Here is a 60,948-nt window from a genome sequence, read left to right as displayed (position 1 = left end):
TTATTAAAATAAGATCATATCAATTGCATGTTGTTTTTTTATTTAGCACTGACCTGAATAAGATATTTATATATAGTTTACATATAGTCCACAGTGTAAAACGATGGATCTCAAAATCATACAGTCATTGTTGGAAAGTGTTCAAATATACAAAAACGCCAAAAGAATTTGTGGCACCTGAAGGATTTTACTGAAGAACATCAGGCAGTTTAACTGTTCAGGACACACAAGGGACTCATGAACAACTATCAATAAACAAAAAACAGCTGTGGATCATTCAGGTAACAACACAGTATTAAATATCAAGCGTGTGTAAACTTTTAGCGGGGTCATTTTTATAAATTCAACTAATATTTTCTCTTGTGGACTATATCCCTGGTAAAAAACAGCATATGCTGGTATGTTTTGATGCTGGTTGAAGCTGGTCCTTTGCTGGTTCATGCTGGTCCTTGACCAGCAACATGACCAGCAAAAACCAGCAAAGTACCAGCTTAAACCAGCTAAGGCCCAACTTAAACCAGCATCAAAACCAACCTAACCAGCATTCCAGCATCAAAACATACCTACCAGCATATGCTGTTTTTTTTCACCAGGGATGTAAACATCTTCTATGTGAAATATCCTATTCAGGTCAGCACTAAATAAAAAATAACATGCATTTTGTATGATCCCTCTTATTTTGGTGAAATAATTAACATTTTGCAATTGTAGATGCCTATAAAAAGTGTATACATATTAAATGGCTTCGATGTAGCAGCTCAAATATAAAATTGTACTTTTTCAGGTATAGGAGTATAAGTGTGACTGCTTAAATATTTATTCGGATATTCAAATCAGCCATCAAGGCAGCCATTTTCCAAATCATTCCAAACAGCTTTGGTGGCAACACCTCTGATTTTAATAACAGAAATAAGTATTATTCTTAAGGCCTATCTATAATACTTATACATACTAATCACAGGGTTAGTCATATGAGTTTAGCGGAAACGTCATTCACACCAGCATAATGAGTGAATGACAAATGATTTTTACGAGAAGGTAATTCTCTTCACATATATCTCCATTCTTTGGACGACAAAAAGAAAAGAAAATCATTGTGTGTTCATGCTGGTCTGTCTTGGACACACCTGAAATCTTTTGTGCTCACACACTGGGCTGTTTGTTATGCCTGTATCACATTTGATGTCTTAAGTTCTTTGGGAGTCCTGTGAATACGTTTTTTAATTCTCTTAGCTTGTAGGAATGACTTTAGAAAGGCTGATATTTAAAAAAGTTGTAGTGTAATGTAATAACACTGAATGAAAATGAATAAATGTAAGCAACGTGGTTTCGGACAGTAAGATTATGGCACGATATTGAAAGTGGCACAAGAACACTAACCCCTTTTTGTAAAAAGAAATGTTTTGTTTGAAATCAAAAGATCACATTAGCTTTTAAATCGCCATAATGACCATATGAAATCGCATTTTTTTACGTCTTCTGGGAAATATGTATCTTTTGTAGCTTCTGAACTAACAGTTAGTGTAGCACTGGAGTAGGGCGGTGTGGTTCATGAATAAACTAATTGTATGTGTGCAAAATTACAGTTTTACCAAGGTTTTCAGTTGTGTGTATGTGTTCAAAAACAAAATGTGTGCAAGATACAGTATAAGAATTCTCATACTAAAGATCACAAATCTGGGCCAAGTACTGCTCACTGCAGAGCCGAATGGCCTCCAGCTCCCCCTCTCTGGAGGTGCAGCTCCACCTCCGTGTGAACTAATGGGTGGAGTTAGGGTTAGGATAGGGTAAGGGGTAGGGTTAGGGTGTGATTAGGTGTCTATCTCCACCCATTACCTCCAGCGAGGGGGAGCTAGAGCTCCAGCTCCTCCCATTTGGCTCTGCAGCGAGCACCCTCAATCTGGGAGCGCTGGTTGTACAAGTATTTTTTGTCGCCCCCTGCTGTATGCAAAAGAATAGAGCATGAGTTCGTTCATTAACGAACTGTTGCATTGTCCACAACATTTCCTATGCAAGTGACTACAAATTAAAATAACTGCTTTAAAATGGTTAACTGAATGATCCACAGCTGTGTTTTACTTGTTTAGTGAGTTAAACTGCCCGCTGTTCTTTAGAAAAGTTCTTTAGATCCCACAATTTCTTTGGTTTTTCAGCATTTTTATGTATTTGAACCCTTTCCAACAACGGCTGTGTGATTTTGAGATCCATCTTTTCACACTAAGGACAACAAACGCTGATGCTCCAGAAGGAAAAACTCATATGCAACTATATGTATATTTTTCTTATTTTGAAGCTTAACTGTTCAGGACAAAATTCAAAAGGGACCCATTGCGAACAACTATCACTAAACAAAACAAAATCAAAAAACAAACAAAAAAGGGTTCAAATACACAAAAATGTTAAAAAACTGCATTCAGGACAAACAAGGGACCCATGAACAACTATCACTAAACAAAACAAAACAAACAAACAAACAAAAACAGCTGCATTCCGGTAACAACACAGTATTTAGAATCAAGTATATGTAAACTTCTGAACAGGGTAATTTTTATAAACATAACTATTATTTTCTCTTGTGGACTATATGTAAATGTCTTTTATGTGAAATATCTTATTCAAGTCAGTACTAAATAAAAATAACATGCAATTTGTATGATCAGTCTTATTTTGGTAATATAACTAACATTTTGCAGATTCTGCGAGGTGTATGTGAACGTTTGACTAAACTGTAAAATAAAAAATGTAGTTCAGTATATTCTACATTTTCATAAAATTAAACTTCTATAACTTATGTGCCAAATGTTTTCCTCAAAAGGGAACAAACTCAAAGCATTCAACATTTAATTTTTTTTTTTTAATTTTCAGGTCAGTGCTCAAAAAGTGGGACTGACAGTTAACATGTTAAACATTTCTGATTATCACATTCATTCATAACAAACCTGTTGAACATGTTTTCTGCATTTTGCCACACAAAGTGTAATGACAAAAGGTAGACATGATCACATTCCTATGATGATATGCATTATGAAAAAAGTTTCACAGAAACGACCTGAATAAAAATTCCAGCTCAGTTCCTTTAAGTTAAAAAAGTTCACGTTTCAAATACTGTTCAAATTAATATAATTAATTTGGTGATTTAACTGACCTACATACCCTGTAGTGCATGCCACTATTAACATAAATTCCATTCCTCTAACAATTTTGGCCTCTAGTAAAAATAAAGGTTCCAAAAGGGAGTTTTGATGCCACAAAAGAACAGTTCCCAAAAAACCTTTCAGTGAAAAGTTCTTTAAATTATCATTTTTACTTGTGGTGTGTAATAGAAAAAAAACTCTTTTCAGCTGTGAAGAACCTATTGTGGACTGGAAATGTTTCATGGATGTTAAAGGTTATTTTTGAGTGTGGGCTTTTGAAAAAAAAAAGCAGAAGGGCAGATCCTGTAAAACAGGTTGTAAATAAGTGACCCGTGCACGTCTGGTAACTGTGTACATTGAATATTATCAGTGGCTTGTTGCCTCTGCTAAAAGTTCCGGCAGCGTTTTGCAGCAAGAATGTTCATTCGTGTACACAATTTAACAAAGAGTCTATTTGGGGATGCTGTAAGTTTGTTTTTTTTACATTGTAAGGAAAAATGTTGCACAATGGAATAATTTACACAATAACAAACATGTGACACTTGTAGGGTATGTATTTGTTTCTCTTTATTTGATACATAATTGTAATGTATAAGTTTAAATATGATGTAAGCAATAACAATAACATTTGACAATATGACAAAGGAATAACCATTTTAATAATGATATTTTGAAATGGAAAAAAGGTTAAAGATCAAGTGTGAAGTTTTGCTGTTTATTTTGTTACTGAGGTTAACACGTCCCTGGCCTGTTAAATTTTTCATGCAAGCAAATAACACTTTTTTTAAAGGTGAGAAAAAGTTAAGAGCGCAATTGAATATGATATAAATGTTGATGGAAGTTAACTTATATTTAAACAAGATTATTAAATACATAAATAGCACAGAAAATTTTACTTTCTAATCTTCTTTTCTTTCTGGTTTTAGAATTAATAATCAAGGATTGTGTATGGTTTTTTGACTCCTCCTCTTGACTTCTAACAAGGTGTGGCATTACTTACTGAAAAACCTTATATGTAAGAAAGACACCACTACACCACCACTGTTGTGTTGCTCTGAGCCTGTATTTTTTGCTGACGGAACAAATACACACTAGGAATACGTGTGTAAGATGTAGGTTAACTTGTTTTTTAAATTGAACTGTTTAATGAATATATATATATATATATATGACTAAATTGTGCTGTACTGTACGTTGAAATTAGTTGCTGAAATGTGTAACAAGAGCCTTTCTCTCTCCCTACAGAATGAAAAACTTGTGTCACCTCAAACTGAAAAAAATCTTCTTTATTTTTTTAGCACTTGCACTTCTTATCTTTTGTTTTGTCACACTTTTAAGTGTAAATGAAAGAGAAAGACAGACAATCAGAGTGTTTGTGAGGCCACGCCTGACAGGACAATATGAAATCAACTGCACAGCAGTATATGAAATGGAACCAGTGGAACTGAGTAAAACTTCAGCCATTCGCAAGGAAAAAATCTACGTAGGGCCCACCGATGAGGCTGTTGTGAATGCCACGTCTGATTGTGATCAATTTCTGTCACAGGGTTATGATGTGATTCAAGGCTCTGAGTTTGAGCGTGAATTTCCCCTTGCTTATTCTTTGGTCGTTCACCAAGATGCGGCTCTTGTGGAGAGGATGCTAAGAGCCGTTTATATGCCGCATAACATTTACTGCATACACTATGATCTGAAGTCTTCGGATGATTTCATTTCAGCAATGAAAGGTCTGGCCCGCTGCATCCCCAACGTCTTCATCGCCTCAAAGCTGGAGAGGGTGCAGTACGCAGGCATCTCACGACTCAAAGCGGATCTCAATTGCCTGTCTGACCTCCTAGATTCTGAGGTCAAGTGGAAGTACGTTATCAACCTGTGTGGTCAGGACTTTCCACTGCGGACAAACGCTGAGCTGGTGTCAGATCTAAAAGAGCTGAAAGGCAAGAACATGGTGGAGAGCAAGTGGCCTGGAGGAAAGCAGTGGCGATGGACTTATCATCATTTACTGAAAGATGAAAATTCAGAGTACTACGGAACACCTTTCACCACTTCTGAAATAAAATCTCCACCTCCTCACAACATAGACATGTTTGTGGGCAGCGCATACTTTACACTCTCAAGGGAATTTGTGGTTTTTGTTAACCAGAGTTCCCAAGCCAGGGATTTCCTGGCATGGTCTGAGGACACATACTCACCTGATGAACATTTCTGGGCGTCTTTGATTCGTGTGCCTGGAGCGCCAGGGGAAGTGCCAAGTTCTGATCCTGAGATCTCAGAACTAGTAAGTAAAACCCGACTGGTAAAGTGGTGGTCTTTAGAAGGGACACATTATCCACCATGCACTGGTGTCCATGTGCGATTAGTGTGTATTTATGGTGCTGCTGAGCTCAGATGGCTCCTAGACTACGGCCACTGGTTTGCTAATAAAGTGGATCCAAAAGTGGATCCCATTCTTATTGAATGTTTAGAAGAAAAGCTGGAAGAAAAACGGCTGAGTGCGCAGAGTGGAGTATAAGGATTCTCATTCTGGAGATCACTAATAATGGACGGTTGTTGTATGTTGTAAGTTATTCTCTGTCGCCCTCTGCTGTGGACTAAAAAAATGGCGCAGGAGTTGGTTTATTAATGCATTGTTTACAATATTTCATTGCTTTAAGTTAAAGTAATACTAATGAAATGAAGTGTAATCACGTTTTCATTCATTTTGTTGTCATTTAGCAGATCTCCAAATTTTAACTGAATTTCTCTTCTGCTCACCAAGCCTGCATTTATTCAATCCAGAATACGGCAAAAGCAGTAATATTGTGAAATATAATCAATATAATCAAAAATAATCATTACTCCAGTTTTCAGTGTCACATGATCCTTCAAAAATCATTCTAATATGCTGATTTGCTGTTCAAGAAACATTTATTATTATTATTATTATTATTATTATCAATATTTAAAACAGTTGAGTACATTTCTTTAAGGATTCTTTGATGAATGGAAAGATCCAAAGAAAGAAAATATTTTTATTTAGCAAGGATGCTTTAGATTGATCAGACGTGATGATAAAGACATTTATAATGTTACAAAAGATTTTTATTTCAGATAAATGCTGTTCTTCTGAACTTTATATTCATCAAAAAATTTCAATAAATAATAAATGTTTTTGTGAGCAGCAAGTTAGAATATTAGGATGATTTCTGTAGAATCATGTGACTAGAGTAATGATGCTAAAAATTCAGCTTTGAAATCACAAAAATAAATGACATTTTAAAATATATTCAAATAGGAAACATTTATTTTAAATAAAGATTTTTTCTTTTTTTCTGTACTTTGGATCAAATAAATGCAGGCTTGGTGAGCAGAACAGACTTCTTTAAAAAACATTAAAAATGTTACTGTTTAAAAACGTTTGACTGGTAGTATAGTTGTCATTTAGAACTTTATTGTCTGTATGAAAGTACTTTGTAAATTATTTAAAAAATATTTATAATAATTATTATTAGTTGTTATTATTTTGACCCACTGTGACAAAAATGACCAATATGGGATACTTTTAAAATGTCTGAATTGTCTAGCAAAATAATGGAATTATAAATTAATTATCATGCATTTAAGTTCAAGCAACGCTAAAGTTAACACAACTGAAAAAGGAATTGCAATAATGTGTGTAATATCTATTCCCCCACTCTATCATCTACATTTATGTGCATTGTTTTACCTTCATGCAGCATATCGTGAATGTACAAATATTTGTCATGCCAATAAAGTACCTTAAAACTTTAACTATGTAACTTTGTTAATATGAGGGACGAATAAACTTAAGAAATCCAGTTATGACTGTTATTATTTTAATGCACACAGAACAAAAATAATTAAAAGCATGCACCAGCATTTTCTATATCTTATATCTGTAATTTTAGTGTTATTTTAGGATTATATATATTATACAGTATTTGTAGTATTTAGCCTTCACATAGGATTTCAGTAATGTTTTAATTTGTTTTTTATGTTTTTAATTTGAGTTGTTTTATTTTTCCATAACTGCAGCTTATTGTGGGGTGGTATTCGTGTCATACAGCGTGTCCACCTCCCATGGAAAGAGAACACTGTGTTCTTTTTGAACGAGGAAGGGTTTCAGATGTTAGTTTTGAAATTCAGACCATGAGCTGAAAATTCATGGTCATGCTTTTGCTGAGATCAACTGCTGTAGACAAATTTTGATTCTATACCACCAGCATAGAGAGACCACAATTTAATGTAGTTTGATTTGTTAACCAATAACCGTGTTATCCACTAATTAGTCTATATAAAATCTGTTAAGTATGTTTTCTTCCGCATTGTACCCCTCAGAGTTAAACCAATGTCTTGACTTTCATCTCCAAGTTACTGTGTAGTTTGCTTTCCTGTCATATCCTTTTTGACCAAACCAGTTAAATTCAGCACCAGAATTCAAACAACTTGCCCTCCCCTCAGAAACTCACAATCTCACACACACATAATTAAAAGCATGCACCAGCATTTTCATCTTATATCTGTAATTTTAGTGTTATTTTAGGATTATATATATTATACAGTGTTTGTAGTATTTAGCCTTCATTAGGATTTCAATAATGTTTTAATTTGTTTTTTATGTTTTTAATTTGAGTTGTTTTATTTTTAATAAATGTTAGGCATATTCCACAATTTAGTTTTCCTTTGTCTCTTAATTCATTCAAGCTAAATCTATCCCAAATTATATTAGAATACTTTTCTACAGCTTATTTGAGCTAAATCTGATCAATCTTTTTGAAGCACTTTATTTATTTGTGCAGCTTGACTCCATGTGTTTCAGCTATTACTCTTTTTTATACTGTCTAGTGAGCCATTTGTATGCCCTGTGCAAACACATTTCTTGGAATAATCAATTTCTCAATCCAAGACTGCCATCTACTGTATAGGCCAACTATTTTTATACTATTTAATACTGAATTAGCCTGATAGCCAGTGCAATACTTAAATCTATTTTTACACCTCCACTGACAAACTTATCCTCTTGCTCCTATACGTCACATTCTACACATGACACCCTGTGAAAGCAGACTTTTCCTTAGGCACTAGTCTTCAAAGGTTTCCTTTTGTCACAATTTCATCTCTCTGTTTACCAGCAGATCTTTGAATTTTAATTAATCCTAGTATAGTTTGTTTCGCATGCCTCTTAAACATAAGAGAAATATAGTAATTTTCTCAAATCCTTTACTTTGGAGATATTTGAGACCTCTCACATCCCGTAGAAAGCAGCTCCACGGGTGCGCGCGCAGGGCTGACCGCGTCTCCGAGCTGACGCTATTAACAACAAGCGGAGGATCCGTGATTATATCGGCTACTGGTTAAATAACCCGCTTAACGGAAAATACAAAACACATAAAATCACATCATCACGCGGCTTAAGGTGAGTCAACAGTTTTCCTCCAGTCGCGTACGTGCATGGTTGATAGTTTCTCGCGTGTTGCGAAAGCGAACTGAACTGGCACGGCCCAGTACTGGGGGGATGCAGTTTATTCAGATGTCTGAGATTATATGCACTGCTGTTTAAGCTTTGATTTTTCATAATCTGTCTGGAGTGGTCGTATCTGAGACGTTGTACTGAAATGTTGCATTACAATTGTGGACATTTTCTAAAAATCAAACAATGATTGAGATGTGCATGCGACTTCAGGTGAGGCGCACAAATATTGGGTAAAATATGAGCGTGCGCGCTCACGCACTTTACGAAACTCGTTTACTTTCTGATTCCTGCATCTGCGTGCATTTTCAATAACTGATGTCAGTGATTGACAGGCCTGAACGGTATCGTTTATTCATTATTATTTAGACTTTTAGTTTTACTTTTGGTTTTGTTTAGATAGTTTGGATTCTTCAGCCTTTGCCTTCTTGTTTAATGTTATAGTTATAGGCTACAGCATCTTGAAGCGGTAGTTTTTTTAACGCTATATGACGATTTTGTTTTGTTATCCATAGAGCAGCATGATGTGGACACGTTTTTTGACACACCCCCTCAGTCTGACTCGTTCCGTTAGTGTAGATGTGACAGAACATTTATAGTTTTAATCATTTGCAAGACAAATTGTCGCTTATTTTGAATAAAGTTAGTTTAGCTAGTTAATAAAATTAATAAACAGGCAGGTAATTCGTGAACGAATCGTTACTTAAGACGGATCTTTTCGATGCTTCGGTTAAAGCGGTTCAATAACGATTTGTTCACGAAGCGGTCCGAGCGGATCTTCAAGTCAGTTTGAAATATTGAAACGATCCAAAACGAAAACAGATAAGTGAACCAACTTGACTAATCGAATGAAAAGTTATTTATTTTAATACAAAATGTTAACGTAAACATGTTGAATGTTGAATCCTGTACTGAACCGGTTCTTTGAAATGAACGGTTCGAAAGAACCGATTCGCGACTTTCCATAACTGCAGCTTGTTGTGGGGTGGTATTCGTGTCATACAGCGTATCCACCTCCCATGGAAAGAGAACACTGTGTTCTTTTTGAACGAGGTAGAAGGGTTTCAGATGTTAGTTTTGAAATTCAGACCATGAACTGAAAATTCATGGTCATGCTTTTGCTGAGATCAACTGCTGTAGACAAATTCTATACCACCAGCATAGAGAGACCACAATTTAATGTAGTTTGATTTGTTAACCAACAACTGTGTTATCCACTAATTAGTCTATATAAAATCTGTTAAGTATGTTTTCTTCCGCATTGTACCCCTCAGAGTTAAACCAATGTCTTGAGTTTCATCTCCAAGTTACTGTGTAGTTTGCTTTCCTGTCATGTCCTTTTTGACCAAACCAGTTCAATCCAGCACCAGAATTCAAACAACTTACCCTCCCCTCAGAAACTCACAATCTCACACACGCCTCCTTGTTTTTATGAGCACAGCGTCTCTTCTCCGCCATTGTGTTTCTCTTGTGAATTGTTATCTTGACTCTAGTTTGAGTTGTCATCTTTCACTGTCAGTTTTTAATGAAATCACCCAACAAGTAAAAAAGTTGCATTTTGGAACTTGTAAGACATGTTTTGCATTGCCTTGATAGCCTTCCGCCTTAATTGTGCTAAGTCAATATTAGTGTTGATTAACTATGAGGCATTGCCTCCAGACTTTTTTTGTGCTTGACTGCTAATTCTGTCTGACAATGTGTGAATATGAGAGAATGAGAATGAGGGAACTAGCTCATTTGTTATGTAATGATAGTTCACATGTTCACACAGGCATACTGTCTGCTTGTGTGTGCTATGGGCAGCCGTTCTCCGTTCAAGCCAGATAACTAGGCCTCTGTACTGCCATAGCTGCTTTTGTTTATTTAAAAGACACTGGGGCTAATTGTCACAAAGGCTGTATATCAGTAACTGTAAAGTTATATGAGTCTTCGATCAACCTGATTTCACTTTCACATGCAGCGGCTGTAATGCACTAATAACACCCCCTGCTGATTTTAGCCTCGGATTTATTAAGTTAATTGGCTTTATCTGCTCTGCTTGCGTGATACTACAACAGAGGCAAGAATAGATTCAAAAGCCCTCGGTGAACCATGGCTGTGCACCCAGGATAGGGGGTTTGGAATTTCTAGGAGTTGCCTTTGTTTTGGGCAGAACGTGACCACTGGTATTTTGAAATGCTGTACTCCATATGTGCTTGGTAGCACATGTAAAGCATGTATGTTTTACAACGCCATATTATTTTAGTAGCAATCCCTGTGATGGTGAATTTCACAGGAGGGCGAAAGATTTTCACACAGATGTCACAATTGGTTCAAGTTTGTTGCATGGATTTGTCACACTGACCAGCTGGTTACTTAGAAAGTGACTTTTGTGTGAGCTGAGCTTTAATATCCTGTATATTGCTACCTTTTACCTGCAATATTTTGCATAAAATTTGCTAATGTGACCACACCTTGAGAGACTTCATTCAGAAACATTAGGTTTCAGCTGACAAAGCTCTTTCTGTCTGAATATTAGAGCATTTCCCCAGTATCTTTGAGAGTAGAGAGTGCTGGGGACGCCAGACGTTTATTTCCAGCTTTTCCTGTAGACAGCTGTTATGCAACTTGTGCCGCTGCACAACATGCTATTGATGTTTTTGCCTTCAGCTATAGCACGCTCATGAAGCTTCATTTTGACTCATGCTAAAGTTGCATTTAACAGCAAGCAGATCAAAAGTAAAAGCATTTTTAAAAATAATGATGATTTTTTTTTATTAGTTGGATAATACAAATGCATATATTATATTAACAAAACATGCATCAAGCAAAGGGTTTATTTGCTCAAAACTAGTTTTATTTAAAGATGTGGAGTGTATTTTCTTCACCTTTAAAGGTGAAATATCATGAAAATCTGACTTTTTCCATGTAGTGCTATAATCAGTTCCCCAGTGCATCTACCAAGCTAGAAAATGTGAAGTAAGACAACTTAGTACCTTTGTTTTGGTAAGCCTTTTTCTGCATGCATGTGAAAAAAGTAGTTCGTCAGATTTCGCTCCCTCTGTGACATGGTAAAGGGATCTTGTTATAATATTACCACCCCTTAATCTGAATGTTTCCACCTACAGCGCTGTCATTTTGTTTTTGCAAGCTACAAAGGTGTAGCAGTGCTAACGCCATAGTGAAAGTTTGAGCAAAGCATGCTAATGGTTCTGTCTTTGGCTGCAAGCATAGAACTCTATTTAGAGTCTTAGTCTTATAGACAAGAGAGCAGTGGATTTATTGATTTATTTACTGTATATTACATTGCTGCCATGCAGACCTAATGTAAACATGTGATTTCTTTCCTAGCTGTTTACCCTCACAGACAAAGCTGACTCTTTTTGTAGTTCCTGTGTGTTTTTAACATAAATTTGTGTGTATTTGACAGTTTAAGCGCAATGAGACATGAAAGAGAAGTTTAACTAATATAGTTTAGGCATAATAGGTCTCCTTTAATGTAAATTAGCATTGCAAAAAATATTATTCTTGTGCATTCTTGCACCAAATGTAAGTTGGTTTCCCTGATAGTTTGCAGGCCACTCCAAACCTCAGGTCCTGTGGTGCAGCCCTCTGGCACATGTAAAAAGATCATGCATTCCACTGGATGAATATAGGATGTCAGGTGTTCTTTTGGTGGCTGGTTGGGATTTTGTGGCTCACGGCTGTTGTGTATGACTGTGTGGGTGTGCTTATATGGACAGACATAATATTGATTTCTTGTGTGTGCCGTGGCCTTGAAAGTCACAACTAGAATATTTTAACAAGGCAAGAACATTGCAGCGTTAGCAGTCATAATTTCACTGGCGACTATCAATAAATTCCATTTCAAACGTCACATCATTTACAAAGTATAACAGTTTTAAATTTATTTTGAATGATTACTTTTTATGTTCAATTTTTTCCAAAAATAAAAATCCTTCCTGACCCCTGGACGCTAAAAAAGTGGTGATCTGTTGGACAGTCATTCCAACCTTTTTAGATTTGCAGTGAAGCTTGGCTGTGTGTGTGTATATGTGAGCAGGCATGTTTGTGTGTGTGTGTGTGTGTACTACTGTTCGGTCTGATTGTCAGCGTGACACAGATAGTTGTTGACAGTAGGGGATTCATTGAGGCCAGCTGAGGATGGACAGAAGCCAACTATGATGTTCAGGATAGTGTCTGCACTGTTGGAACAGAGAATGTGTATTTATGAATTTGTGTTTTGTCTAAGCTTTGTTTGCATGCAATGTATTTTTTGGTTTTGCTTTGTTTTTCGGATTTTCTTATATGGTCGAAATTGCATTGCGTTACTGTGAGAATGGTTTTCTCAGAGTTGAAGTGTTGGGTTTTAATGATGCCAAACTTGACTCCAATGTATAGTTAGTTACTAGAGATCTTAGGTCATGCGCACACACACAAACGTGTAAACATCCCTTATGACTATTGAATTATTCTGCACCCAGATAGACTCTGTGAGATTTAAGATGCTGAAAAATCGAATACTTTTGTTTTGCTTATTAAGTGTTTAATGTTGACTGCAGAATTTCTGACAGACAGACAAAATATTCACTGCAACATGCAGTTCCCTATCAACCTGTCTGACGTCTATTGGATCAGTTCTTCATTGTCTTATAATAAACCTCCTTCTGTTCCCATCTAATAGCCAGAGTTTAGCTTTCTACTGTGGTTACATAGCCAAAAAACACTTTTCAGGTGACTGTATTCTGCATAAGGTGCTGCTGAATGACCCAAAGGAGGACTTGAAGAACCCAAATATAAAAAGATTTTGTAAATTAGGGTTTTATACAGTGATCACTAAAAAACAAATGACATTGTGAAAGGTCAATGGTGAAAAGACCTTTTTAATATGAAAATTAAGCATGTGAGGGATGTTTGTTGCAGATGCAGATTGTATCAAAAGATATTTGGTCAGGCGAAGATGAAATAAGAGGCAACAGCAAGATAGTCAAACATTGTTTTTTGTTTAAACAAAACAAGCAGTAGCAAGAAATTTGCTTTTTGCCATTCCTAACTTATCACTATGCTTGCAGGTAAAAAGTATTTAAAAGAAATTAGTCATTAATTAATTTTCTGATAAAATTTGACACAGTAATTGATTAAAACAACAAGCAAACAATTTAATTTATTTGACCAAGCACTGAAGTTGCCATTTTTGTGACCTCTGACCCCTGCAGGGATGGAGTTCCCTGTAGATATGTTGGTGTCTGGCAGACATGAGGACTTGGAAAGTTCAGCCCAGAGCTACATGAACAAACTGCTTTACAGCAACCCAGATAACACACAGTACCTTACCCTGCCCAGCACGAGAAAGGTAAAACAAACACACACACACACACACACACACACACACACACACAGAGCTTACATAATGTGGAGAATATCAGATGATACTGAAAAAGAAACTTTTCTGTTATAGGCTTATCCAATTTTACAATTTCGCATATATAATATAATATCTAAAATGAGCATAATAAGTTGAGAACAATGTTACAACTCAAATTAAGTGCTTTTTTAAAATCACTTTTCTTTTTTTTTTTTTTTGCTTTTGAATCCCTTTAAAATTGGCTCTACTCACTTCCATTGTGCCTCACCAATGATTAAATTGTAACCTGGAATATTGCTGTTCTGGCTCTTTTAGATCCGAATCAGTCCTGCCAATGTCGGGTTTGTTCCTCTTTATGGAGCCAATCTCAAACACAAAGTCCTGGCTCTGTTTGCTCCTGAGGACCAGTTCACAGGTAGCCCACTTTCCTGCCCTTTTTATCAATGACAATAACATCATGGTTAGATTTGAGTTTATTAGTGTTTTATTTACCTTTAATTCCTCTTCTCCTTGCTTCTCTTAATTTTTATTCAAAAATAGCTGTGGCATTGTTCTTGGCTGATCAGTGGTACGCAGTTGAAGATATCCTCAGAACGTCAAATCCTGCAAGAGAAGGCCTTGTGAAGGTAATCTTTTATTTTGTTTGGAAAGCTTGGGCATTGAACTTTTTAATGAAATTATTCAGGCACATTTTTGTACTTTGAAAAGTGTCTGTTCAGAATGTTGCTTCTTTGCCAAGTCAATAAAAAAAGCTGAAGTCTGGCATTTTCTTCGAGGCCTTGTTAAGGACTTTCAAATGTTCTCAAGCACTCTTACAATGATCTTGTGTATTTTTTATATGTATTTTGGTATGTGTGTTAATGTTTAATTATAGAGAGAAAGAGAGAGAGAGAGGAGAAAACAAAAGCAATGTTTGAGCAGTGAAATGTAGTGGTTTGGCCAAACAAATAATTGCAAACAGACTGTATATTGTGGCTGATCATTGAGAGGTGTTTTTGTCTCTTTGCATACATAGGCTTTTATTAGAACACAGTCCTAAATATTTTTAAATATACAGACACTCTTTCTTTCTCTCACTCACTCAAAAATACTCAATCCATCCATTTTCTTTATGCTTGCACTTGTTCATTCCACTGTAATGTGTAGTGTAACACACTCCATGTGTTGTAATATCCTGTGAGGCAGTCTGGATTTCCTTTGCAGGAATATCATCTTTATATCTTGTTTTACATCTGTTTAAAGTCAGCATAAAATGAAAATTCAACTTATTTATTTTCTAAAAGCATGTTACTGATCTTATTGTCAGTTCAACCATTAAATTATTATTATTATTATTATGATTATTATTATTATTTTGTAATTTTTGTAGCTTGATCTCCCAGTGAAATGTCAGATACAATTTAAAAGACATGGTTTGTTTTCTTTTGTGGTAAAAGGTAAGGTCTGTGGGCGAAAGGATTGTCTTGTATGTGCTGAACCGCATCATTTACCGGACGGTGGAAATGGGTTCTAACGAGGTGCCGTTTCTGTGCCACGGAGAAGACGTCTTTGCCAAAATCCTCTGGAAGAATGGAGAGGCGGTGGGCTTCTACTCAGTCAAATCTAAAGGTCGGTTTTTTTCCTTGGAGAAGTCTGGCAGTGCAGTAGATGCATTGCTCATTCTGCCCACTGTTTAAGTTTACAGCATAAAAAAAAGTTGTAGATTTAAAGACTGTAAAAAAACATTACTCATTATTATCCTGAAAAAGTTTTGATGGATCCTAGAAAGTTACATATGGAAGCCCACATAAGAAAAAAATATCATTTCAATTATAAACGTTAGAAAACACAAATGACACCTCTTTAAAATTAGAATTTTTTTATATCTCAAAATTATATATACAAAATTATGACTGCAATAATTTCGATTTTATCACATTATTATCACATATATCTTTTTTTTTTTTTTTTTTTTTTTTTTATGTCATTTTTTTTCATAATTCTGAATTTATATAAAAATTGGACTTTGTGTCATAATTTTTTTTTATTTCATAATTGACTTGGTATGTCGTAATTATGACTTAAAATTTAGACATTTTATATCGTAATTATGAGTCATAATTTAGATAATGCATAATGCTTTTTATCTCAGTTATGACATTTGTAATTTTGACTATTGCATTATTATGACTTTTGAATGTCGTAATTATGACTGGCATAATTTAGATTTTTGTGTGTCGTAATTCTGAATTTTTATCTCAAGAATATGACTTTTTATGTAATTTTGACTTAGTTAATTTTGATTTACTAAAGCATGTTTTTTTCTTATGTAGTGGAACAGCTATAACTTTCTGTAGGTTATTATTGTTATTATTATTATTATTATTATTATTATTATTATCCAATATAATGTTAACTGTTAATAAAAATAAGTATCACTATTCAAGATAAAGAGTTACCACTTTACAATAAGGTTGTACATTAGGTAACTACAATTAGTTAATACATTAAATAATGTTAACAGATACTTTTTACTAATATTGTAAACGGAAACCAGTGTAACATGCCCACTGCTGTAGACGTTTTTTCCATCTGCTGTGTTCGTTCTCCTCTACAGGTAGTTTGTGTAATAGCTTTGTGAGCCACTGCTACCTACTTCCTGTCATGGACTCTATATTTGTGCGGAAGGATCATCGTGGTAACGGTCATGGCTTGCAAATGTTGGAGGACTTTGTGGACTCCTTTAAAGATGACGAGCTGGGCTTAAAATACCCTTTAACACCAGCAATGCAAAAGGGTCAGAAATCTGCTTCACTTCTTTACTCCCCTTTACTAGTTTGTAACCTTATGCTCTACAAGGAAGGAAAAAAACATTTGAATGAGGTGACAGTATTGAAATTTAGTAAGCAAATGCCTGTCATGCACTGGGCCTGCACAGTGTTATTGTATAGAGGAGCTGTTTTGAGACTGTAGTGAAATATTAGAAAAGCTGTGTTATTAAAAACTGAGCAGCACAACTGTAGTCAGCATTTATAAAATAACAGTAAATTTTTCTTGAACACCAAATCAGCATATTAGAATGATTTCTGAAGGATCATGTGACACTGAAGACTGGAGTAATGATGCTGAAAATTCAGCTTTGCCATCACTGGAATAAATGACATTTTATTAAAATAGAAAGGTTTTTAAATTCCAATAATGTTTCACAATATTACTGCTATCAAATATATGCAGCCTTGGTGAGCAGAAGAGACTTCTTTCAAACACGTTTTTAAAAAATTGAACCGACCCCAAACGATATTGTAATTAAACCTTGTGTATATATCACATAGAGTATATATTTTATTATTTACTTGCTTACTTTTCTATATAGTATGTAATTAGATTGTAAATAAATATATTAAAAGCTACATTTCTTCAGTATGTTTTACTAAATTTATAAATATGTGTTTTAGTATGCAGACAGTACCTAAGCACATACCCGGCCGATGTGGACCTGCTGTGGGAGGTGGAAGGAGTTGGAGGTCCCTACCAGAAAGTGAAAGTAGCAAGCAAACTTGCCTCCATGACAGTACAATGTAAGCTTTTGCACTGGTTCCTCCAAGGTCACTCATAACTGTTACTAACCTTCCCAAAACTCCTGCTAAAAATGCTAAAATGTAACAGTTACAGGGTTATTTCTCAATATGGCAGGTTTTAACAGTATATCTCAATGTTCATTGCAAGTGACATTACACTGTCAGCTCAATTTGACATCTTTACTTGATTGATACAGGTTAGTTTTTAGATTTGTTGTTTCCCTCTTCATACAGGCAACCACAGTGCTTGGACGGCAGAGGAAAGCAAAAATGGAGAGGTTGCGGTTAATGAGGTGGAGATGACCGAAGAGAGCTGCCTGGACATCACGGTAAATTTAATTCTGTTTTTATGTAGTATATCTAGATGTTTTTCTTAGTGTTTTCAGCGTTAATGTCTTAGGAAAAAAGACTAAAGATATGGAAGCCTGTTTCTACCACTAAATAAAAAATAAAAAAAGATAATTGCAACTTTTTAGTTGTGAGATATAAACTTGCAATTCTGAGAACGTATCAGTAAATTTTTTTTTTTTTTTTTTTTAAGATTTGTTTTTTGGCATTTTTGCCTTTATTGTATAGGACAGTTCAGATATGACAGAAAGCAAAGTGGGAGAGAGAGGGGGGGCGGGATCAGGAAAGGTCCTCGAGTCGGGATTCGAACATGGGACGCCCGTACCACAAGGCTACCGGTGCTGACATCAGTAATTTTTTTTCCTCCAAATTGAACTTTATAACTGAGAAAAAAGCCAGAATTGTGAGATATAAACTTGCAATTGCCAGAAAAAAAAGTTGTTGCAATTGCAAGTTTTTATCTCACAATTCTGACTTTATTTCTTGCAACTGTGAGTTTATATCATGCAATTCTAAGAAAAAAGTCAGAATTGTGACTTTGTATCTCCGAGTTCTGATTTTATAACTCGCAATTGCGAGTTTGTCTTCGATTCTGAGAAAAAAAGTCAGAACTGTGATTTTATATCTCGCAATTCTGAATTTATAACTCGCAATTGCAAGTTTATATCTCACAACTCTGAAAAAAAGTCAGAATTATGACTATATCTTGCAATTCTGACTTTATTTCTCACAATTGCAAGTTTAGATTTAGTGACTATATGTCGTAATTCTGACTTTATAATTCGCAAGTATGAGTTTATATCTTACAATTCTGAGAAAAAAAGTCAGAATTCTGACTTTATATCTTGCAATTCTGACTATAACTCGCAATTTCGAGTTTGTATCTCACAGTTCTAAGAAAATATAGAGATATAAACTCAAACTTGCGAGATATAAACTCAAACTTGCGAGATATAAACTCAAACTTGCGAAAAATACATTACTTGCAATTGTAAGTTTATATCTCGCTATTCTGAGAAAAGTGAGTACTGTGACACTATATCTTACAATTCTGACTTTGTAACTCACAATTGTGAGTTTATATGTCACAGTTCTGAAAAAAAGGCAGAATTGCTAGATATAAACTCAAAATTGTGAGGAAAAAAACCTTTTTATCTTGCAATTCTGACTTTATTACTTGCAATTCAGAGTTTATATCTCGCAGTTCTGACTTTATAACTCGCAGTTGCGACTTTAGATCTCGCAAATCAGAATTGCAAGATATAAACTCGCAATTGTGACTTTATTTCTCAGAATTGTAAGAAATAAAGTTGCAATTCTGAGAGATTGTGAGAATGTAAGTTAGAATTGTGAGGAAAAAGTCACAATGACCATTTTTTTTAGTTTTTTTTTTTTATTTAGTGGCGGAAACGGGCTTGCATATAAAGGGGATGAATTTAGAAACATTTCTTAGAAAAGCATAAGGACAGTTACTGTACTATGTACTAGTACTATGATAGGGTTTTTTTTCACATTAACTTTCACATTAATTGTTGTGTATCTGTCAGGTACTCAATTGAAGGTTTGTTTTTCGCGTCAGTATATCTAAGAAACCCATTTAAATGGTTTCTTACTTTAGCCATTCAGACAACCTGCAGACTAGTTTATGATGTAAATATGTAGTTTTACACATGCTTGCTTTATTGTTGTGCTTTTTTTCTGAATTTGAGATATTTGTATGTAGATATTCATAGAATCTGTTAACCCTTGACTGAGTATAGTGAATTGTTTTCATTTTGGTTTTACAGGAAGACGTAGTGGTAGTCAACAAACATCTTAAAGTAGCAGAAGGTTTGAATTTTTCTTCAATTTAGCATTTTAAAAACACCCTTTCCTGCCAATTCAGGCAGTTTAAGTGGTTGTTAAAGCCTTTTCTTCTTTTTTTTTTTTTTTTTTTTATCCTCTCACTGTAGAAATGAGTGACTTGCCCATTTCCACACGCACGCGGAGCAGCGAACGCAGACAAAAGAAAAGGCCGCGAGAAGAACCAGAAGAAAGTGCCGGGGAGAACCGACCTGAAAAAATCAACAGGTCTCTAAAAACCCCTCACATATGACACCTCACTGACTGATTGCTTTCAGAGGTTATCCTTAAAAATACACTAATGGGGATTTACCCATGTGCCACTGAGATAAAATGCATAATATCAAAATGCAACAGATGGGCTCTTAAAATGACCCTCCACTATGGGTCTGATAGGAAACTGTTGATATTAAATCCAGACAGGAATATGATGTTACATGTAAGGCATATTAAATGTGATATAAATCCTATAGACTCAAACCATATCTAAAAACCAAAACACCCTAGAAATCACATAGAAACACTATAGGAACTTGATATATTATTTATTATAAATTCATGCTTTTTCATAATACGACAACTAATGCTAAATGATGCAGTTTGGAACATAAACATGTTAACATATTAGTACTCCTTGTAATTTGAATTTAGAGTGGTCGAACCAGAAGCAGAGACAGAACCTGATGCTGTTGTGCCAGAGACTAAAGAACACACGGATGGAGAAAGTGGAGGAGAGCAAGGAGGAGCAGCAACCTTGGTCCAGGTGGAGGAGGCTGCAACCACTGAGGCTTCTGCAGATACAGAAATTCTGGTGAGAGACGCAGCATCCTGTGGTTGTCTCATCACTGGTTTACTATGAGGCCAAACAAGTTAGCTTACAACAGTTGCCAATACAGTTTATGTTTGTGGTTCATATGTTCTGTGTGCCAGGGGTGCACATTTTATGTGTTCACACAGACAAATATGTACACACCCTAACCTCAGGTATTGAATTCTGTCTCTCTGTGAAGGTGGCAGAAATCAATGGAGAAATGACTGACAGTCAGGAAGAGGAGAATGAAGGGTCAGCAGTCACAACAGAGGATGTACAGTCCACACAAGAGCTCCCTCTAGAGGCAGAACCTGTCATCCAAAATGGCACTGTTGAGGCCATGGAACCAGAGGAAGAAGCACAGGTAAACTATTTAATTTGGTTTAGGTCAAAGTTATACTGATACATAATTTAAGCAATCTGTATCAATCAGTTGGATCATATATATATATATATATATATATATATATATATATATATATAAAATGAAATACTGTGAAAACAGTAATATTGTGAAATATGTTTACAGTTTCATATAACAGTTTTCTGTTGTTGTATATATTAAAATGCAATTCATCCCTGTGTTGGCAAAGATTAATATTCAGGAGACAATACTTCAGTTTTCAGTGTCACATGATCCTCTAGAGATTTTGTTGAAAGCCGTGATACACCACCAGTCAAAAGTTTCTGAACAGTAAAATTTTAATTTTGTTTAAAGAAATATCTTCTGCTCATTAAGCCTGCATTCATTTGATCCAAAGTACAACAAAGACAGTATAATTTTGAAATATTTTTACTACTTAAAATAACTGTTTTCTATTTGAATATATTTGAATATGTAATTTATTCCTGTGATTTCAAAGCTGAATTTTTAGCATCATTACTCCAGTCACATGATCCTTCAGAAATCATTCTAATTTTTTTCATTCTTTTAATCATTCTGATTTGTTGTTCAAAAAACATGCTGATTTTTGGGTCTTTTTATTCATCAAAGAATCCTGAAAAAAATGTACTCAACTGTTTTAAATATTAAAAATAATAATAAATGTTTCTCAAACAGCGAATCAGCATAAATAAAATGATTTCTGAAGGATCATGTGACACTGAATACCGGACTAATAATGCTGAAAATTTAGCTTTGATCACAGGAATAAATTACATTTTAAAAATATATTCAAATTAAAAAAAAAAAATATTTCAAATAGTAAAAATATTTCATAATATTACTGCTTTTGCTGTCTTTTGGATCAAATACATGCTGGCTTGGTGAGCAGAAGAGCAATCATTTTAATGCATTTTTGCTGAATAAAAGTATTAATTTCTTTAAAAGAAATCTTACTAACCTCAAACGTTTGATTGGTATTGTATTTATAATATAAATAATAAAAATGCATCAACCATGCATCCAAAATAAAATTTTAAATAACATTTTACGTTTTAACAAAGGTGCAGAAAATTATGGAAATTTTCCAAACGTTTCCAAAAATTCCTGGAATCATTTTTGCAACCCTAATCAGATCCGTGGCATAGCAGTCAGTGTGCTCTAATATGTTGAGCTGTGGTGCTAACTTGAGAAATACAAGTTCAAACCATACTCAAATCATTATCCAATCTCTTTTGGGAAATTTTAGGGTTTTTTTTTTGTTAAAAGCATCAATGTCAGTACTATTTAGACTGGAACTAAACAGATTCATTATTTGATTTGTCTTGTTAAGGATGACATTACTGACACCCCTGAAGAGTCTGGAGTAGTGGAGCAGATCGATCAAGAACTTGTTACTGAAGAGAAACTGGATGCAGAGGCAGAAGTTGCTTCTCCAGTTGAGGAGGAAGAGGAAGTTCAGCAGGAACAGGAAGAGGATGTAGCTTCTGCAGTTGAGGATGTAGCCTCAGCAGTTGAGGAAAAAACCATAATCACTGATCGTCCACCGGCTGTTCCTGAAGCGCCAGTCATTCCAGCCAACCTGGTGGAGTGTGTTTCCTCTGTGCAGGACAGTGATGCAGCAGAGGAACCATCTGCTCCTGAGCTAGAACCTCCACAGGAGGATACATCTGCTTCTCCTAGTGCAGCAGGTGAAGAAGAAGTCATTACAGAGACAGAGGAATCAGCTGTGAACCAACAAAATGAGACTACCTCCGATAAGCCACTTGAGACAGAGGACAGCCAACCTACAACGGAGGACTCCGAAAAAGAGCCAGAGGAAGAGAAATTACCTGAGATGGATGAAAAAGATGAACAGAAAGAGGAAGACACTGCCACCACTGAAGATGATGATGATGATGATGATGATGAGTGGAAAAGCTCAGACGAAACGCACGATTCTCCTCCTGGGGTGCGAGTTCTTCGAGGAGGCAGGGTTAAACCCGTTCCGCCAACACCCAAACGCACATCCAGCAGACTGAGCAAACCTGTCGTCATACCGGTGGTTGATGAGGAGTTTGAGGATGAAGAAGAAGAAGAGGAGGAGGAAAAGCTCACAAGCACTGAAGAGGAGAAGGGGAGCACGGAGGAAGATGAAGTTGCCGAAAACAATTCGGGGGAAGAGGAGGAGCCTCCGGTGGTTGACAGGAGAGTATTGCGGAGGAAAACCAAAGTGATCCAGTCCACGCCTACAAAAACAAAAAGACGCAGTAAAAACTGATTACATTAATTCTCAATGACACTCCAGTATACTCCATTGTCTACATTCTAAATAGTTAGTAAGCACTACTTAGTATACACTTATATACCACGATCTGTACTAGAAAGTATAGAACGTCTTTTATACTTGGGTAAGGGTTTACAACATTTAGTTTTTACCGTTGGTTTAGGTTTTGTTTTATGACTAAAAGAGAAAATTAAAACAGGCAGTATTTCATATTAATATGTTGTAAGCACAGTGCTGACATCTCAAAATTATAACTGTGATTTTACTCTCCCTTTTCTTCTGAGTTACTTTTATAATTGATACTTATTGAATGCAGCTTAAACTGCTTATAAAAAATCTAATTTCCCAGACTGAGTTACAATGTGAAGATCTTATATTAGACGTGCTGTGGATTGAGTTTCACTTATTTTTTCTGATTTTGTTCTCACAAATGTTTCGATTTCAATTTTCATTGTCACCTTTCACATAAGCTTATGTAACTTACTTTCAGATGTTTTTGAAAGGTTTTTAAATGTGTTTTCAAATTATGTGAATGCCTGTACACGTACATTATTAGATGTATTAACGCATATGCACGTTATGTTTATGCCTGAGGAAAGTGCAGGCTGATATAAAGCTTACGTGAAGGCTAATATGGCGTGGTTAGCATCCAAAACAGACATTTGCGTTTAAATGTCTTATTGTCTTGTTTTAAATACCAACTCTAGGTTATATATTAAGCTGAAAACTAATGCATAATATGTGAGTGGTGAATCTTTATAGTTGTGGATTTAAGTAAGGTAATATTAAGACTCGTGTTGACACCCGTTAGCATTTTACTCGTAGTTAAGTGTTTTGTTGACATGTTTTCGTTCTGCGTTTCGTTTTCTCTTCAAAAGTCGTCGTATTAACGCATATATATGGTCGAATTCATATTTTGTTTAAGCTGTGAAAGAACCACTCACACATTTCAGTCAGAGTTTTAATGTGGGTGACCACATGAGGGCGCACTTGGATGCTAAAAAAGCCATTGCGGGAATCTTTCACACTCTTCCAAGACTGTTGTTTGTCTTCGCCGTTATCTCACAGTTGACACCTGAGGTCAGTTGCTTGTAATTTTTATATCAGGTGAAAATATGGAAAAGAAAAGCAGTTTATAGGTGTTTTCTTCCAGATTTCCTCTCTACTTAAAGGGGTCAAAGTTCATGCTTTTTGTGGATGGGAAATCAAGACACTGAAGTAGACGTTTTTGATCACAATCTTGAGTGCTTTAAACTTTATTTACTTGTTTTAGGTGTTTGAGCAATATTTTTCTGAAGTAGTTTTCTCAAACTGTGATTTTCCTTTAGTAAATAAATACATTTCTTGTAAATTCCATGTCCTCATCAGTTTTTTCAACCCAGTTGAATGTGTAAATATTAATACTCTGTTCTCTGAGCTCTGTAAACATACGCATATGGGTGAGGCGGAGTGATTTTGTACAGCTGGGTTGAATGATATTTCGGTGCCAATCATTTGCTAAGCAAGGTGTGTCAGAGTGCATGTGCCGCCTCTTTTGTGTTTTCTAACAAAAGCCGCCCAGCTGGTTTCCTTTGCCTTACCCTACCTTGTTCTTCCAGCTTTTATCTATTTTAGCAAATTTCAGGCAATTTCCACATCTTTTGAATTTTCTTTTTCATTGACTATATGCGTGTAACTGCTAATGTTAAAAGAGAATTGGTTAAGGGGTATTTTGATAGGTTTTCAAGGAAATGGATGGAAACCAAACACATGTATATTTTGCACCTTTTGAATTGTGCGTGGTTTTTGCAAACCATTTGTGCAAGGTATTTCTCTGGAAGTGTGTGTGTGTACCTGAATGTACGTCTGTGTGTTTGTGGTGTGGGTGCACTAGCTGCTGTGTGTGTGTGTGTGTGTGTGTGTGTGTGTGTGTGTGTGTGTTTTTTATGGTCCTGGCTGATTAAGCTTGGCACTGTCAGGAGTGGGTTTGTGTGTAATTAATGATGTGTCTCCTGCTCTCTCCCATGGTAAAGGCTAATAGGATTTCCCAGCCCCAGGCTACAGCGAGGAGAGGCTGGGCGCATGAGGAAGTGTGCAGGAGAGGAGAGGGGAGGCAGATTGCGAGAGGTGATAGGAGAGGTGACAACGCAGGAGGTTTGAGCAGGTGGAGGTGAGAGGTTACGGAGGATTCTGGATGGTCTGGCTACGCTTGAGAGGAGAATTTGGGCTGCTGTGGGAAAACGAGAATGTGTTAAAACCGAAAAAACCTCCGGAGAAAGAAACTGCTAGAAAAAATAGGAACATGATTTGTAATTTTACGTTTGATAAAAATTGTAGTTTTGAGTTATTTTCTTGGAAAACGTATTTATTTAACTATGTTTATATTATTTTAATGTATTACAGTATTTGCAAATATTTAGAAAATTAGAAATAATTTATTTTAGTTTATTTTCAGTCATCATTAAAGTTATATTCAGCTAAAATAGGCTAAAAGTAACTAGCAATTTACACCACTCTAAACCATTTAATATTGCTATTTTATGTAATAATTGCATCAAAATTTAAACAATGGTAACCCTTTACAATAAGGTTCATTAGTTAACATTAGTTAATATGAACTAAGAAAGAACAATACTTCTCCAGGATTTATTAATCTTGGTTAATGTTAATTTCAGCATTTACTAATGCATTATTAAAATAAAGTTGTTTGTTAACATTAGTTAATGCACTGTGAACTAACATGAACAAACAATAAACGACTGTATTTTTGTTATCTAACATTAAAAAAAGATTAATAAACAATGTATTGTGTATTGTTTTTCATTGTTAGGTAATACATTAACTAATATTAACAAATGACACCTTATTATAAAGTGTTACTTAAACTTAATTAAATAAAGAAAATAGTAGTATTGTTGAATTAATTAACTAGTCATTTGTAAACCATTTAATATCAATATTGTATTTATTATTTCCATTTTTTTATTGTAGTATTAAGTTATTTTCTATGAAAAGTTATTAAATAATTAATAATAAATATTTTATTGTATTTAAATATGTACAGTTATTTAGAAAATTAGAAATATAATTAAAAATACAGTTCATTGTAGTTTCAGTCAGCATTAAAGTTATTTGCAGCTGGAATTTGATCAAACACTTAAAAAACATTTAATATCAATATTGTATTTAGTATTGCATTGATTTTTTTTCTTGTTTTAAGTTATTTTCTATAAAAAGTTATTAAATATTTAATATATTTAATAATAAATATGTAATTGTATTTTAATGGATTCAAATATTTCCAGGTATTTAGAAATATAATGAAAAATATAATTTATTGTAGTTTCAGTCAGCATTAAAGTTATTTGCAGCTGAAATTAGATTAAAGAACATTTTATATCACTATTAAATACAGAATATAAATAAATGCACTAACAACCTTTAAAATGGTTCTTCCAACAGGTTTATAATGTACAATTGGGAACTGCATTTTGAGATGAACTAAAAATACACAAGAACAAAGCTAAATGTAATTTTCCATCTGAAAAAAAAGCCCCACAATCAATAGTTGATTGACACATTTGCTTAAAGCAAAAACAATGTTTAATTGTTCAATTTCCTCAGCTATATTCAAGTTTGTTCAAATAAAATTCTTCACTATTATGCTTGAACGTTTGACCTTCGGAGAGTCTGAAATCAAAAAGAAAATGTGTGAATATAACTGTAATCTCTGAAGAGAAGAGAACGGGTGATGAGAAAGATAATAAAACCTAGGCTGAAGAGAGCGATAGAGTAAGCAAACCGAAGTGAGAAGGGATGCTGAGAGGCTTTGCGGTGAAAGAGACTTTCTAGGGGGTTCCTGTGCCGTGGGGTTGATTGTGTGTCGGGTGGAGGGGGGCATTGTGGGATAGCATGGGACGGAGAAACGGGAGGGAGAGAGGTGTGAGAGAACGAGCAGGTGATTTATAACAACAACAGAAGGCTTCTCTCCCCTCCACCACCTCCTCTTCCCTCTCACTGAAGCAAAACAAGGAAATCCATTACAAAAAGGCTTGTGTGATAATGGACTTTGCTCTGTGTATGTGTGTGTGTGCAGAACCAAGACATCGGATATATTTGGGTAATAAAACTGTAAAGATTTTTTCTGAGATATACAAGTGTGCCCGCGAAGCTCTTGGTCAAAGCACGGCTCCGGTCCGTATGTGTATACAGACACATTTTCAGTCCCCGAGCTCCTTGCCTTCTCGTCCTCACCTCCCTGAGATAAAGACCTCTATTCTACCTCGGCGAACGAGAGATGGTGCTGGCAGGCTCCAGGGAGCAAACAGAGAGAAGGAGGAGAAGTAAATAATAGAGGGATATGGCAGGCAGTAATGGTATGGTGGCACTGAAGACCACGTTCTCCACGGCAGGAGGGGCCACATGCGGGATCTAGCCCGGCTCACGGTCTCCCTCTGGGGGAGGAGATGGTGTGGAAGAGCCCGTGCCTGCTCCTCTCACATTACCCCTTATGTTAAAACCAGTCAGGGGGAAAATTGAGGCCTGCGTGGTCCTCCGCAGGCCCACCTGAGCCCACTGAGACAAGGAATGGGGAAGGAGGGGGGACCTACAAGTCTCTAAATGCATGAGTAATAAGAGTCATAACCTTAAAAACATGTTGGGCATGAAAACAGATACATGTGAAATGCATGTTTGTTGTTTAAATGTGATGGATGTCAACACCTACTAAAGAGAGAGTAAGAAAACATTGTGGATAAGTTTGAATGTATTCATAGGAATTAAATAATTATTTATTTACATTAAGAATCATATGTTGTGTCCTCACTTTAAAAGCATGGTAAGAATTTATGCAATGAATTTATAAATATATTTATCCAGATAAGTTTCATCCAGGGCTGCGGCGAGAGTGGCTGTCCCCACCTGTAGCTAAGATCTTATATTTGCTTTTTGTGGGTTTGTGTTTTGTTTGGTTGTTTAATGACTTTTTTTTTGTTTATTTGTTTGATTTAGGTTTATTGTGATGTTTTTGTGTCTCTTTTTGATGGTTTGTTTTGTGTAGTAACTTGGCTTTTTTGTTTAGTGTTTTGTTTAAGATTCATTTAGTTTTTTTGTGTTTTTGTGACATTTCTTTGGTGAATTGTTTAATTTGGTGGTTTGTTTAGTAGCCTTTCATTTGTTTTGTTTTCATTTATGTTTTTGGTTTGTTTAGTGACATCGCTTGTGATTTTGTTTGGTTGGCTCTTTTGGTTTTTGTTTCATTAATGACTTCTCTTATGTGATTTGTTTTATTTGATTGTTTATTTTGTTTAATAACTTTGCTTTTTTGTTTGGTGGCCTCTTAAGATTTGTTTAGTCTTTGTGTTTTTGCAGTTTGGTTTGTTTAGTGACTTGCGATTTTGTTTTGTTTGGTCAACTCTTAAGATTGTTTTTTGTTTTTTGTTTGTTTAGTGACTTTGTTCATGATTTGTTTGGTTGGCTCTAAGATCATTTTAGTTGTTGTATTGTTAATGACTTCTCTTTTGTGATTTGTTTTATTTGTTTGTTTTGTTTAGTAACTGCTTTTTTGCTTGGTCTCTTAAGATTCCTGTTAGTCTGTGTGTTTCTGTGACATTTGGTGATTTGTTTTAGTGGTTCGGTTTGTTTAGTGACTGGCAATTGGTTTTGTTTGGTCAACTATAAAATTGTTTTTTTTATGTTTTTGGTTTTTTAGTGACTTTGTTTATGATTTGTTTGGTTGGCTCTAAGATCATTTTAGTTTTTGTTTTATTAATGACTTTTCTTTTGTGATTTGTTTTATTTAATTGTCTTGTTTAGTAACTTTGCTTTTTTGTTTGGTGGTCTCTTATGATTAATTTAGTCTTTGTGTTTTTGTGACTTTCCTTGGTGATTTGTTTTGGTGGTGGTTTGTTTAGTAACGTTGGCATTTTGTTTGGTTTGACTCTTAGATTGTTTTTTTTTTTTTTTTTTTTTTTATGTTTTTGGTTTGTTTAGTGACTTCGTTAATGATTTGTTTGGTTAGCTCTAAGGTCATTTTAGTTTTTGTTTTAGTTAAAGACTTCTCTTTTGTGATTTATTTCGTTTGATGTTTGTTTTGTTTACTAACTTTGCTTTTTTGTTTGGTGGTCTCTAAAGATTCATTTAGTCTTTTTATGTTTTTGTGACATTTCTTTGGTAATTTTGTTTTATTTGGTGGTTTGGTTTGTTTAGTGACTTTTGCAGTTTGTTTTGTTTGGTCAGCTCTAAGATTGTTTTAGTTTTTTGTTTGCTTAGTGACTTAGTGATTTGTTTGGTTAGCTCTAAGATCATTTTAGTTTTTGTTTTGTTAATGACTTCTCTTTTGTGTTTTGTTTTATTTGATGGTTTTTGTTTAGTTTAGTAACTGCTTCTTTTGTTTGGTGTTCTCTTAAGATTCATTTAGTCTTTTTTGTGTTTTTGTGACATTCCTTTGGTGATTTGTTTTATTTGGTATTTTTGTTTTTTTCGTATGTATAAAAGATTGTTTTAGTTTTGTGTTTTTGTTTAGTGACTTGTTCTGTGTTTTTTGTTTGTTTGTTTTTTAAGGTTTGTTTTGTTTAGTAACTGTGTTTTTTTTTTTTTTTTTTTTTTTTTTTTTTTTAGGTGATCTGTTTTGTTTGATGGTTTGGAGACTCTGGTCAACTCTAAGTATTTTTTTATGTTGTTTAATGACTTTTCGTCTTTGATTTGTTTTGTTTAGTGACTGGTGATTTTCGTTTGATGGACTATAAGATGAGTTTTTTTTTTAATTGATTGAATGCTGCTGAAAGACCTTGTATTACTGAATCACTTTTAGCATTGAATCACTTTTACTGAGATCACAGTTTTTATTTAAAAATGTAAACATCTTTATATTCTTTGTGGTTATAAAATGCACCGATTAAATTAACTACATTTTTAAACAAGTTTTTAACATGTTCCTTTTTGTTTCCTTTTAATTTTTTCTTAACCGTTAAAAAAACAGTTTGAAAGACCTCTTACTGTGAGTGCCTATTTGGTTTAGCAATCCTGTTTAACATTTGATAAAATGTTGGTTTAATGGCAGTTAACAAACAATAGGATGCCTTAAATTGAATGTAACTCTTTTTTTATATGCTCCTCTTTGAGTACCTTGAATCCTTTAAACCTAAATAGTGTAGTGCCAGTTTCCACATTTCTCTCTAGTGTCAAAACTAGTTCATTAAATTCTTACAAAATTATTGTGCCCCCTAAGTCCAGGTGACATTTGTCTAGACAATTGTTTTTCTTCAGTAGCCCATCAGATGGCGCCTGCTTTCAGTCTGGAGGCTGTTCGGGGTGCAGTGGTAAGTCACAGATGTTGCCTGTCCCGTCCTTTTGTTTTCCCCCCATTGAGAAGAGAGACCTCAGCTGTTAAAGGAGATTCTTCATTATGGCTTCAATGTTCTTTTGAAAATCATTTCCATTAAAACATTTTTTTTCAAAGCAAGGTACTAAAGCGAAGGTTAAATGAAGTTGAACAACGCACAGGCTCGTCAGGCGTTTCTGCGAGCTTCTCAATGACAGATCACTGTGTGGGCAAAGGCCTCTATGCAGAAGATGGGGGAAGGGAGGCGATTTGGGTAAGGCAGATGTCTCCATGTGTTGCAGGTGCGTATGTTTGTTTTTAAGTATGAATACAGAATTGAAAAAAAGAGCTAACATAAAATATCCACAGTTGTTACAGCTGATTTTGTCCTTTTGTGAAGTGGCAACTTCCTCTTATGTGATGTCAAAAAAAAAAACTAATGGTGATGTCATGGAACTTGAAGTAATTAAAAAATTTGAACTGTTTTGAAAATGTTTAGAATAAATTAGCAGTTTTCTTGCTGAAGTGCAAATTGTGACTATTGGGTCAATTTGACCATGGTAGAGGGTTAACAGTTCTGCTTCAACATTATAATTTTTGATTCAGTGAACCTGAAAGTCCAATTACGTATCAGATATTTGATTAGCACAAGGTGTTTTGACAGGCATAGATACATCAGAACACAGGTATACTGAGTGTTCATCGAAATGTTTAATGAACCAATTCAGCAGTTAATGAATGAACCAAATATGTTACAAATGGACCAGTTTTAAGACAGAAAAGAAAACATTTTTTTTCAAATTTGAACAAACTGAGCTTCAGTATCTCGGAAAAGGAAGAAACTAAAGCCAACGAAAGAATGAAAATGGTTTTACCTTTAAGTACTAGCTCGCGTCTGACCATCAAATGCAGCTTGACAACTTTTGCTAATCAGTAAGTCAAAGCAGTAGAAAACCCCTTGAACGAACATCTGAGCTATTGTTGTAATATTGAACTCAGGAAACCATATCAACGGAATCAAACCAATGTGATTGGTCAAGATGACCACTGACAATACACATCCTTTGACAGTAGAAACTAAACTGCAAGAGAGGGTCATTTGCACTTGATGTCTTTCCACCTTTCAGGTTTACGGTCCAAATATTGGTTTGTTCTGGTCCATGACCAGCCAATAAACCCTCCTTCAGTAACCTATAGCACTAAGGTAGACCAGTTAGGGTGGAATTCCCTCTGTGTCCATAGTTCAGAGTCTTTCCCATCTCTCTGTCCTACCAAACCGTGTTCTCCCCCATCTCTTGACCAGGATGGGACATGGGGCCGCTGTAACTGGTGCTGTTGGCCAGGGGGAAGGGTGGACTCGGACCCCCTGTGAAGCCACCCTCCCCCTGTGGATTGGGATGGAGAGGTCCGGTCATGCCTGGCTCGGGACTGGGGGTATCTGCGTGGGAGATCATGTCCGTGAACCTTTGGTCATCTGAGGGGTGGTGCGCAGAGACCGGGCCGCCCTCCAGGGCTCCTGAACCCGAGCTGAGGAGGTAAGGGGACTCTGCTGGAGACTGCGCCTGTGAGGAAGGGGGTCCGTGAGGGAAGAAATCGTAGTTGACCACTGGCCCGTAGTAGTCGCCTTGGTATTCTGAGGAGAAGAAACGAGAGCAATCAGTAAAGCTTCTGATATTTGAAAGGAAGAAGTGTTTTTTGGGGTTGAGTGATGGGGAAAAAATAGGTGTACAAACAGTTTTCACTCAGAAATTGTGTAAATTTCACAAAGAATTAAAATGGCAAATAACTTTGATGTACACTACGAGTCAAAAGTTTTTGAACAGTAAGATTTTTTTTTTTTTTTTTTTAAACAGTCTCTTCTGCTCACCAAGCCTGCAAAAACAGTAAACTTTTGATTTTTTACTGTTTAAAACAACTCTTTTCTATTTGAATATATTTTAAAATATAATTTATTCCTGTGATTTTAAAGCTGAATTTTTAGCATCATTATTCCAGTCACATGATCCTTCAAAAATCATTCTAATATTCACATTTGCTGCTCAAAAAAAACAACAACAAAAAAAACATTTATAATAATAATAATAATTATTATTATTATTATGTTAAAAACAGCTGAGTAAAATTTTTGCTAGTTTCTTTGGTTAATAGAAAGTTTTCTAAAAGGATTTTTCTAAAATTGAAATATTTTGTAACCTTATATATGTCTTTGTCATCATGAATTTAAAGCATCCTTGCTAAATAAAAGTAGTATTTTCTACAATTTCTTTCCCCAAAAAATAAAAAATTATACTGACTCCAAGCTTTTGAATGGTATAGTGTATAAATTTACAAAAGCTTTTTATTTCAGATAAATGCTGATCTTTGAATCTTTTTATTCATCAAAGAATCCTGAAAAAATGTACACAACTGTTATAAATATTGATAATAATAATGTTTCTTAAACAGCAAATCCGCATATTAAAATGATTTCTGAAGGATCATGTGACGCTGAAGACTGGAGTAATGATGCTGAAAATTTATCTTTGGTCACAGGAATAAATTACATTTTAGAATATATTCAAATAGAAAGCAGTTTTTAAAAATAGTAAAAATATTTCACAAAATTAATGCTTTTGCTGTATTTCAGAACAAATAAATGCAGGCTTGTCGAGCAGAAGAGAATTCTTAAATTTAAAAAAAAGTTCTAAATCCTACTGTTCAAAAACTGAAATAGTATATTTTTGTAAAACCAATAATCTGTTTTGTTTATCATTTTGAAAAATCAGCGTACATAACATTTAATTAACTCGCAGTGAGGACTACGTTTATTTGATGCCCAATTTCATGTTTTCCTAATTTTCCAAAACGTGTCAGAATAGTTTGGTTACGAGCAAAAGATTTTATTATGAGAAGACAATGCAGACAATCCATGCTAATGAATGAAAATACTCTAATGAAATGTGAGGAAAGAGGACGTAAATAAACGTGGAAGTCGTAGGAGAGCGCAAAGGCATGTTCCTTAATTTTTCCTCTCATATCCATTGCCTCACTCCGTCATACCTTTGCGACTGGCCTATATAATTAGCGCTACAGAAAGTCATTAACATTCCTCCCCAATTCCATTATTTTTTTCCTGCAGTTGTGATACTTTAATGTGCTAATCAATCATCAAAAGACATTTTACTATAAAGAAACGCCACTTGCTCGCTGAGTGATAGATAGTCGAATCATCAATGCCAGACCTCTGGAGATCAGTACGTCTATCTGTTTCCATGTCGAAATGTATGTTTTTTCAAAAGATTTGAAGTATGCACTTTTTCAATTAATTGTAGAATGGTTGTTGTCCATTTTCTAATTGTATTGCTATGTTCACTCATTACAGAAATGAAAACACAGCTCGTGTTTCTGCCAAACACCTGTTAGTATGTCAGAAACGAGGAGCGTGCATATGCAAATCCAATCAAGGAGTCCAAGCTGGAATGTCGAACAACAGGTAACGCACGCAATTTATTGCATTCAGAGTCTTGTTAATCAGATTTCTCTGCACGTTGAACTCTTGTGTTATATTTCTCGTTTTATGCTCTGATGACATAATCATAGCTTAAGGATTTTGTGTTCACTCTTAGAGGTGTGATGGGTAATGCCAAAATATTTTATACCAGGTGAGAAGCTGCTTGTAAGAGTCTTTGTGCTTTCAAGGTAAGAGAAAAGCCTTGAAGATAAAGGACGTGTGCGTGCGAGACTGTGTGTGAATGTGTGTTTTGACAAAAAAAAACATTCTTTGTGTTCATGTACCTCCATAGTAGCTGTATCCTCCAGGGCCCATGATGTCAGGGTCCTCTAGTCTTCCTCCGAGTGGCCTCATTCTGCGTGGTCCCCTGAAGAAAGCGTGTCGTCGAGCGCCGAGAGCACTGAGCTGCTTCATTCTGCGTTCTTTAGACCGCCGATTTTGAAACCACACCTACAAGGCAAAGCCACAATTATATACAGAGGTACGTGAGATGACATCCACCTCACATGTTTGTACATTTCACATCGCTCTGATTATCCGATTAGCGAACGGGTCATTTTCTACACTTGTCCAAGTGACCTGATGGTTTAGATGAGTGGTGTAATTACACCATGTGCATCAACTAAAGAAGATGTTTACTTTCATCATGACTTGTCTTATGTTGGTTAAAGGGACTTATTTGGAAGAACTGTTTTTATCCATACAATGAAAGCAAATGGGGTCCAAACCAGATTTTTTTAAGGGTTTTTATTTTTAAGGCATTGTAGGAGGAAAATAAGATTTTAATGTTTATATAACATTACATACAAAGCTTAAAAGAAAACCAGCTACTTTTAGTGATGTACTATCAACACTCCCTGTTGATTTAATGTTATTGGCAGCACATTTGGTTGAAGAAACACATAAACAACTTAATGAGAGAAATTAACACAGCAAATGTTACTGGTCAATGTTCATCTGAAACAGTGCTTTCTAAGCTATGAAATGTGATTATATGTGACCCTGGACCAAAAAAACAGTCTTAAGTAGCAAAACTTAATTTTTGGATGGTAAACTTTAAAAGTGATTTTCTCAATATTTAGATTTTTTTCCACCCTCAGATTCCAGATTTTCAAATAGTTGTATCTCAGCCAAATATTGTCCTGTCTTAACAAATCACACATCAATAGAAAGCTATTTATTCAGCTTTTAGATGATGTATCTATAGATAGATATGTATGTTTAGACAAATGTTCTCTCGTTTTGTGTTTATCTTGCAGCTCAACCTATTAATGCAAGAAACTAACACATAATAATTGATTCTGGCCGCCTTGTCAGACTTAGAGTGCCACTGAACTACAATGCAGTACATTCCCGAGATTTATATTCTTGCGAAAATTAATATGCTGTGATGATTTCACCAGTCCCTCATCTTGGTGCACGCACGTACATAATTTCAGAGACACTGCGGTGCTGACAAGTATCGTTTGATCATGACGCCGCCAGCTCATTACAAATATACCTGATATAACAGTGTGTGACAGATGCAATATCAGACTCATCACTGTTGAACATTGTTTCAATCTTTTAGTAAGACCAAGGCAATTTGACATACCACTGTGCTGGTGGAACTCAGATCTAACCTTTTAGTCAAAAGAATCACGACGGTGTGCTTCAACAAACACGACGAGGGCCGTTTTTCACACTGTTGTCATATAAACTGCTTGCGCAGGAACAAAGAGCAGAGGATGATGTGAAAATGTCTGACATAAGGTGACATTGTTATGCATGATGGTACAATGTAACACATTCATGCCTGAATCTGCATTGCCACTGCATAATATATGCTAACAACAGTTAGTCTGCTCTGGAGGCACAATCCTGCCATGTACGAAAGAGAAAGAGAGAGTGAGAGAGACTATATTAGAGAGACAAAACATGTTCTCTACCTAAAACCACTTAAGCATTCCTCTCCATGCTCAGCAAAGGCAACACCTGCTTATTGAGAACAATCGGCTAACTGTTTGGTACATTTTTATGGAAATGTTTTGCCTCCTCCTGAGTGAGCGTTGCTTAGGGATTACACACACATGCTGCTGAACCGGCATGGCTCCGGAGGGTTCCCCGCGCAGAGCGCAATCCACATTTAACACATAACAAATGAACGGGGACGTGTGGCAAAGGCCGTCTCCATTTTGGCTCAGAAACAAAGCACAGAGCCTTGCTGGGATTCAGAGAGGGTTGTGATTTCTTGATGATGACAGTGATACATGAAGATGAGCTGTGTGCTTGAGTTTACAGATATAACCCAGGATAACTTTAGTCGTCAGAGATCAAGAAACAAGTTCCTTTTGCTTTTTGTACGTAGGTATGAACTTTATATGGACCTGGTGATAAATGCTGTATTTTATAATTTCTTTAGATTTATAGTCAAGTTGACCTTTCCAAAAAGCTGCTAAATTGTAGTCAGTATTTTTTAAAAAAATATATTTTACTAAATTTACCATAATTTTGGTATGTTTCACTTAAAACTGGTGAAAACCTTTCAACCTCACTTTGACCTTTACCTGAACTTTACAGCATGGTTGTGAATGTCAACCAACACCTCTTAATGATCAATCTCATAAATTATTTGAGCAATTTATAAACAAAGTTCTTAAATTTAATGGGAACTGTTGACTGTAATCGCTGTCAGAGCAGATTGTCTTTCAGGTTCATATTTTCTCAGCGGGAACTGACAAGCCTATCATGTAACTGACATTATCTAGCTTTTTTTCTGATCAGGGCCTGCTACCTGATAAAAATCCATTAACAACTTTTTTTTAACTGCTTTGCAACTGTAAAAATTCCAACCTATATTTGTATTTTGTCATAATTTATATATATATATATATATATATATATACACCTTTTTTTTGTCTTGTGTGTATATACATACATACATGCATACATATATATGTATGTATATGTGTGTGTGTGTGTGTATATATATATATAAAAGCCCATATTACAAAATATAAAATTTAAAACTGTATAAATCACTTGTTTTTCTAAAAAACAAAAAAACCCAAAACAAAAAAACAAAAACAAAACACTGTCCAACAGCGACACCAACAGGTAAAGTTACAGCAGGAATGCGCGTCTTTCTCTTCTCCCCTGAGCCCACTGAGTTTTAACAGACCCACAAAAGCCTGCGGTCAGTTTGGTGGGGGGTAATTGAGAATGAATGGGGGAAAGTAACATGAAACAGTCACAATATGATTGGATATGACTGGTTATGATCGGCTGTGGCTGATGCTGATTGGTGCATGTGATAAATCCCTCCTTAGCCTTCCGCGAGTCTGAATGAATGGCGTTAATAGGAAAACTAATTTTAAAAAGTAAGTAAAAAACGCATGCACTTATAAACCTCTTATAACCACTTGTATAACCACTATGTTACTTCAAAATAAAACAAAAAATGATATGAAAACATGGTCTGTGGGAGTTTTTAGTGTAAAAAATGTAGCGTCTGTGACCAGTATTTACCGGGCGTTGATGAATGATGATCGGAAAAATTAAAAAATAGTTCAAATGTAACTGTTAAAAACAATAGCTGAACATAAGTTCACAAATAAAATATATTGTTTAAATGTGTTATTTTATTATTTATTATTTTAATAAATGTAAAATGCTTAATAACGCTAACTTGATGAGATTAATACATGGCTCAAATAAACAGAATATTGATTGCATTGTTAATGTAAGAATATAAAACAGAGTCTTTTTTTTTTTTTTTTTTTTGATAGTGAAAAAAAAAAATGGGACTGGGACATTAATTTACATTTGATTTAATTTCAGAACACCGCACACCACTCATATATATATGACCTGTATATTATTATACTACTAACTGGTTGACAGTTCTTTCATAATGAACTTCCAGAAGAAGTTATATTTTGTAAAGTTTGTCAGGGGGTGATATTTAAATGTTAACCTTTTCAAACCATGATTTTGTACAATACAACTGATTATTTAAAACTTTGTAGAAATATCAGCATTAATTTTTTAACTTTTTAATAACACACCTTACTGTCGTGACCTTGATCTCTAGGACTGTATAGTGGCTATTACTTAAACAATAAACAAATAAATAAACGACAGAAACCAAAAAAATATTTAATTTAGCTCGAGGTGAATGCTTGCATTATCTGATAGAATATTTAAAATCTTGAAGAAATGTAGATATAATATCGTGGAATTGCCTGAATAAATAAATCCAAGTGTATTCTTACCTGTATGACTCGCATGTTGAGGCCTGTCTCCTGCGCAAGCTGCTCGCGGATGTGTCGCGTGGGCTTCGGCGTCGCCACGAACGCGGCTTTCAGAGTCTCGAGTTGTTTGGCCTTGATGGTGGTGCGCGGGCCCCGCCGCTTCGTGCACGAGTTTTGCTCCTCGTTTTCGTTGTTGTTAGTGTCCTTATCTGAGGATGTGGAATTGTCCGTCTCTTTCGTGTCGTCCTGGATCGGATCCGGAAGATCAGGCGATAAACTTCGGTCCGTACATGATGACACTGAAGCATGATAAAGGACCAATGAGGTACATATTCGACTCAATGCAAAATATTTGTAGTGTTCACTAAAATAAATAAATAAATAAATACATAAACACATACATATATAAATATTTGTGTGTAATTGTTTGAAACACGCAAAATGATGCCGAAACTGATTGTGGGTTTCGCGCAAGATCATCAAATATTGTGGCCTTCTGGTTTTAATGACAGACCAGAGGGGGGAAAGCAGAAAAAAGATCAAGAAACAAAGGAGAAAACAAAAAGAGGTCTAAACGTGAATCACTTCTGCAAAATATCGGAGGAATTAAGTCTGGTTGTCTCTTGGGACAGGCTGCTGTGCTTGATAACAGCTTGTCATTGTCTGAAAAGCGGGGATAGACGACTACAGACGTTTATCTGACAAGAACGCATGGGCTGAGGAGAATGAGTTATGGACACTTCTCCATAGGTGGACAACAGTAAACCAAAAGAGTCCTCAGCTTGCAATGAAAAATGAATTGACTGAATCATATTCACGGACATGGACTATCATGACATCATTTTTTTAAAGGCCTGGGTTTATGCTACTTTTATATTAGAACTCTAAAATACGTTATTTAAAAAAAGCATAATTTTGCTCAAACATAACGCTAGTTTTGCATTATCCATTAAAAACGGGTAGATTTATCTTTATAGTGGCCTTGGCTGGATATTTTATTTATTTATTTATTTCCTTACAAATAGGCACTTAGACAAGTCATTCAAAATCAGGATTACTGTAAAAAATAGCACGCCACAAATTTCAAAAGACCATTTGAGGCATTAATGAATCCGAGTGTTGTACGTTCCTTTTAAAGCGACTGGACGAAGCACTCAGTCGCTGTGAAATTAATTGGACTAGCACTGACCCACAAGTGGAGGCGATAATGATGTCATCTGTGTGTTGGGAAACAAACAGCCTGTCCGTGGTTCTGAAGACTCGTGAGCATCACAGTCACGGGAACACGCGTAAATAGTGAACCAACACACCTCTGAATTGAGCTGATCGTTTTCTTTCAATGGATTTTTACATCTGAATGCAACACACGGGCTCTGTTAATGTGCATTTACATCTTAGAAAGCCACGTTCCGCACGTTAAACAATATATAATAAGTAGACGAACAAACAAACACACCAATTAGTAAAATTTACAAAAAATAAAAAATATATATTGATTCACTGTAATAAAAACGAATGCGCTTCCCTGAATAGTTTCGTTTTTTTTTTTTTTTTTTTTTTTTTTTTTTTTACAAAAAACAGGCTATAATCGTCTGTATTCGTGTTAGTTTCAAAACAATTTTGTACCCAAAATATTTGATTTCATTAATGTCACGTGGTGTAACCGTGACGCAAATGTCTAAATACTGTAAATGGACAGTTAATCGTTCATTTTTAAATGTAGGTATTTTATCTTCTTCTTTATGAATTTAAAGCAATTTCAAGTTTTAAGCATGTCATTAAAAAGGTCAAAATTAATGCAGTGACCTTGACACAGTTATAAAGGTCTAAAGGTGTTCTTTCTTTTTATAGATTTGATATCACATGACAACAAAATGGCTTCCTGCATACTGGTTATGCCACATCGACACTGATAAAACTACTAATTATGTTTTGAAAAGAAATTGCTTTACCGCTTTTTAAAAATAAATAGCTATAGACACAAAACCTAAAAATTTTTTTTTTACTGTTTTACTTTATGGCAAGCAAAATATGTTAATCGAGTCGTTTTATATGAATTGCCGTTTTAATGTGATTTTTGAAATACCTCAACATATCCAGATAAAAAAATTAGCGTCATGTCATTGACCCATAATTCACACAACTGAGTCTGAGAGTCTTTTAGAAAGATGGAAAGCTTCTCTCTGTCACACATACAAACAGAACTCCAGCCGTCGTTCTCACCTGAGTTTAAATTGACCTCTTTGATAGCGCTCGCGCTCATGTAGTCCTCTTTACACACAAATTTGTTTTCGTCGATGACGTAGAGCTCCTCGCCCGTGGACAGCTGTTTGTTGCACACCATGCACGTAAAACAGTTCAGATGGAACACCTTGCTGCGAGCTCTTCGCACTAGGTCGCTGGGCGAAATTCCCTGCAAGCAGCCCGCACATTTCGTACCAAAACGCCTGCAGAGAGAAACAGAGATGAAAATACAGAACAATATTTTATATATAAAAAGGAATAACCGCAGCATGTTAAACCTAATGGTCAGCACAAAGGTTACGTCATGGACACTGATGATATTGCACTCCAGTAGCTACTACTTACTGTGCCAATAATTGTTTATTTTACAGACACTCCACCGGGGACTGCAAAGGACTATAGTGAATACAGCATTCTGCTATTTATTTTCGTGTCCATTCCAAATAGCTGTTTAAGTACTTGTGCATTTTATAGTCTGCAGTAAGAATTCTTTGAATTCTGTAAATCGTATTATGCCACTAAAATTACTACAATACTCGCGGATCATGCATACACGATTTTCACTCAGCGTCAGCTGACATAGTGGTTTGAAAATTGTTATTCTAAAATAATAATTATTATTTAAGCTACTTTAAAATTCATTCATGTGGATTTTTTTTTTTTTTTTTACAAAATATTTATAACAGGCATTCGCGTTTTCATAAACCATGCCATAATTCTGAAGGAATTTGGCAGTAGGCTCAGAATAAACTCGACATGCTCTAAATGAAGTGATATTGTGGGATTAGGCAAGATACCAAAACCTAATTTTGGGTGTTGAACACAAACGCAAGTCAGTTAACCTATAATATTAATTTCTTAGCATGAGTTTTTGTTAAAATAAAAATGGAACTGTAGTGTATTTATATACACGTGTACAAACACAAAACCTGATTTTCTTATATTTATCTATTCATCCTTTGAATTGAAAGATAATCCGTCAATTACATTTTGTTGTTCCTTTTCTGATTTGTTAATCTGCGCATACTCTGCTTTTTTCCCGTATAAATAGAGGTCGAAATAATACCGAGTTCGTGTAGTTTGTTCAATTCATATTTCAATGACAATGAGACGGGAAGGACCAGGTATACAGGCCGGTCTTGGTTGTCAAGCGCACTACTCCCTTCTGTTTCTCCCCTCGGGTTTATTTTAACACTAATGTACTAAATCTTCCCCCATTTGTTATGGTATCGAGTCGCTCTCGCGCTTTTCAAATGCATCTCTCCCAGTGAAAGGCCATAACACTACTTACACAACAAATGGACGCATTACGGGTGATTACTGTTTCGCCCCACTAATGGCTCCACATTCAAGCGCAGAGCTGGATGGGCCCCATACAACGTGATGGTCAAGGCCGTTTGGGATAACAATGGCACATATGAAAGCTTAAACACTGGATGACATTAAATAGCTCAGAGAAATGTAAACTAGAAGAAAACCTGACAACGCATTTAGGACTAATAAAAGTAAATAAGCGGCCTGTTTTGAGACTACAACAATATCATTACAGGTACGCAACACAGGTGTTTCGAAACGGTGTTGTTTGGGTTCTAATCTTTTAGGAATTTAGTGCATATTTTATTTACGTTTTTTTTTTTTTTTTTTTTTAAAGAAATTAATGTATGTTTAGGATTTTAACTAGGGTGCTTTTTAGAATATGCCACCGAGACTAATAAAATAGATATTTTTAAACGCTCAATTTATTAAATCGTTATTAACAGCACATTTAAATTATCGTGGCTATTTATCTATCAATTTAAATGTTAACTGAATTTATAATAAATCTATTTGCTGGGATTTTATATTTCCGGATAAATGTGGGGAAAAAACATTAGTAGGCTAATCAAGGTTCAAATGCATAGTAATAATGCGCAAAATAATAACGTGTTATCGAGTATAATAAACAATTACTTCACAAAGAGATATTTTTCCTACAATCATGTGCACAAAGGTCTTGAAGAAGAATTCTCACGCCGAAAGCGTGTGAATACAAAAAGCAATGAATGGCTCATCAATCAAAAGCTATTAATGAACGACGGAGGATCAAAGGTTTACAGTACATTAGACATTTTAGGCAGGTTAATCCACAAAATGAGCCTCATCCACATAAGAGGAAAACAAGGGTAGGTAAATCCTACATGACACATTCTTCAAATGAGGATTAGTCCAGAAGTTTGACGAGGTGAGGTAGCCCAAATGCAAGCAGCTTCTTACCTGAAAAAGTCAATTTTGCAATAGAGCTTTCCATCCCTGGAGAAGCATTTTTCGGTCAGGTTGCAGTTACACTCGCAGCACTGGACACACTTGGCGTGCCATGCGCGGTCGAGAACGTTTAAGAGGAACCGATCGAGAATGGGCCTCTCGCACCCCGCGCAGTGCACCATCATTCCGCCCTGGAGGGGACCGAGAGCCGACCTTCCCAAACGGGCACCGCGCCTCGGATTGGGGCCACACGAATCGGTGCGGAGCAACGTCTTGGCTTCTTGAAGAGGGAGGCAACAGCAGAGCAAACGTTCCGTCTTGAGAATGAGTCTCCACCACGCCTAGAGGTAAACACTCCCGGCGTGATTGTTATGCATTATAGTACCTGTCGGCATCCAGAAATCCACTGAATCGCAAAAAATACATATATTCAATTTCTTCTCCAAGTTTTCCTCCTGGTTTTGTTTTGTGCTCTTGATCCACCTGCTTGTGTCCACTCACCTCACCGACACTTTTTTGCATCACTCTGTTCCAGTTCGCGGGAGCCTCTCGCATCCGTATTCAGATTTGATGACGTTTCGCTTGTACTTACACCGCGGCGGCCAATCAGGGACAGGTTGCCATGGCAACGGGTTTAAATATTGGTACACTCAGATTGCTTCCAAAGTTCTACCTTGGGTTTGGTAAAACGTCTATAAAGGCTGATGGTAGTAAACCTAATTATTTCATCGACGTGCTATTTTTTCTTTCTACCGAATTTGGACTCCGAATCAGAAAATGTGCATATGTGTATTTAGTTGGAAGGCTTGCGTTTTTGGCCTCACTAGACCTGGATCCTGGACAGCACATTTGGACTGCAAAACGCTGTTCGATTTTTTCATTTGAGATTATTTTTATTAAGTCGATAATGACTCTTTTTCTGTGCAATTAATGCAGCATTTGAGAATGAAAATCTAGTGGCTACCACAAGGTAATTAATTGTTAGAAACGTCGATAAATATATATAGGCATTTATAGACTAAGTTTGTACGTCTTTTTTTTTAAAAGATAAGTGTAGAAAATCCAAATAGCCATCACTGCGTCTTAATTCTGAAGGAGTGATCTGTGCGCGCGGTGGGGGATCCCGTTCTTTTCTCATGCATAAAGCTATTTACAGGGAAATGCACTGGATTAAGATACTGGCTCGCATCAATAGCGAGTACCGGATCGCCCAGCGGTTTGACAAAGTAGCCACAAATCGAAGGGATTTTAAATATTTACCCAGGTAATCATTTTGTTAGCTGTGGAAATGCAAACATTACGTGCACTCTAATTTATTCTAGTGAATTAGAGACTGAACTTACAATCTTTAACTGCGTGGAAATTACTCTAAATATTATATATTGTTAAAATTTAAACCTTTTTTAATTTTTTAACAAGTATTCTGGTGTATATATATCCACACGAAATTGCCAAGATTTCATTTAATTTTTTAATTTAAAATAACACAACTAAAATATCACTGTACGATTTTAATTATTATTGTTAGCCAATGATATTTTACCCTCATTTCCTTATGCATTAGCAGTGCGGTAATATCATTATTGTCAGAGAGCTGTTTTCACGGATTCTGAAAGCCACAGGCATGTCTGATCACTGGAATAAATCCGGATCAGGCCACCCGTGGTCTGTCTACCTGCTTCCCTCTCTCCATGTAAACAATAGCACGTAGTTTACAGTTGTGTTAGTGTTTCGGATTAGAAAGCGAACGCAAACATTGTTTAATAACATTTATGCCTGGGACTATTTAAAATTACAAAAATAAATCTAATAATAACATTAATAAGAAAAAAAAAATCAAATTAAAATCCATTATTATTATAATTATTATTTTTGTAAACTTACGCAAAATACCTAAAAAAAAAATCTAAAATGGTTGAATAAAGATCTAATCTATCTATCTATCTATCTATCTATCTATCTATCTGATCATCCCTTGAAATTAATAATCCGTTTACAACATGCAGGGCTTAAGCAGTGACTAAATAGCGTTTGGTAATATTTGGAGTCAGGGGATGCCGGTGGGCTGCATGCTGGAGAAAAGGAGAGCCAAGGGCGAGTTTCGGGACCCCCGCTGTTCTTGGCAGGCAACAACGGCAGCGAGTTTGGCTTCGCTTACATTTCTAATCCCTTCGCGATGCACGCTATTTATTTTCTCGCTAAGTATTGTTTTGTTGACTTCCCATTTAAGAAATCCTCAGTTTTCCCCCTGACGTTACCCTCCGCGAATAAGCAAATATGAGTGAAATGCACGCCTGGGCTACTTCCAGTCATTTGCATATTTTTAAATAGCTAAATGCTAAAATTAAAGGTGCCATCTGTTTACAATCGCCCTGACAGAAGAGCCATTAACAGGCTGGCCTAACCTTGTCGAGTCTTTTTGGTTAAATAGCGAATCAGCCCACAGCTTGAGTTGTGCGTACACACATATGCACCCAAAACTATGTGAATGCGAAAGTACAGACACGCAACGACTCATTAAAAAGCTGCTTTTAAATGACACAGAACCTTCCCACTTGCATCATTTGATGCATGGGAAAGCTAACATTTGCGACTGGAAACGGTTATTGAGAGCCCATTCTTCTACGTCTAATCAATAGGCTACAGAGCTATGAAGCTCTGGAGAAAAGGCCTAAGGTCTGCAATACAAACAAACGCTAGTGGAACGCGCAGAGGCACCTGTGCATATACAGGAACTGTCCAGGGTGCTGAAAGCAGCGGGAGAGATTTGTGCTTTAAGTGACTAATACATCCCAGTCAGTGTGTGAATTATACAATGACTTCCAGGAGGGATGGATATTATAAAATAATTTCGATATTTTAAAATCATTTAGCTTAATTTAAATAATTTTTGCTTAAGTGTAGGCTAATTTTCAGAGCGCAAATATGTTTGTCTCACAAGGTACTATAATTTAGGGCACTAGCATTTAATTATTATTTTTTTTAAATATATAGGATATGTGTACTTTTGTAATAATGAATGGTGCACTGTTGCTATAGCTACCTCTGGGAATGAGGCTTACATAAATGGAATACGCGTTCCTAGAATTTACTGGAATATTTGGAAACAGCTGAAACATTTATGTATGAAAAAATGAATGCGGGGGAAAAAAACAATATGTACTTTTACTACGACTCCCCCACCTACTTTTTGATTTTACTTCAGGTTGATGCATTTTCTTCGTAGAAAATGTGTGATTCATATTTGATTATTATATAATTATTAAATCATTCATTCAGTCCTCACACCTGAATCATTTAACACCAGGCGCCAACTTAACGAAAAATAGTGATTATGGATTATTCAATGAGTGGATAATGATTCTTGTATTTATTTCTCTCTCTTTGCACGTTCAACTTTACATTCACTTCCCTTATTAAAAGTTGAGAGGCAGAGTCAGAAAACTCGACACTGTTCAGTTCAGTGTCAACGTAATTACATTAAATCATCAGTATTTTGTTTACATGAACTCTACAAACTTTGCTGGCGATGCATTATTATAAAAGAACAACTGAAATATTTAATGCATTTACACTTGGTAAATGCAACAAGCTTGGTAAAACTCCATATACTAAAAGACTAGAGCATATGTGACTCAATTAAAGGCAAATGTCCTTATTATATCGGTCTCAAAGGCTTCGGGTGTCTATCAAAGATATCACACAAGTGTGATCTCTCTCGAGTTTTGCATAAATAGGGCATGAATACATGCATAGTAGATAAAACGGCTCAGTGTTCTTTGCGTAATTTACAGACAGAAGTCTTTAGAGAGCCTAATTTGAGCACGCTTTATTTAGTGGACGTTTCCACATATACACAAACTATTAGCATGATTAAAAAAAAACACATAGAAGAGAAAGAGAGAGAAAAATACACAGAAGCAAATACACATATTTCTCAGAATGTATAAAAACTCCTACAAATAGAATAGTTTATTGTTAGCGTATATGGTTCCACGAAATAAAGGTTCTTTATTGACATCAATGATTCCATGAAAAAAATCTATCATCCGCAGAATCTTTCCATTCCACAAATGGTTGTTTATAGTTCTTTAGATAAATATATTGTTCTTCACTCTAAGGCTGGGCAGTGTGACCAACTGCTTTCGCAGTTTGTCACGTTTTTTCCCTGAATGTGTCTTTATGTCCATCTGAATGCATGAAAGAGTTCAGATCCAAACAAACATGCTACATGTAGCATAAGCCATTTTTGATGTAAAGTAGATTTTTTAACTTCAAAATCTGAAGCAAAACCAGAATGGTCTGACCAGCTTCTTGAAATTATGCTATAAAACATACCCGCGCGAAACAAAAACAGCAAACGGCCAAATGAGAACGCAAATTCACTTTGTGACAGCAGGTGGCGCTTTTGGAACAGCAGCTATACAAAGTTTTCTTGGTTACGCTGTAAACAAAGCAGCTAAATACTACATTAATATGCATTATAATGCGGTAAGATGAAAAGAAAATACCATCTAAACTCTTTTTGAAGACAGTCCTCAGAGATACTTTTATATAAACCCCCATCTCTAATTGAATATTTAGGATTTTCTTCCAATATTTTCCATATGGTAAAGTGAGTTTGCTCTGCCTGGGCCAGGATCTCATCTGCGGCCAGCAATTTTTAGCTGTACAATACAGCTTGTTTTGCTGCTTGATATTGCAAATTGATTTGTCTTACCATGTTATTTTAATGTAGTATCTTAATTATAAACACACACTGGTTTGAAGTGCAAACAGTTTTACAGTTTACGGCATGTTGTTATGCTGGAAGTCTTACACTTAGGCTTACTTCTGCATTGAAGACAAAGGTGGATAGTTGGTTTGTTTGCAGTTAAAGAATTAGTTGTGTGTTATTAATAGTTCTAATAGAACTGCATGTAGCTGTCGGTGCCGATAGCCACGTGGTTAACGCGCCGACATATCGCGCCGTTGCGCTGCGGGCGTCCCGAGTTCGAATCCCGGCTTGTGGACCTGTCCCGATCCCACTCACTTCTCTTTGCTTCCTGTCTCACCTACACTGTGACATCTTAATAAAGGCATAAAAATAACAAAAACAAGTTGTTAAAAAAAGGTGTATGCAGTTAAACAAGGATCCTCTTTGAATTCATGGCACTGTCTACATTGCTTAACCACTTTGTTTTGGGTTTTTTTTTTTTTTTTTTTTTTTTAAATGATACCTTAAACATAATTCAAACTGGTTTACAGTTTGAAGCGTTAAATGGTTCTTTTAAGAACTGTTCACTTAAAGTTTCTTTGGGGAAACCAAAACACTCCATTGTGGAACCTTTATTTTTTAAGAGTGTATATTCCAAAACTGTGTCAGGTTTATTCATTCTGAAAATACACAAAATTATATTATTTTATATATTAATATTCTTAATAACAAAATTAAGTATTAAATACTAAAATAACATTAAAAAAAAAACTTACACAAAGCAATAGATACACAGAGGGAAAGGCAAAAATGTAAATAGACAAAAGGACATGAGAGACACGAACGTACACACTTTGAAATGAGCTCCACTCAAAACACGTCTCCCTGGAGACATTGCAGTGAGTGGCACACCTCCACTTCCCCTGCACAGACCTTCATTCTCACTGCCAGAACTAGCCTGGAGGGGCCAAGCCATCTCAGCATGTTTTCTACGCCGTTCCACAATCCACCAAGTCCACCGCACACACAGGCAGGCAGGCAGACAGACACACTCTCAGCCCAAAGTGCCATTAGTCTTGAAAGGTAGGAGAAGGGAGAAGAGGTGAACAGGCATCTCAAGCATTCCGATTTGCGACCCCCCCCCACCACACATCCCTCCGCCTCCCGTATCCATCCACCAAAGGGGTACATGACTCCCCAGGGCTGAGGCAGCATGGCTGGGGTAGGCCTGGAGGGGGCTGCGAGCCGGGATGCGGTTGTGGGGGTCGGTCAGTGTGATGGATGGTTGATTGGTAGCTGTCCCAGGGGCCTCCCTCTCTCTCACCTCTGGCGCTGGGAATTAAAAGGCGGTTTGTCTCTAGCGAGTCCTCAGCTGCTGAAAGCAGCCCGGCAATTTCACAGAGATCAGAGAGGGCATTACTGCTGCCTGTCAGGGGAGCCGTCACACAGCCGGACACCACAGGGTGGGGTGGTGAGGGGGGGCCGCTTCTTACAGGCATGCACATGCGTGCTAATTTTCACATAGAAAAACATGTGAATGCATATGCGTCTGTGTATCTGTGAAGTAAGACTTCTCTGAAGAGCTGATCTGCCTGAGTAGGTGCAGACACACACACGCACACACACACACACACACATATACGCTCACATTCTCACAGGGCCTTTTATCGACAGCCCTGTCCATCTCACTTATCTGTTCTAATCAAAGCTCTCTCCATTAACACCCAAACTACCCTCAGAACACCAATGTGAGACCCCTGTCCTGATGAGTATAAATACACACAGACATTCACACTTTCAACACTCTCACACCCACTGAAACACCAAGAAACTTATTAACAGCCACCAGACAGTTAGAGTTTGTGGAAACCAGCTGGTCAAACTGCAACTGAGCTGTCAGTTACCGCCATGACTATGGGTAACAGTTTGTACACTACCAGTCAAAAGTTTTTGAACAGTAGGATTTTGAATGTTTTTAAAGAAGAGTTTCTGCTCACCAAGCCTGCATTTATTTGATCCAAAGTACAGCAAAAACAGTAAAATTTTGGATTATTTTTACTATTTAAAACAACTGCTTTCGATTTGAATATATTTTAAAATGTAATTTACTACTGTGATCAAAGCTAAATTTTCAGCATCATTACTACGTTCTTCAGTGTCACGTGATCCTTCAGAAATCATTCTAATATGCTGATTTGCTGTTCAAGAAACATTTTTATGTTTATTATTATTATCAGTATTTAAAACAGTTCAGCAAATTTTTTTCAGGATTCTTGATGAATAGAAAGATATAAAGATCAACATTTATCTGAAATAAAAAGCTTTTGTAACATTATACACTATACCATTCAAATGCTAGTATTTTTATTTATTTTTTTTTTTTAAGGAAAGAAAGTATAGAAATTGATGCTTTTATTTAGCAAGGATGCTTTAAATTGATCAAAAGTGATGAGAAAGAAACCTGAAAAAATTCTACTCGGTTGTTTCCAACATAATAATAATAATAATAATAATAATAAATGTTATTTGAGCACCAAATCAAAATATTAGAATGATTTCTGAATGATCATGTGACTGGAGTAATGATGCTAAAAATTCACATGTCACACAATCCTTCAGAAATCATTCTAATATGCTGATTTGGTGCTCAATAAACATTTCTCATAAAAGTTGAGTACAGTTATGGTGCTTAATATTTTTGTGGAAAGCATTTTTTTTTCTTCAGAATTCTGATTAATCGTTTCTAAAGATTATGAATGTTTGTAATGTCCTTTTTTTATCAATTTAATGCATCCTTGCTGAATAAAAAAGTATTTCTTAAAGAACCTTACTTATAGCAAATGCTTGAACAGTAGTGTGTTATCTAAACCAATGCATATGATTGTGAAGTGTAGTTCTAGTTGCATGAAAGCTGTGCGTGTTTGTGTGTTTATAGAAGTATTTGAGTTGCACGCCTGGGGGATGTGTTTGTCTGTGTGTGTATAGGGTACAGACCCTGTCACTGAGGCATGATGAGAGAGATTACCTGCAGCCTTTGGTCCATCTTAATGAGGTAATGAGTGGAGAGGAGGGGGGCACTCTGCCTCTGCCCTCATATACTCCATTAATCAGAGCAGGTTGGGGGGGTCAGACACCACGGCCAGAGCCCCAACCCACCCCCATAACACACTAATGGACTGACTGAAGGTGCATTTAGTTAAATGGCTCTGACTGCTTAGCATGATGGAGAGGAGCAGGGTGAGAGACAGAGGAAGAGGATGGCACGATGACATACAGAGAGGGAATAAGAGGAGTGAGATGATGGGGAAAAAAAATCAACAACTGCAAATCAAAAATAACGACAACAAGAAAATGACACCTGCTAAGATCTGTTCTGTAAAATATGAGTTAAAATTACATGCAATTAAAGTTACATTTTAATGTGGGAGGAACAATGAGCCACTTAGCTGAACTTCAGCTTCTTGGGTTTGGTTGAAGTTAGCTGAATAATATATTTTTAACAAACACATTTTTTTTCCTACACAAAATTGATCAGAAATCAAAGAATCTTCAGTGGACCCCTTGCAGTTTGCCGCCCACAGACGACTATTTTAAATGTTTTCATCTTATAAATTTACATGTCATATAGATAGAAAAGCACTTGGTGGTTTAAACTGTTGACAACTTAACATAAATACTTTTCATATGAACACTTAATGCATCATCTAGCTGCAATGAACCTCTTTGTCCACTGATGACTTTTCAAACATGTCAGCGTATTCTGACAAATACTAGTGTATATACTATACTATATACTAAATAATAGTGCTAATGTATAATATATATATATACTATATATTTTCTTCTATTATCTATTGAAACCCAGTAATATATATAAAATCATAATTTAGTGGTTCTTGCAATTGGTAGGTGGCTATCCCAAACTCTAACCTGTAAATTTTTAACTTGAAAATTGAAATAATTTTTGCATTTTATTCCATTGTTGTTTAATTAATGTCACTACCGAATATAATTTTTCTATAATTAAACATACTTTTCTTGGGAGTAATTCCATAACATTTAGTTTTTATGTGTACAACTGCCCAGAACTGTGCTAGCCAACCATGTGCTGATCAGCATCTTTGAGCTATGTTCAAAGCACTGTACCTAAAATTGTCATGACCGAAACATTTGGTGAAGTTTCGGCAATGACGTCTTTGTTTTTTTGGGTGTTATCCCATAAAATTGTCACTACTGATACAGTCACAACTGAAATATTAGGTGGTGTTTCGGTAATGACCTCTTTGTTTTTGGGTGTTATCTCATAATATTGTCACTACCCTAACAGTCACGACCAAAATATTTGGTGAAGTTTCGGTAGTGACATCTTTGTTGTTTTAGGTGTTATCTCATAATATTGTCACTACCGTAACAGTCACAACCAAAACATTTGGTAAAGTTTCGGTAGTGACATCTTTGTTGTTTTGGGTGTTATCTCATAATATTGTCACTAGCGAAACACTCACGACCAAAACATTTGGTAAAGTTTCGGTAGTGACATCTTTGTTTTTTTTGGGTGTTATCTCATAATATTGTCACTACCCTAACAGTCACGACCGAAATATTTGGTGAAGTTTCGGTAGTGACATCTTTGTTGTTTTAGGTGTTATCTCATAATATTGTCACTACCGTAACAGTCACGACCAAAACATTTGGTAAAGTTTCGGTAGTGACATCTTTGTTGTTTTGGGTGTTATCTCATAATATTGTCACTACCCTAACAGTCACGACCAAAACATTTGGTGAAGTTTCGGTAGTGACATCTTTGTTGTTTTGGGTGTTATCTCATAATATTGTCACTACCCTAACAGTCACGAAAATATTTGGTGAAGTTTCGGTAGTGACATCAGGTGTTATCTCATAATATTGTCACTACAAAAAAACATTTGGTAAAGTTTCGGTAGTTCTTTGTTGTTTTGGGTGTTATCTCATAATATTGTCACTACCGTGACATCTTTGTTTTTTTCGGTAGTGACATCTTTGTTGTTTTGGGTGTTATCTCATAATATTGTCACTACCGTAACAGTCACGACCAAAACATTTGGTAAAGTTTCGGCAGTGACATCTTTGTTGTTTTGGGTGTTATCTCATAATATTGTCACTACCAGTGACAAAACATTTGGTAAAGTTTCGGCAGTGACATCTTTGTTGTTTTGGGTGTTATCTCATAATATTGTCACTACCGTGACAATATGAGAATTACAAAATTACAAAAAAAATACAAAATGAGAATTAACCGCACAATTACTAGAAATATATACCTTCAATATTATACAATGTCACTATCGTAACAGTCACGACCAAAACATTTGGTAAAGTTTCGGCAGTGACATCTTTGTTGTTTTGGGTGTTATCTCATAATATTGTCACTACCAAAACAGTCACGACCGAAACATTAGGTAAAGTTTCAGTAGTGACATCTTTGTTTTTTTTTATGTCTTCTCATAATATTGTTACTACCGAAACATTAGGTTGAGTTTCAGTAATGACATCTTTGTTTTTTGGAGAGTTATCTCATAATATTGTCACTACCGAAACAGTCACGACCAAAACATTTGAAGTTTCAGTAATGACATCTTTGTTTTTTTGGGCGTTATCTCATAATATTGTCAATACCGAAACAATCATGACCGAAACATCTGGTGAAGTGTCGGTAGTGACATCTTTGTTTTTTGGGTGTAATCTTATAAAATTGTCACTACCAAAAATAGCCACAACCAAAACATTAGGTGAAGTTTCGGTAATAACCTCTTTGTTTTTTGGGGTGTTATCTCATAATATTGTCACTACCGCAACAGTCACGAATGAAACATTTGGTGAACTTTAGGTAGTGACATCTTTGTTTTTTTGGGTGTCATCTCATAATATTGTCACTACCCTAACAGTCACGAACGAAACATTTGGTGAACTTTAGGTAGTGACATCTTTGTTTTTTTGGGTGTTATCTCATAATATTGTCACTACGGTAACAGTCACAGTGACAAATCTGGGGGGAAGACAATTATTCCAAAATTTTCTGAAAATACAAAATGAGAGTTAACCACACAATTACTAGAAATGTATACCTTCAATATTATACAATTTGCATACAAACAAAATTTGTTAAAAAAAAAAAAAAAAAAAAAAAAATTCTCAAGAGTTTCCAACTCGTTGAACTACAATAATACAATAACAATCCAATCAAGTAAATCTCCAGGTTATTCCTCCACATCATTTACTTGATCTACCAATCATTATTTACAGAACAGGGCTGTTGCATAAACAACTGAAAATTGATATATAAATCATAAATTATGAAAAGCAGGCAATGCTTACAGAGAAGGAAAGACGGAATGAGGATAGATAAGAGGACAAAAAGAAGGGCATGGGGAGCGGTGGCAGATTGATGGAAGGAACGAAGGATGGAAATGAGCAAGAAAACAAGAGCGAGAAAGAAACTGAATCTGAAAAGAGGGCAAGAAATGTTTGAGGTATGTGTGAAAAGGACGACAGTGAGTCAGATACAGAGAGGGAGGAAGAAAGAGCTTGTGAGGGGAGGAATAATCTGAGCTCTGTATGTGCGGTTGTGCCCTGTTCTCCCCTGGCTGGCCGCCCCAGCAGCCACTTGAATTAGCAGCCGAGGATTATGGGGGAGAGGCTCATTAATGGGGCAGACAAACAGCAGCCAGTGTGAATATTTGCACCCAGAAATTGAAAAGATTAAGTCCTATTTGACAATGACTGGCAGGCTCTACGCTCGGAGAGAAGCTACTGTTAAATATTCATATGCTGCCCGCAAGGCTGTCTGTGCGTGAGCGTGTGCGTGTCCTTCTCAATCCATGCAGAAATGTGCGTATATATCTCGGAAAAAGTGTGTGTGTGTGAGAGAGGGGGGGTCTTTCTTAGTACATGTTTGAGATGTTTGAGAGTGCAGTGCATTTGTGTGCAAATGTCTGTACTTTTGTTAATACAAATCCTTGAAAATTCTGGGCGTATGGAAGGTGAGGAAAATGAGAGCTCAAGTTCAGCCATTTTCTAGCCTTTGGTATTATGCATAGTCATATAAAAACAAGCCACCTGCTTTATTTCTCACCATATGCCCTCAGGTCAGTTCGCAAGGACAGTAACGCCACAGCCGACGGGATTCATTCCCCATTTTCAGGCACATATTTATAATAATAAAAACTTTTCAAATCACCTTTGACACGGTCACAGACTAAAATCTAGCCTTGGGTTTTGAAAATAAATAAATAAATACAAATTCCTGGCACTACCGTGCCAAGCTCTGTATTGTCTGCAAAATGTGATGAAATGTGAAATATGTTTTCTAAAGCACATTATTCATAACGAATCAGCAGCTCCATTCTCAGTCTTAAATAAGGGTAATATTTCATCAATAAATGGAGATTGTTTGTTTTTCAACCAAGAACTGGTATGCCAGGTGCTTTTGCGTCCATTCAGGGCTAATTCTAGATCTTCTTTAAGACTTCATGTCATTTTTAACAGTGCAGTGACCAGAGTCACTGATTTTGATTTTCACTTGATATGCTATTTGTCCTGTTATGTTACATGTGTATTCATTGGTTAGTCCATGTGCCCACCTACATAGGATGGTGATTAATGACGTGCCCTTTAGGTGTCTGGTTAATGCCAACCCCCCACTGGCACTTCCCTTTAAATGGCAAACTCATGACATAAAGAGGGAGCTAATCTGACAACTTCAATTAATCTATTGATCCTTTTTTAGGTCTAATATCACCCCAAAAAGCATCATCCGTGAATGAAGAAGGCTTGGTTATTTGGAACAATCTAGACAGCACAGTTTGCTACTTCTTGGGTGAATTAAACTAGAAAAAAGCAAGATGCTTGATGGTTCTTTGGTTTTTCATACTAAAGATAAGGCTTTCTGCACACAAATGTCCGTAAAAGCAAAAAAAGAGAATGTTTTTGGCTGAAAAAGTATGAGAGCATTCAAGAAAGGCGTACTTGTGACATTCATAAATGGGTGTTTCTTCAGTTACGGGCATTTTTATGTCCCAGCTATAATAAACTTTTCTTGAAAACAATTTATACCATCACATTTATTTGTTCTACTTTTCAAAATGCATTTTATGAATGGATTTGACTTTCAAATCCAGACCTTCAACATTAAAATATGAAAATAAACCATGAAAATAAGAATTATGTTGTTTAAAACTATAGCTATGTTTCCATAACCCTGTTTTTATGCGCTTTTTGAAGTACCACATCAGAAACGAGTGATGGAAACGGCACAAAAAAGTTTTTACAGTCACTTGAGGTGGTTTTTGACTTGCGAGAAAGGGTTAATGCGAATAACGGGAGATGGAAACGCATTTGCCGAATAAATTCCTCCATACGCATCAAAAAAAAATCATGTGGCTTTGCCTATGGGACAGCAAAACCCGTCTAACCAGTGAACCGATCTCGTTCGACAGCATCTGAAATGTTGTTATGGTCATTCTGAAATGCCTGAGCAAAGTCTGTCATCAAAGTGTTTCTGTATAATTGCCTCCCAGAACTGTCTTACACGACTGCATTACCAAACAGCAGGCATCCACCTCTAAAAGAAATTATCACATTTATTGCGTCTCGTCTGCTCACTCTGAGGTGCAAACAATTTATTATATATAAAAGTTACTATATTCAGTGGTTTGTCCTACTTTTCTTAGTAATATATATTGTCAGTTTATCAGAAAGTGACGATTTTGTTTTCTTTGACTTGTTGGATGGAAACAGTGCTTATTTGCAAATGTTTTTTGCGATATTTTTTGCGCATAAGTTAAATTCACAACTTTGGATGGAAACCCTGTGATGATTTCGAAAGAGTAAAATAAATTAAAAATGTTTGAAAATGTACCATGTAAAAATTATTTATTTTAAAGGGATATTTTACCCAAAAAATGACAATTCTGTCATTAATTACCCTCATGTCGTTTCAAACCCGTAAGACATTCGTTCATCTTCGTAACACAAATTTAAGATATTTTTGATGAAATCCAAGAGCTTTCTGACTCTGCTTAGACAGCAGCACAACTGAAAATAGTCCATGTGACATCAGTGGTTCAACTGTAATGTTATAAAGCTACAAGAATACTTTGTGTGTGCAAAGAAAGCAAAAAGAACCACTTTATTCAACAATTTCTTCTGTTCCGTGTCAGTCTCTCTCAGTCGTGCATCGTCTGTGTATTCTGGTTCGAATAAGTAAGACTGGGCAAAAAACTGCAAGTCATCCTCTGTCAAAATCTTCAGACATGTTTACAAACATTTTTTTATGTACAGCGTGCATCTGCAAAGCCAGTGAGGACTGACACGGAAGAAATTGTTGAATAAAGTGTTTATTTTTGTTTTCTTTGTGCACAAAAAGTATTCTTGTATTCTAATGATGTCATTACTACCTTTCTGGGCCTTGAACATGTTAGTTGCATTGCTGTCTATGCAGGGTCAGAGAGCCCTCAGAATTTTATCAAAAATATCTTAATTTGTGTTCCGAAGATGAACAAAGGTCTTACGGGTTTGTAACGACATAAGGGTGAGTATTTAATGACAGAATTTTCGGGTGAATTTTTGGGTGAATTATTCCTTAAACTGTTTCTTCAATCAGCATTTTAATCAGTAAATTTAGTTTTAGCAAAAGTTAAAAAACCTGGTTAGACAACAGTGTTTATAAGGAGAAAGCTGGGTTCACTTTATTTTGATGACCCTCTTTAGAAATACATTGGACTATAAGTAACTTTGCATCTGCAGTACATGCCAACTAACTCTCACATAAATATCAGCTGAGGATTAGTAGACTGTTGGGTTAGGGTTAGTATCATAAGATATGTACTTGCAAAATCAGTAGAATGTCTGTTGAGTGTTACTGCATGCTGTAGATGAAACATAAGGCATGTGATGTGTGGAAAAAATATTGTTTTTTGCAAACTTGCAATTTTGTTAAAGGGGTGCTATTATGCTTTTTCACTTTTTGAACTTTAGTTAGTGTGGTGTGTATCTTTGGCCATAAAAAAGATCTACAAAGTTACAAATCTTAAAGTCTACTCCAAAAGGAGATATTTAGTTTTTAAAAAATCCCTTTTCAAGAACTACAACGAACGGCCCCTTTGGACTACAACGCTTGTTTTCCGCACGCAATGATGTCACAACGCAGTCCATTAGAATATCATTAAATTAAATCACGCCCACAGAAAATCTAATTGTTGGAGGGAGGGTAGGGACGAGGTGGGGGATTAGCCTAACTTTAGTGATGCAGCGCGGAGAACCGCTTCAATGAGCCGCAGCGCAGCGGGTATGAACACAAGCACTGACTACAGTGGCTGCTTCAGAGCTGTAACGCGCCGCAGAGGTGTGCAGTACAGGGGGTCGAAACACATGCCGAAGCTGCGATCTACTCCGGTTGCCACATCAGAGCTGTAACACGCTGCAGATCTGTGCAGTGTGTGGTAAGAGAATTATTCATCATACAGTGTAGATAGCTTCACTTATAATGTAAGTGCTTTTTAAAATGCATAAACATGCACTAGAATCAGCTAGGCTGAATAGTGATGTTTTTTGAAAATGTTAGGCTGCTTTTAGCCTTATGCTGGAGCTGGTTTTGGGCAATGCAACTAAGTATGTAAATAATTAAATACATTAGCACGACAATATCATGTATTTGCCATCTCGCAGGCTGATGATAGGACCCAACACTACTGTAGCGTATTATGTACTCAGCCTTTATGCGTCCTAGGTATATATGACTTCCTTCTTTCAGACGAGTGCAATCAGAGTTATATTAAAATTTACCCTGGCACTCCCAAGCTTTAGAATGGCATAGATGGGTGTTTCTCCTCATCAGTCCAAAACAAGTCCAATAATATGCATCCATCCATAATAAAAAAACTGCCTTACATGGCTCCAGGGGGTTAATAAAGAACTTCTGTGGCGAATCGATGCATTTTTATAAGAAAAATATCCATATTTAAAACGTAAGAATCACTTTGATCTAGCATGCGCTAATAGTTGTACACAGAACTTGCTTCTTTGACAAGGGGCGTGGCAGTACTGAAACACCATCTAAGCTGTTTGCCAATCACAACGCAGTGGGACAGCTAACCAATCACAACACATTTTGTTTTTCAGAAGGCGGGCCTTCATTAAACCCGGAACTAATCAAGCCTTACGTGCCAGGCTGGGAGAAATGTATTGTAATAACGTAAATTATGTTAAAAAGTAATGCGTTTTTTGAACCACCAAGCATGAAAACATGTTCTAGTGCACCCCTAAAACAAAATCAAGACTTTGTAAAAGAGCATAATAGGACCCCTTTAAAATTATGCAAAATGTCTTAAAATATAATTTAATTGTGTGTAACTAGGATACATTGAATCCTAGCTATGAATTAGCATAAGAAAAAGGAGTCTGCAATTTTATTCCTAAAATGTGGTTCTGCAGAATGTTATCAAATTCTCAAGAAGTTTTTTAAAAAAAGAGCACACACACAAAAGACTACATTTTTCTGTGATTTTTTTTTTTTTTTTTTTTTGCCATTGGTAGTGGATGAATGAAACTAGTGTGAGTGAACGGAGTGTGTGTTTTTGTAAAGGTCCACAAGGCCCATAGTTGAAGACATTCACACACCAAATACTACAATGCACTATAATCACAGCACTGTGTATATGCTGTGAGCACACCAGAGCGCAGCGTGAAGCCACTCTGACACCCCGTCGATCAGCCTGCCGTGAAGCTGCCTAGCTGGAGATCACCTCCAGCGAACGCTCGGCAAATACAGGAGCAATTCATTTCCTTGACGGGACTGGATTCTTCAGACCTGACAAAGCTATTTACCTAGCGTGCCCCAGTGCTAGCCCATGCTAGCGCTAATGTTTTCCCTTCTGCAGAGGATCAATATCTTTGGAAGTGTACAAACAGCAGTCCCTCGGTGAAACAGATCCTGATGTGAACGGCTAACAGACCGGCGGAGATGGCTGACAGCAGCTCAGCGCTGAAAAACCAACAGCAGAGAAATCAAATCAACAGCACATGCTAATGGGCCTCAGACTGAATCAACATTAGTGAGCTGTCAAAAACACTCCCGCTCCAAGCGCTAATCAAGGCCAAATTAGACAGAATCAACACAGTCCAAGATCACACAGACTATATCAACAAGTTGTGTAAATCCACAAATACGGAGATACTGAGTCAAAGTGGCAGTGTGATTTTAAAACGACCGAAGCAACAGAATTACGGAAGATCTGAGCTCATGTTTTACTTCATTATCCGATTTTATGAGCATAAGTAAAAAAATGTACACTTGAAATCAGAAATGTAATTTACTGTGTCAAATGGTACCAAATGACATCTGCTGACATGCTGACATCGCAGGGGCGGAGCTAGGGTTAGCCATCCCACTCACAACTACTGCCTCAGTCTCTTTTTTCTTGACAAGAAGTGCATTTATTTAGTCACAGAATGTCTTCATGACCACACCAAATGGGAGACTTTTGAGACGCGCACTCTAACTTTACCTCAGCCCCAGTGCTAGTCAAACAAGCGTGGGAGCTTCAGTAGAACAACAGTGAACTGCGGTCAGATGAGATGTTGTCAGGCCATGAATTTACGCGGCGGTGCGTGCTGTAGACTGTATCATTTCATATTAAAGTACGAATTAAACATCAAGCATGCGTGTCAGATACATGTTACGTTCAGCAGCGGCAGCTCTTAAAGTAATAGCAGCAAAATAACCTCATAACCCAGCTGCTGCAATGTCTGATAACAAAGAACAAAAGAAAAAAGAGGAAATCAACTTTTGTAGCTTTAACGTTTCATCTATACTTCATTTAGTATTTAATTTCTGTATATTAACATTTACGTTTAATCATTTAGCAGACGCTTTTAACCAAAGCGACTTATAAATGGGGAGAACAATGGAAGCAATCAGTCCAACAATAGGGCAGCTGTGCTGTCCTACTTGCTGAAGAGCACAGAAGTTATTTTTTTAAGTCTAATACATGTTAAAAACAACTGATAACTCTCAATTATACTGTTGAACGGCTGTAGTCAAAGGTTAAATATTAGGGAAAAAAACAATTTCCTAGAGAAATCAGTAATATTGCTATCAGTGATACTCACCTTAAGTCATAAAAAAAAGTTAACAATATACTGTCGTTATGTTGTTTCTGCATTTATTTAAAGATGTGAAATTACTGCAATATAAAAATATATTTAAAAACTTTAATGTTAGGAGGGATTAATTGCGATTAACCGTGATTAATCATGAGTAGTTGTGATTAATTTTAGGGAAAAAAAATGTGTGATTAATCAGTTTATTTTTTAATTCATTGACAGCACTTCATTTACAAATTTAGTAAATGACTCTCTTTATGAATGGGCATTTGAATCATTGGTTCACGGGATTCATTCAAAATGTGGATTCATTCAGAAACTAAACACCGCTGTGTTGCTCAGGCACATGCAACAATTCTGCTGTGGCTTCAAAAGTAATATATTCTCTGCAAAAATTTAGCAAAAACACATAATACTGTATTTAAATTATAACACAATATCAAACATCTTA

At 36.0% G+C, this 60,948-nt stretch overlaps 3 protein-coding genes across 4 annotated transcripts; 2 read left to right on the top strand and 1 right to left on the bottom strand.

The window, feature by feature from the left end:
- The first annotated feature begins 3,521 nt into the window (after positions 1-3,521).
- LOC127152705 (beta-1,3-galactosyl-O-glycosyl-glycoprotein beta-1,6-N-acetylglucosaminyltransferase 4) lies at positions 3,522-6,860 on the top strand. The gene is made up of 3 exons (XM_051093521.1): positions 3,522-3,683; positions 4,061-4,246; positions 4,380-6,860. Exon 3 carries the CDS (start codon positions 4,381-4,383, stop codon positions 5,644-5,646), a length of 1,266 nt encoding a protein of 421 aa, XP_050949478.1. The 5' UTR covers positions 3,522-3,683; positions 4,061-4,246; position 4,380; the 3' UTR covers positions 5,647-6,860.
- A 1,341-nt stretch (positions 6,861-8,201) lies between these two features.
- On the top strand, positions 8,202-23,254 carry fam169ab (family with sequence similarity 169 member Ab). 2 transcript variants are annotated; one of them, XM_051093818.1, is made up of 13 exons: positions 8,202-8,550; positions 13,800-13,936; positions 14,264-14,363; positions 14,489-14,574; positions 15,385-15,556; positions 16,545-16,724; positions 17,383-17,505; positions 17,740-17,834; positions 19,641-19,683; positions 19,806-19,923; positions 20,347-20,506; positions 20,706-20,870; positions 22,222-23,254. In XM_051093818.1, exons 2-13 carry the CDS (start codon positions 13,802-13,804, stop codon positions 23,146-23,148), a joined length of 2,304 nt encoding a protein of 767 aa, XP_050949775.1. In that variant the 5' UTR covers positions 8,202-8,550; positions 13,800-13,801; the 3' UTR covers positions 23,149-23,254. The 2 variants fall into 2 exon arrangements, with proteins under 2 accessions (XP_050949775.1, XP_050949777.1); XM_051093820.1 differs by lacking the exon at positions 8,202-8,550 and adding an exon at positions 8,654-8,817.
- A 7,923-nt stretch (positions 23,255-31,177) lies between these two features.
- On the bottom strand, positions 31,178-43,180 carry lhx5 (LIM homeobox 5). Its single transcript, XM_051093824.1, has 5 exons — positions 42,674-43,180; positions 40,400-40,623; positions 38,198-38,475; positions 34,229-34,394; positions 31,178-32,087 (listed from the first exon to the last, which is right to left on the bottom strand). The coding sequence occupies exons 1-5, from the start codon at positions 42,844-42,846 to the stop codon at positions 31,723-31,725; spliced, it is 1,206 nt and encodes a 401-aa protein (XP_050949781.1). The 5' UTR covers positions 42,847-43,180; the 3' UTR covers positions 31,178-31,722.
- Between the last annotated feature and the right edge of the window lie 17,768 nt (positions 43,181-60,948).

This window comes from Labeo rohita, chromosome 21, assembly GCF_022985175.1.
Source record: "Labeo rohita strain BAU-BD-2019 chromosome 21, IGBB_LRoh.1.0, whole genome shotgun sequence".
Classification (NCBI taxonomy): Eukaryota; Metazoa; Chordata; class Actinopteri; order Cypriniformes; family Cyprinidae; genus Labeo; species Labeo rohita.
The sequence above is the reverse complement of the archived record's forward strand: the minus strand, read 5'-3'. Positions and strand labels throughout refer to the sequence as shown.

Bases quoted from the DNA above. Each gene is read 5' to 3' on its own strand.
- lhx5 (XM_051093824.1), bottom strand. From the start codon at position 42,846: ATGATGGTGCACTGCGCGGGGTGCGAGAGGCCCATTCTCGATCGGTTC. The intron at 40,624-42,673 runs GTAAGAAGCTGC...TTCTCTCTGCAG, and splicing joins TGCAAAATTGACTTTTTCAG to GCGTTTTGGTACGAAATGTG. The intron at 38,476-40,399 runs GTGAGAACGACG...ATCATGCTTCAG, and splicing joins AGAGGTCAATTTAAACTCAG to TGTCATCATGTACGGACCGA.
- LOC127152705 (XM_051093521.1), top strand. From the start codon at position 4,381: ATGAAAAACTTGTGTCACCTCAAACTGAAAAAAATCTTCTTTATTTTT.
- fam169ab (XM_051093818.1), top strand. From the start codon at position 13,802: ATGGAGTTCCCTGTAGATATGTTGGTGTCTGGCAGACATGAGGACTTG. The intron at 17,506-17,739 runs GTAAGCTTTTGC...CTCTTCATACAG, and splicing joins TGCCTCCATGACAGTACAAT to GCAACCACAGTGCTTGGACG. The intron at 19,924-20,346 runs GTCTCTAAAAAC...ATTTGAATTTAG, and splicing joins CGACCTGAAAAAATCAACAG to AGTGGTCGAACCAGAAGCAG.